This window comes from Thalia democratica, chromosome 8 (assembly GCF_965202585.1).
Source record: "Thalia democratica chromosome 8, ktThaDemo2.hap1.1, whole genome shotgun sequence".
NCBI lineage: Eukaryota > Metazoa > Chordata > Thaliacea > Salpida > Salpidae > Thalia > Thalia democratica.
In genome coordinates, this window is record NC_139172.1 from 32,570,143 (window position 1) to 32,642,231 (window position 72,089).

A 72,089-nucleotide genomic window follows, 5' to 3' on the forward strand; every position below is an offset into this window, starting at 1 on the left:
AAGCTTGTCAAGCATAAAAATTAAAAAATATTGAAAAAAACACAACAACAACTAAACCATTAACTACAACCAACTTATAACCAAAGTAGGTTAAGTTTCAACTCTTGCAAAACCAAAGTAACCAATTTGACACTTTTTACAACCCCAGAAGTAAAATGAAACAGTTGTTTTTATTTTACCAAACACTTAATAAGATTATAATTCAATCTTGTCTTTTTAAATGTTTTACCAATTACCAGTGGTTGATAGACTAATTATAAAGTTTACTAAAGCATGGAACAATCATAGAATAGACTAGAAATATCATATTTGAAATCTTTATGATAATCTTTTTATTTTTGTAAAGCAAAAACATGTTTTGAAATAACTTGCTTGTTTCTAAAACAGTTTATTATACTTTGTGTAAACTGGTTTCACCTAGTCATAACTTTTGTAGTTATATTTTTTCATTATTCCTTTACAATCACAGTAGCTATTAAGTAGTAATAAAAATAATTTCTCTATAAAGTAAGAACAAAATACATTTAGTTGATTTTTTTTTAATATAAAGTTTGCAAACATTATAACTTAAAAAAAAATCTCATAAAAAATTAGAACTAAAAGAAATAAGTGAAACTTAATTAGAGAATTATATTTTACACTTTATAAAAATATTATGCAACTCAAATGCACTTTGCAATTTACTTTTGTTTAAATGCACACAATTGGTATTATTAAATATCTTATTTTAGTTTAATTAAACATACTCTAAATAAAGGTATATCTATTTACAATAAATGAAAACGACTTTTTCAACGCAAATTAAACAGTATTCAATCAAGTTTATATTTGTTGTGGTGAACTGTTACACTATATTTCACGTTGAAAGATGTTTTTGAAATCTTAGTAAATTATCATAAATTAACTTATGAAACACTCAGCTTGTAAAATTGTTACACAATTTGTCACAAAATAATAAAACATTTGTGACAACGTTCTGTTTTATCAACTTATTGGTCAAATTTCGATGAAAATCACCAAAAACAGAACGTTTAAATTTTAATTGATCGTGTACAATTTACATTGTAAACATGTTTTTGAAAGAAATAAATAGTTACGCCTAACTTATGTAACATATGAAACTACCTGTTATAAGCATTATGATGATAATTCAAAGGTTATCATGGCAAAACAACTACTAAACATGCAAATATTTTCATGTTGAGTTTATAATGTAAACAGTTTACATAAGCTGTTGTGGTTATAATTTATAAAACAACGAAAACATACCAACAGTTATGTTTATATGGATAAAACATGTAAAACGTTTTTCGTTTATGTAGTACATATATGCATTGCATATGTAACAATAAGTTATATAATGCAAAATTGCTGAGTTCAAGAAACTTTCTTTAACAATAATATTTTTGATATCTATGATTGTTTTTTACATTTCATTAGTTTTTATTATTAAAAAAACCTCAAAGACAAAGTTTCAAAAACAGAACAACTTTTAACCAATTTGGAAAACAAATCAAATAATGTGAAAGTATTTTGCACACTTTGTTTTTTAAAGTAGTTTTCTTGAGCTTTGTATATTTAAAATTTGCTTGCTTAGCTACAGCATTACAAACTTTTGTACTAACTTTCGTATATTATAAAATTATCTATTGAATAGTGTGATAAAATATTAAACAACTTTACAAGATATAAAACTAAGTTCTAGCACATTATTACAACATTGTTGCCAATAATCGAATGTTAACAACAATAAAAATGGTTTATAGAATTTTTGTTTGGTTGTATATTGAACGACATAAAAAGTGCTTTAAAATTGGGTCTAAGGACCTGATTAAAGAAAATCTTTAGTTATCGAGTTACACACCACGGATACAGTTTGATGTTTTGTCCAGTTCTATTTTAACATTTCATTCATTATGTACTTGTATAAAACATTTTATTTATATATAATAAATATAAGTATCTTTATAGTATCTGATAAAAATTTTATAAGTACAGTTTTTAAAATAGAGGCTTAAAAACCACTTTTTCATCATAATTCCAATTAACAACCGCATAATTAGGCCTAATTACAGAAAAAACAATACATTTGTAAAGCTATTTCAATTTCAAAACTTTTTCTGATTAAATTTTTGTGGTTTTATGATGTAAATATTTTCATAGTGAATTCAAGTTTTACGGTTTTCGTAATAAACTTTGGTCAAAAAATACAAAACTATGAAGTAATACTAACAGAGATAGGTTTAGAACGGAAAAAGAATTTAGAAACAAATCTAACAAACAACTTTAATTTTGAACACAAAACATCTGCTAGCAAAATTTTTTTATTTTTAAATTGCTTCTTGTTTAAAATTTAATCTTTATATTATTCAAACTTTATGTTTTTAAGCATATTTCTACCTCTTTTATATAGTTCATTATAAAGGAACTGAATTTAATTTAAAACTTCATTTTAGTGAAAAATCAATAAGTAGCTCAAAGATTTACGAAGAAATAATAATTTATTCAAGTCCGAATACTTTTTCACAATCTATTTAAAATAAAATATGTTTAAAAAGTTAATTTCCACATGTGATTAACATACTTTTTTTGAATATTTTATGAAAAGTATCTTAATATCAACTTTCATTGTTCAAGTATGCACAAGTATATGCTTTTTAGTCATTGCATACATACTAAATTATAACCAATACATTAGTCTGAATAACTCCATTATCATTAAGCTAACATAAGTAAAAGCTTGTAAGGTTTGCAATGATAGCAAACAAACGAAATCGAACAATAACTGTCTTTAATAGTATTTTTTGAGAAATAATTTATATCTATTTTGTATCTTAAACCTGTAACTTTAACGTTAAAAATATACAGTAAGTATTTTGTAAAGAAACTAACTTTTAATGTATTAAAAACTCTTTTTTGCAAAAAACAGTAAAAATAAGTGTATGTACTATTTTGTACGAAATCATACTGAAATCAACTATTATTTAAACAGTAAGAATATTTTAAATTCATTTTGAGTTCAACTAACACTATAATTTGACAACTTACAGGAATATTTAAAATATAATTTTGTTCAATTAAACCAAATTATTTCTGTTAGTTTTGAAATTAGATATTATAATAAAAACTATAAGAAAGAGAACAACAATAAATGCTACTACTTGTTTTGTGTGAAAAAAAAATTATTATGCACTCTATAAATAGTTGTGCCATGTCTACCAAAATAAAATTAGACTGTTGTTTAAGAATATTTTTTTTAAGTTTTGTGATGATTTTTGTTAACGCTTACTCAAGGTGAGCTTGCGTTAGAATACAAAATGTTTGAGTCCATGTGCACTCAAGCAAAAAATAAATTTAAAATCGAGTTAAAAAACATTTATTAAAATTTTTGAGAATTTTGTAATTATTGTTTTGTAGTTGAAAGTTTTTTAATGTATAAAATTTCATAACCAGTTGATGATGTTTAAGGTACTAAAATCCAGCAATGGTCAGTATATTTGAAGAATCAACTAAAGTCAATATTAATATCAAATATGCAACTTTTTAACAATATATGACAGGATTTACAAAACTAATGCATTTAGTTTTATTTACAACAGATTTTTTGATTATACATAGTAACAAAAGTATAAAGTGTACAATTTTAAACAAGTTGTAAATTTTCATTTTAATCAAATAACATAGAAACAAAAATATTCGAAGCATCAAAAATAAAATTGTTTGAGAAAAATTGTTTATTACAACTATGTTGCATTATATAACTTGTTACATATGCAATGCATATATGTACTACATAAATGAAAAACGTTTTACTTGTTTTATCCATACAAACATAACTGTTGGTATGTTGTCGTTGTTTTATAACTTATAACCACAAAAGCTTATGTAAACTGTTTACATTGTAAACTCAACATGAAAACATTTGCATGTTTAGTATCTGTTTTGCCGTGATAACCTTTAAATTATGATCATAATGCTTATAACAGGTAGTTTTGGTTTCATATGTTACATAAGTTAGGCGAAACAATTTATTTTATGCGAAATATGTTTACAATAAAAACTGTACACGATCAATTAAAACTCAAGTTTTTGAGTTTCAAAAACTTCAGTTTTTGGTGATTTTCATCGGAATTTTTAGTAATTAGTTGATAAAAGAGAATTCTGACACAACTGTTTTGTTGTTTTGTGAAAATAATGTAGCAATTATACAAGGCTAAATACTGTTTAATAAGTTAATTTATAACAGATTACCAGGATTTACAAAACAATTTCAACATATAGTGTAAAAGTTTACCGCGGGGAACTTAAATTTGTTTAAATATTGTTTAGTTTATGTTAAAAAGTTTTTTTATTTATTGTAACATACAATTATGTATTTTATAAAGAATGTTTAATAAAACTAAAGAATAAATAAAAATCAAAACTAACTGCATGTATTCGATTACCAATTGCAACTTAATAAATATATTTTTTATTTTCAAAAATTTGATAAAACTAAAACCTTTTCGAATCAACGTGGTTTTTTATCAAATGTTAAATTATTATTAAAACAACTGAAAGACTGATAAAAAACTTAAATTAATCATGACGTAGTTGCCAAAAACTATAAAAATGCTAGTAAAAGAAAAATTAATAACAATAATTCACTTAATATATTGTTAGTATGGCCATCTTTCCATTACCAGAAACTTGTGTATATAGTTTTAGTGTTTCGTTTTCATAGGCATCGATTCCAATCTCTTAAGCTCACCTCTGACAAATTTTTAAGGACTTTGAAATAAGCAGTTATTTAAAAGACAAACAAGTATCAGATATCTAATCAATAAAAAAAAACATTTTAATACACAAAATCTAAAAGATTGATGATCTAAAAAACTTTAAATATAATATTTTCTAGTCTATTTAATTATTGTCCCAGCTTTTAGTAAACACTAGAACTAATCTTTTAACCACAAGTAATTAATAAAGCATGAAAGAAAGGCACGACTAAGTTATAATGTTGTTAAATAGTACTAGGTGAAACAGTAAAACTGTTTTACTCTACTCTTGTGGTTGTTACAAGTGCTTAAATTGGTTACTTTGGTTTTGAAAAGTACTGAAGTTTCAAATATTTCAATTACAAATTGATTGTAGTCAATGTCTTAGTTGTTGTTTTGTTTTTTGCATACTTTATAATGAGTGTGCGTAAAATATATTTTATTTTAAATGATAAAATCTCTAAATAAAGACACTACTAATTATACATTCAAACCATACCAAAAAGAAAACTCACGCACCAATTATATTAACAAGTATTCGAACCACCCGTCCATTATCAAAAAGAACCTACCAAAAGTGATCGAAAAAAGACTCAATAGACTCTCAAAAAACAAAGAAATTTTTAATGAATCAATAACCGGATACCTAAATGTTTTAACCAACTCAAATTTTAAACACAAACTCAAATACTCCAACAACCAAAGCAAAAAGAAACCAGCACGAATAAAAAAAAACAATCTAAATCAACCCACCCTACTGACTGTCAGTCAGTAAGAATCAATATAGGTAAAGCCTTTCTGCAAATAATAGATAAACATTTTAAAGAAGACCATAAGTTATACAAAATAATAAACAGAAATAATTGTAAAATTTCATATAGCTGCATGAGCAATATTAAGAAGCTAATCCAAAAACATAATCGAAAATACTTAAAAACAAGAAACGATGAACAAAACGAAACACTTTGCAAATACCGAACAAAAAACAAATGTCCCCTTAAGAATAAATGCTTAGTTGAAAATGTGGTATATAAAGTAACAATCAGCTCGGAAAACGAAACAAAAAACTAATTGGGCTCAACGGGTGGAACTTCCAAAAAAAGATCGTACAACCATATTAGTGACTTAAAAACTATAAGGAGAACGGAACAAAAATATCGAAGTATATATGGAAGCTTAAAAATAAGAACATTGAATACAAAATAGATTGGGAAATTATCCACCATATTGGCAAAGCCAAAAACCCACAAAGCATTTGCAGTACTTGCATATTAGAAAAGGTCGCGATCACCAAAGCAGACAGAAGGGATAATCTAAAAAAACGGTACGAACTCTTTTATTCCTGCCCACACTTCCGAAAACTTCAAAACTTAAGTTACCCGTAACACAGGCTTTATGCATGCTTTTTAGTTTTTGTAGCTATAATTTTCTTAAAGTTAAAAGTTTTTTTTTCTAAATTATTCAAGCAAAATTTCAAATTTTGTAACTATTAGAAGCACAAAATTACTTAAATTTTCAATAATTACGTCACGATTAAAATAAGCTACATTAAATTCAATTAAATTTTAAGCTCACTTTATTAATTACACTTTTGCTTAAGCAATGTTTACTCTGTAAATTAACTAGAAGAAAAAAAGAAAGCTACATACAGCTTTTATTATTATTGTTATTGTTGTTATATTGATTTAAAAACTTAACTAAAATTTATGCTTTACCTAAAACTCAGTCTTAATATTAAAATTTGACTTGTTTAGTTTCTTAAGTTAAAATTTTGAGTAAAAATTGGGTTTTATTCTAATTTAATTGTTTAAATGCTATTTTCCATGACTGTCACATATCTTTTTTAGATTTATTTAAGCACTGACGAGGTCTTTGACCGAAACTTAGTTTGTAAAATAAATTTTTGAAAGAACAAATATAATAAAATCTCCGTTAAACACAGAACAATAGAAAACAAAATAAACAAGTTTTTACATTTGAATAAGTTTTTTTTTTAATTCAAGAACTTGTTATTTATTTGAATTGTCTATTACTTAAAAATTTGGAGCTTAAGTAAAATTTAAAGAACAGAGTAGAGTAGATAAAAAAGATAATAACTATAGTGTTTTAAAATACAACTGCTTTATCATTTTGTTATTGTTCATACGAAACATAATTCCTAATGATTAACATTGATAGGTGTTTGACTAACACGAAATACTTTGAACTACTTTTGACTGAATTTCTTTTCGAGCAGACAGTTTATGAGAGTAGTGAGTAACAGCTAATGTTGTAAAACAGATGAAAATTTTATACAAACTTAATATAATTAAAGTTTCTAAAAATGTTGTTGTTGTGAAAGTAAAGTAATTTTTTGAGGTATTACAATGTAAAAATTAGTTTAAATACCATTTCTTTCAATTTTGGATGCTATACTTTATTAATAATTTTATCATTAAAGTAACAACTTTCTAAAATATTTAAATGTCTGTATTTTGTAGAACTCAGGCTGGTTAAGACTAGTTCTTTTTTTGTCAATGATGGTGGCTTTTTTCTCTCAAAGAATGTAGTCATAAATGAAATATAGTTGGAAACTATAAAAAAAAACTTAGTTCTATTTAGTGATTTTAGTTTATCTTTACCTGGGCTAATTAAGTACTTTAATCAGAAACATTCCAAAAATGAAACTGTTTTATAGCAGTAGTATTTTCAACAAATCAGTTTTGGGTAAGAGTGTTACTAAAATTAACTTGGGGTATTAAATTAAAAACTAATTTAATATAAATGAATAAAATATATAGTTTCTAAATGTGTTTATCTGATAATTAGTTTAAAGTTTTTTTTGTGTGTAATTATGTTAAGGGAAGAGACTGATCAACACTTTTAATTTGATTATTGTATTTCAGTAACACATTTAATTTTTTAAAAACAGTTTTTTCTTTCTAGATTTTTTTCTAATTTATGCAAACAGACTTTATGCAAGGTAAACAAAATGCATGAAGTATTATGTTGAAAACTAATAAAGTTTATGAAAATTAGGCCTAATAAGGCTTGCTTGTAAGTTTTTTTTTCGAAAACACAGCTAATTTTGGTTTTTTATCCGAAGCAACAGGCTAGCGTTTACCATTTGATTTTTTTTTACAGATTGATGTAAATTTTTTATTTGTATGTTGTTACATATTTAAGCTTAGATCAATACAACAATAAAATCGGTATAAGCAAATCTGGCATCAGTATTTTACTGCGTTATACGAAACATAAAATACTAACATGCCAAGTTTCAAATTGTTTTAATCTATTACTTGCACCAAAAAATTTATTTATAGCGTTTAAAATAATTTGAATTAATAATATACAATATAGAAAAAAATTAATATGTAATGATATTGCATCTAAGAGATTATGAATAAATAGCTGAATGCATTAAATTAAATCAGTTATACCTAAAAGAACTATAAGTAACAGATAAGGGTATAGATAGATATAAAAAGTATTGAAAAAATATTAAAAAAAAAAAAAATGTTCTAATGATTATGACAGTGTTTTGCACAGTAAAAAGAAAAATGTCCGTAGTCTAGGGCAGTGGTCGGCACGCTACTTCGAATCCGTGAACCCTTAATCACAAAATTAAAATTCTCTGCACCCCAATTTGCATTCGCTAGTGTTTAAGAATATGTAAACACTATTAATGGTATTTTTTTACTAATAATTCGGTAACACCCAGTTAAATTTACCAGTTTACCCTATCCCTTTCAATAAACTTTTAATATCGATGATCTAATTTTTACAACAATATTTTATTTGTATACCAAGGTTTAAAATACTAACTAGATTAATTTATTACATTGCCACTACCCCAATTAACAATCAGTAGTCTTGGTACTTTATTTTGAATGGTAAATTTAAATAGTTAGTTAAGTTAACTTAATATTTTTTATTAAGCGATTACTATCTGTGTTTAACAAAGTCATTGCCACGTCCAAATAACGAAATCTTTAAGAATCTATGAGATTTGCTCACTTTAGTTTGTCTTTGGGCGGCAAAAGATGGAAGAATTTTTACATAATGTAACAGAAAAGAACTAGGAGAGTATAAAAATGGTTGTTTTATTAACAACAAAATTGTCAACTAGATATCAAGGATGAATATGTCTTAAATGTAAAAAAAAAAATTTTATTTAGTTTCTGCGCGTAAAAAAAAACTCATGTACCCCAAAAGTAGTTATATGCACCTCAAAAGTCTCAAGCACCCTAAAAGAAATTTCATGTACACTAGTGTACACCGTGCCGACCACTGATATAGAGCGTCTGAAAATTAATGAAGTAGAAATATTATTGATGGAATTGCATACTTAATAAAATAGGTTGTGGTGTTTTCTTGGGTACAAATAATTTTATATTTTAGGTTGTTAATTAAGTTTATAATGTTTTTATAGAAAGTTTTCTATTCTACTACAGTTTTTTTGAGCTAGTTTAAACCTTTGGTAGTTACGATCTTTTTAAAATACTTTAAAAAATAAGAGGCTATTTCTAATCAGAGGCTACTATTTTATCTTTATCATTGTCATCTAAAAGGGGTATTGCAATACTTAATTTAAGTTTAGATGTTACGTAAATATAAAACTTTTTTAATTTGGGCTTTTGCAGAATTTTTCTTTATATCCAAAGTTTTTTTCTTAAACGGCTAATTGATATTTTTTCCACTTTTTTTTATAATGTTTAGAAAATTATTTGTTTTTCTTACTTTTTTGTATAAAATAATATTTCTTTCAACAATTTTTAAAACTAAGATGGATATTTTTTACTTTCGTTATTTATAGAACAAATTGGAATAAAACTTTTGATTTAAGCTAAAAAAATTAACGAAAAATTTAGAGAAATGTTACTTGTTAAATAACTAGATTTACATATAATAAAGTTAGTTTAAAATAAACATAGAAAAATGCTGTATCAACTCTTTTAAAAATACCATCAAATTATTCATTCTTAGTTAAATAATGACGTCCAATTATTTTTTACAGGTAATTATTGATGTTTTCAAAATCTGCCTATTTAAAATCATATGAATCTTTTCTATCATTAGGTACTATTTGACTTTACTTTTTTATGAAATCAAGTTATGGTCACACATGCTTGTTAATGGAAAAGTAGATGAATGATATATGATTCTATCTAGACCACAACGATTACAAATTAAGAGATCAAGTATGCTTCCACTTTTATGAGTTGGACTTTCAATTACCTGAAATGAAAAATTATCCGTGCAAAAATTAAGTAAAGATTCACGATATTCATTGAAAGAATTGTCCGACTTGTGTTTCGCAGATTAAAATCCCAAAGAACTTAAAAAAATTATAAAGTTGAGTAGATTATGGCTTATATAAAAACGATTGTCAAGTAGATTAAACCATTACTTACGGGTAAAAACAAATGTTTCATCAGGAATGCGTTCCGATTGACTGGTTTTATTTACGCTCGATAATCAAGCAAGAGAATAGAATGTTATGTACTCAATTAAAAAAAGTTAAAAAATTCTAACTTAATCTAAATTTTTTCTATTAGATAAAGCACAACGTTTATTTTTATAAAAGTAAGTAAAAATGAGATATTGGTAAAGTATAGTTCATAAGTTGTTTTTACTAAAGCAGTTTTTTGTTTAATTTTAAAGAAAAAACATTTAAGAAAATTTAAAGATATTTCAAGAATGCTAATTTAATTTAAAAAAGAATTATTATAAGAATATTAGTAAAGCAAATAGCACATATACATAAAACATAAAAGTTCATTGTATTTATACAGAAACCTTTAATATCACTAACTATATTACAAAACTTTCAAGAAAATTTTAAACATAGTAACTTTTTATCGAAGTCAAATAAAAATCATAAAAACTGTGTACTAAAATGAGATAAAACTGATTATAACATTAATAAAAACAAGTTTAAGTGTATAAATCAAGTTCAAATAAGTAGGTGCTGGTTTAATAAAAAATTTTTAATATTGATTATAAAACATGAAGTAATTTATAAATAAAAATGATGATGAAATCGAGGCATTAACAAATGATACAGGAAACAAAAAAAGCAACTGTTTAAAACAAGATAAAACTTTTACACCATCATTCATTTTTGTTTACATGCCATTTTAAACTTTTGAAATGGTCAGCACGTAACCATGGTTAAAATGATCACCATGGTGACACCACAAACTCGTCATCTTGCCACTCGCATCGCAATTCATGCACCCCGGCTCCCCGGTCACCGATTTGCCGACCCACACCTTGATGGCCTGCCAGTCCAGACCCGCGTACACGGCATTTTTTGGAAAAGCGTCACCTTTTTTAATATACACCCAATCACAATCGCCGTTGGTCAGCAGCATTTCGCCCGATGTGTACCCGGAAAATCCATGGTAGCAAAAATTGTTCAATTTGCCCTTTTCCAAATCAACTTTACCAGGAGTATTGGCAACTCTTGCAACGTACACAACTCCGTCGTTGCGCGTGTTGCCCGCACAGACGGCACCTTTAGGCACGGCGTCACCCTTGTTAAACGTTTTCCATTTCACATAGATCTCCTTCTCCAGTACGATGGGAATTTCAAGCACCGTTTTACTTTCAGTGCCGTAAGTCATTTTCATGTACTTTATGGCTTCTTCGTACAGCTGATCAGTAGAGTAGTTTTCTTTCAAGTTCAGCACGGTGGTATCGACGATGTTCTCGACGAAGACGTCGTCGATGAAATACTTAAACTTGAGCGTTCTGACCAAAAGGGTCACGTCGTCGTAATACTCCCTCAGCGATTCGTATGACGTCATCTCTTCTTCTTCAGTGGAAATGGAGAACGAGTGGGTGTTGCACCAGCTGGATTTTACGGCGCCGGAAACCTCATTGACACGGTTTTTGTACTTCGCGCTGACCTCGACGCTTCCCGAGTACTGGTCTATTTTCTCCTTGGCCAACTTGCTTCTCTTGTAGAAAATTGTCTTCCGGTATTCTTTTTTCGCGCCGGGCTTGGTTGTGTACTCGCACTCGACTACGACTTTCGCGTCGATGGTTTTGGTTGTCATTTTTAGATTTTTAAAACCTGGAAAAAGATTGTTTTTTATATTTTTTTGAATAGTTTAACTTTGGTTCTGGTTTTAACTAAAAAAATTAAACATAATTCACTCATTTTCGAAAAAAGTTTATTAACTAATTTCGTTTAGCGCATCCTCAGAATAATATTGCTAAAAACTATTAATATTCTAGTGTAATTTCAGTTATACACAATGAACTTGAATAGTCTAGCTAAAAATAGTTACGTCATAAAGTATAAAAAGTCTGTTTAGAAAATGTTTAAAATAGAATTGAGTTATACAAGGCTAATCTGTTTTAGCAATTTTGTCGTATAAATTACTTTAAATTAGCTTAGTATAACTCAATTCTATTTTAAACTTTTTTTAAACAGACTTTTATACTTTATGACGTAACTATTTTTAGCTAGACTTTTCAAATTCTTTATATATAACTAAAATTACACTACAATATTAATAGTTGTTAGCAATATTATTCTGAGGATGCGCTAAACGAAATTAATTAACAAACTTTTTTCGAAAATGAGTGAGTTATGTTTACATATATTTTTTTTAAATGATGACTATTTTAAAAACAAAAGTTTATGTTTTTAAACTGAGTTAAAATTATAAGGTTTTTATGTAGTAAAATAATATCACTAAGAATTCTATGTTCTTTCAAAAAGTTTGATGAACAAATAAGTAAAAGTCAATTTTAACGGTATATAAATAAAAAAGTAAAACGAAATTTCAACTTACAGCAAATAAAAACAATGCAAATAAACATCAACGATATTTCAAATATAATTATGTGCTTGATGATATAAAAACTATTGTCTGAGCTAAACTATCTAAATTTGTTTTTAATTAAAACTCTTCAAACAAACTTTGTTTTAAAAACATTACATCATTAATTTGCTCAAAATTAAATGCTAGAGTTTTAAAATAATAACATATATATGAAATTCTGATTTTCCATAAATTGTTGTGCAAATTACAAGAAAAAGTAAACTCGAAATTGGTTGAAATTAAAATGATTGAGTCTTCAGTAACGAAAATGAAAAAAGTAATTAGTAAGTATTGTATTTAAAGGGAGTTGTTGTTTCAATTGCACGAGCGTATAAAATTGCACGAAGATACTTTTGCACGATGGAATAAAATTGTACGAAGATGAAATTGCACGAAGAGTTACTTTTGCACGAGCAGACAATTTTGCACGGGTTAAATCTTTTTTATTTAATTTTTTAGTGTTTTTATTATTTCTTATTTTTATTTTTTTCACTATTACTATTACCCCTAACTCTTACCCTCGATTAGTAAGTTATTTTTTATTTATTCATTTTTATTTTATTTTTATTTTTTTATTTTCTATTCTTTTATTTATTTTTTGTCTTTAAACTTTATTTTACTATCACTGTTACACCTAAACCTTACCCTCGTTCGGTAGCTTTTTTAATTTTTTTTTATTAATAGTTTTTTTTTTTTGTTATTTTTTCTATTTTTATTTTTACTATCACTGTTACCCCTAACCCTTACCCCGGTCAGTAACTTTTTTATATTTCTTTTTTTTATGTTTTTTTTTTCTGTATATCTTTATTCTCGTGCAAAATTGACCCTTGCTACAAAATCGTCTTCGTGCAATTTTGTGCCCTCGTGCGAATTTGGCTTCGTGCAATTAAGTCCCCTCGTGCAATTTTGTTTTAGTGAAATTTAGACCCGTTATAATTTTAAAGCTATGTAATCAGATTAATAACCATAGAAGTTAATAAACTTTCAAAAGTTTATATTCTAAATTAGATTTGTTTAATAACTGAACAATTGTTTTTAAAATGCTTGATAAATTATTTTAAAATAATAAACAGTTACTTTTTTTTGTTAATGTTAACGTGTTTCCTTATAATTTTACTTAAGTTTGGCTCAGAATTTTTTTTAGCTTATAACTAACTTTTTTTAAACGCAAACTTTTAAGTTAATTTAACTTTATACTAGTCACTAGTGGCTACATTTTGTAACTAACTTTTTTTTTACCTTAAGCTTATAAAAAAAAACATGATTTAGTACGAAATAAAAGTTAAATTTAATACTAAACTTTGGTAAACGTATTTGTAATCAACAGCTTAGTTCTTATATTTTTGATTAAAAAACATTCAATCAATGAATAACTTCAACTGTACAACTTATAAAAGTTTTCAAATTCGCTTAAGAACGTAGTTTAAAACTAAGAAGAACTCTTTGAAATTCAAAAAATTTCGCACCATTTAACAACGTCGCCAGTTATCAGTACTACTCTTAACAATTCGGCTAGTTATAACTGCTAAACATTACAGTAAATGCAAGGTGTTCATGTAAAAACAGCTTCTTTTGACAAATTCTAGCTTTATAATAATTTTTATCTAAACTTAGTTCAGCATAATAAATTACATTTGTAGAAACTTAAAAAACTTTAAGCTGCTCTAACAACCAATGTTTTAAAATAGCGTTGATTATTCTAAACAACATAACAATAAGTAACTCGCTTTTTTATAAGAAGTTTTATTGTTAGTTAACTACTTAACTTTATTGAGTTTTACATGCTATTAGCATCGTAAAGCTAATTAAAAACCTCAAACTTACTTAGCTTGAAAACATAACTTGGTATGCTGAAACGTATCTGATTTCTATATAACAAATACTTTAACTTTATAAAGTTTAGTTTGAAAAGTTTATTTTGTTTCTTGATCAAACTGCGGTATATCTAAACTTTAAGATATTTTTTTGTAAATGCTTGAATAAGTTGATAACAATGTTTTGAATGCAATGCATAATTATTTACTAAAGATTTAAGTACCACTTTATCAAGTATACTTTAAAATAGAAGGAAATTTGTTATTGTTAATATCATTATTGTTAAAATTATTATCGTTTTTTTTCTTATTAAAAGCATAAAATTTACAGTACTTATCTTCATACTTTTATTTATAAAAGTTAAGTTCAGTTATTGTAAAAATCACTTCTTTAAAATTGTTAAAAAAAGTTTTTACAATAGTTTATTTAACTATTCAAATTTAAAACTGTTTTTACTGTTCAAGTTAAATTATTAAATAAAGTAAAACTACCTTTATACCACAAAATATTTATTAAAAAAAAATTCGTAAAAGTATTTCAGCGTATTATATTTTACTTTCTTTAAAGAAGTTGTAACCTTTAGTTCAAGTATTCACACAAGTATTGTTTATCTTCTTTTAGAAGTTAATTCAAAGTTTATATTTTTTAGTTTTTTTGTTACTAAACAAGACTTATAGTACATTATTAACATAAAATTCAGTTAATTTTCGTTTAGTTTAATTTTCTTTTCATTTTCTTTTTTTCTAACTGATTTTTTAATTACTAAATATTTAAAACTTAAATAATTAAAAAAGTGTGTGTAATAGCTCGTAAGAAACTTTATAAACATGTGGTGTACGACTCGATAACCGAAAGGTTCCTTTGTACACCAACTCCTTAGACCAAATTTTTTGAGCGCTGTTTTATCGTTCAATAAACAATATATATATATGAACAATGTAAACAATTGCTTTTTTTTTCTTTTTTTTTGTAAGTTATACTTTCAAAGTGATTCTGTAGCTGAGTGTAATTAGGTGATTAAGTAAGTAATTAAGTGTAATTGAGTGAATAAAATTTGCTTTGTTTACTAAATCAAGATTTTTTTTTCAAATAAAGTTTCAATGAACAGTAAATATCTTATGATGACTGAGATTAAATTCAACAACTAAAATTAAAAACAATGTTCAAAACCCCAGATAATTTGAAACGTTTAGTTTAGTATAACAACATTAAAATTCAATTACTGTGTTTGTGTTGAAAGTTTACAGTGTTTTTAACTCTTAAAAGAAGTTCATAAGTTTCAATTACTATGTTTGTATTAAAATTTTCTAGTGTTTTTAACTTTTTAGAAGAAGTTCATAAGTTTCAATTACCATGCTTGTTTTGAAAGTTTATAGTGTTTTTTACTTCTAGAAGTTCAATGATAAATTGTTTCGAAAAAACATTTAACTACATTTTTAATAGTCAGTGCACACTTAGCCGACAGTGGGGCTAGGTATACACATAAAAATTTTAGTCGTTTTTTATTTACTTCTGTACATATGTATCCAACATTTATTTTGTTAATAGAGATTAAATCTGTTTTAACTTTAAATACTTAAAGTGAATTTCTGTAAAGGACAGCTACACCTCCACCCCTACTTGTCCTATCGTTTCTAATTATATTATAGTTAGAAAGAACAGACTATGGCATCGTTGACTTTAGGAGTCAAAGTGAGAAAAAATAAATCATTACTGTACAAAGAATTCTCTATAAAATAAATTTTATTTAAAAAGATCTTACATTAGTGTATTCAATTATCAAATTATTATTGTTACAGTTATTAGAAGTATTAAAAAAATTAAACTTATTGTATTTAATGATAAACTTATCAGATAAACTAAAGTGTTTAGAAGTTTTTTAAACTGTTGACTCACAGTTTTTGTAACTTATCCCCGAGCTCATGGGAATAGAAACGAAACGTCTGTTTTGTTGACTCCACTAATTTTATTCCTTATTACGTATTTCACGTCTAAGTATTACTCCTTCATGCCTAATACAAAGTTAATTTAAAAAGCTCAGGTATAATTCTTGGGAACGGGTCTAAATTGCACGAAGACAAAATTGCACAAGGTTACTAAGTTGCACGATGGGACTAAATTGCACGAGAACAAAATTAAACGATTGCACAAAATTGCACGGAGCCAAGTTTGCACGAATTACATTTTTGCACGGGAGCAAAAAAAGTATTAAAAAAAACATAAAATAAGTAAAAGATAGTTTAATAAATAAATAAAAAATTACTGACCGAGGGTTCTATATAAGGGTTTGGGGTAACAGTAATAGTAAAATTTTTAATTAATAAAAAACTTATAAAAATATGTTTAATAAAAAATTAAGAAATTATTAAAAACCAATTTAACTCGTTCAAAAATTGTCTCCATGCAATTTAACTTCGTGCAATTTTATCCCCTCGTGCAAAAGTATATTAGTGCAGTTTTATTTTCGTGCGATTTTCTGCAGTCGTGCAATTTTGTACGCTCGTGCAAATTTGACAGCTACCCATATTCTATTATGTTTAAAGTAGAAACTTTTCAAGGTTTTACTATAACTTCAACCATTAAAAGAAGCCAGGATAACATTTATAATACTTTAATTAAAAAGATTAATATATTTAGAAATAGTATATATTATATTAGACTTTATTTTGGTCAGATTTAAAAAAATAAGCTAACTTATACGAACTGTTTTATAGTTAGTTATATTTTAAAGTTACAATACAACTGAGCATATCATATGTTTTTAGATAACAGACAAACGCTAAAACTTTTAACAGTTTTATCAAACTTCGTTTCGTTTACAATTAAATTTTTAAGCGTTTTTGCTTTTAAAACTGAAACTCAATGCGAGTTACTGTATGTATTTAATTAAACTTATAGTTTTAGTTTGGAATTTTTACTGCCACAGTTTTAATACTATGATCTTTTGTAAATCTAAAACATTTAAATACTGCAGTTTCGTGCAGTCTTACATATCGTCATGTTTCTAGCTTTGAAAAATCTTTGCAAATAACATACATTTCAGAAGTTCCAGATTAAAATTAAATTCATTTATAACAGCTCTGATTTTAAAAAAGTTTTATACTTGGCTACAAAATGTGTTAGCCAAAAGAAACTATAAGTACTTAGTATATTAAAAACATAAAAGTTTTTAGTTCTTCTTAATGGTTAAGTGTTTGCGTTTCAATTTTAGCATCGTTATATATCTCTTCATTTACGCAGGTTTTTAACTACACTGACATTCTCTGGGTTTCTATGTGAAATATAATTTTCATCAAAAAACACTAAACTTCCCTTGATAAAACAGAACAATAATAAAATGCATTCATTTTTACTTTTTTGGCTAGTCAGGACCATTTTTTAGTTAAATACAAAAATGTTTGTGATAAAGTTTGTTTATTTTGTAATAAAGATTACTTGCATTTTTTTATGAATAAAAATCAAAACAGTTAGAGTAATTAATTACTATAAATAAAAAAATATATTACACAAGAAACGTACTTTTAAAAAATAAATGTAACTCAAAGTTTTACCAATGTTTTGTAAGTTTTAAGTTTTTCAGACTTTTTATTTTCGAAAAACTATGTTTTTTCAGTTTTGCAAATAAGCGATTGCCTAAAATAAATATGCGAAGTAATCAAAAGCTGCAGTAAACAAACATTGAATAAGAAACATTTTTCTTATTGTTTTTTTTTATTTAAAACATTTTTTGAAACTTTTTCTTTTTATTTAATGTTGAATTCATTAATACTATTCTATTATACATAAGTATAAAGCATTTCAGTTTTGTTCAAATCGCTGCTAGCGTATAAGCACTGTTAGCCCAGTATGTATAAATAAATGTTGATTATGGTTTTAATATACAATAATACAATTTTATTTTCGAATAAAAAAAAGCTTTAATTTAAGTTATAACAGCTGTAAAGCAAATATAAAAGATTCTTGACAATCGGAATACAGATACTAAAAGAAACAGTAAGTTCAATCCTATTCTATTTAACAAAAAAGATCCTTTTAAGCTAAGTTGTTTTAACTCTCAAAGGAACATATTAGCATAATGTTTTTTTCTACTCAAGGAGTTTGGTACAAAATTTTTTACTAATAGTCTAGTGTTTAAACTCATTTGTTATTAAGTAATGCAAAACCAAAAGTATGTTATATTTGACTAAGAATTATTTAATCATTGACTTCTTAAAAGAATTTTTTCTAAGAACCTTAAGGTTTTTTTTTTAACAGCTTTGTTTTTTAAACAGTGGGTTTGTTTCAATAATTTCTATTAGGAATCTTATTTATGTTAAGGGCAAAAAAAGACTTGTTTTATGACTTAAGAATTAAATAGCTTTTTACTTATCAAAGTTAGCGTAAAAAGTTGTATACATAAATTTTTATCGGTTATTTCAGCTAAACTTTTTACTTCTTGTTTCAACTTAACTTTGATGAAATGATAACTATTTTGGTCAGAAGATTACAAAATCTTTTTAAAAGTCATTTGTTTAGTTTATAACCTCATTGTTAAAACAAACTGTACTTATATTTTTATTTTTTTAAATTTAGTCTCCAAATAGCTAGACGAATAGTAAACGATTAATTAAGTCAGTGGTCGGCACGCTACTTCGAATCCGTGAACCCTAAATTACAAAATTAAAATTCTGTGTACCCCAATTTGCATTCTTTAGCGCCGCTAGTGTTTAAGAATTTGTAAACACTTTTAATCGATTTTTTTACTAATAATTCGGTAACACCCAGTTAATTTTTACACGCCAACTTTAAATTTAGTTAATATGTAATACCTGGGTGATACAAATTGATATATATCATCAATATAAGTTTATTAAATGTCTACTTTACCCTATCTATTTTAATGAAAATATATCGATGATATAATTTTTACAACAAAACAACTTGTATTACCCAGGTACTAAGTACTAACTAGATAAATTTAATACATTGCCACAATCCCAATTAACAATCAGTGGGTACTCTTTATTGTATGGTAAATTCAAATATTTAGTTAAGTTAACTTAATAATTTATTATTAAGCGATTACTGTCTTTGTTTAACAAATGTATTGCCACGAACAAAAAATAATAAAAAAATTAACAATTACCTAGACTCTAGGGACATATTTAATAATTTTTTATATCTTATTAACGCTCACTCAGAAGTTTAAACTTGAGATCGAAAATGTTTTTTTTTTTTAAATAAAAATACAAAAAGGTCAATGAAAATAGTATACGTTTATTTTAAATTTTCAATTTTATCTATCGTTTTAAAATAATTGAACTAACTTAATTCTTTTCATTTGAGTATAAGAGTAAGCTAAAGTTGTTATTGTTTAATAATTACTTTACAAAGTATTTATCATAATTAAACCTGCCCAATTAAAGCTTGATTTGTAAAGTGGTCCGTTATACTTTGAAAACAAGTTTTTTTAAATAAAAAAATTAAATTAATCCCGTTTAAGTTTTATGAAAACTCGATTGAACTGTTTTTATAACTACTTTTTAACGCTTATCAACTTTTGAAGTTTCTTCGAACCGAAACTTGGTAACAATTACAATGGTTAATTCGCACTTTTGTTATTATTTAGATAAGCTCTTTACTTAATAGTTAACTAAGTAATTTTTATTTCAGAAAAACAATTATTTACACTTTTATTAGACTTTTTCTTTATTTAAAGCAATGAATTAATACCAGTAATTAACCAATACACTAAAAATTTTTTGTTTTATTAAAACAGTTTTAAACCTCACATTGTTTTGATTTAATAAACAAATTAGTTAACTTAATTAACTTGTTTATTAAATCAAAACAATGTGAGGTTTGAAACTGTTTTATTAAAACAAAAAACATTTTAGTGTATTGGTTAATTACTGGTAACAATTCATTGCTTTAAATAAAGAAAAAGTCTAACAAAATTGTAAATAATTAAAATTGTAAAAAAAACATAGTTAACCAAAAAACCTATTACAATATTTATCCACGAGGCTCACAACCAGGCAAATTATATGGTGTAGTAAAAACGCACAAAGAAAATTATCCAATAAGGCCAGTATTATCAGCTATCAACACCCCAGAGTACAATCTAGCTAAATGGTTAGAAAAACAAATAAAAAGTTGCTTGTATGACAAATATAGCGTTTCATCATCAAATGAATTTGTTAACAAAATATCCAAGCTAAATATAAAACACTCAAACGCTTTTGCTAGTTTAGACATCAAAAGCCTATATACACACGTTCCGCTAAAAGAAGTAATTGAAGACATATTAACAACAATTTATGACACAAATATCAAATCAATTTTTAAAGAAACTAAAATTACTAAAAATATATTAAGAAAAATTTTACAGTTGTGCTCCCAAAGTATTTTCCTTTATGGTGAAAAAGTCTACAAACAAATAGACGGTGTTGCAATGGGCAGCCCATTAGCCCCAATCCTAGCCAATTGGTTTGTAGCATCAAAAGAAAATTACCAATTACAAACAAATTCAAAAACAAAACCTCTATTCTACACAAGGTATGTAGATGATATATTCGTAGTCACACAAGACCAAACTGAACTAACAAACTTCTATCATGAAATGAATACTCTACACCCAAACTTAGAATTCACTCTAGAAAGATCCGTTGACGGAAAACTACCGTTTCTCGACACTGAAGTAAAACAAATATCAAACCAACTACACACAAATGTGTACAGAAAACCAACAGACACAGGTCTAATTATGCAATATACTAGTATTTGTCCTAAATCTTGGAAACTCGGTTTAATAAACTTTTATCTAAACAGAGCGCTTAATATATGCTCAAATTTTACCGCTTTTAAAGATGAACTTACAAAAATTGAAAACTTATTACTCAAGAATCAGTATCCAATAAACCTTATAAAGTCCAAAATCAACAAATTTCTTGAAGCTCACAAAATCGACAATTCAACATTTAAACAAAATGAAAATATTAACACAAAAAATGAAAAGAAAACAGAAACCGAAAACTACGCTTATTTCACAACAGTTTACGTTGGAAGCTGTTCAATAAGATTCCAAAAACGAATAGCATCCATATTTCAAAAACACAACATTAGTATTAAACCGGCCTACACCAGCAAAAAGGTTTCTGACTACTTCAGCAACAAAAGTAAATGCTCGGAAGTATTTGACGCAAATGTTATTTATAAATATACCTGCTCTGCAGATCAGAGCATCTCTTACATTGGAGAAACATCACGGCAAATATTCCGACGAATTACAGACCACTGCGGAACAGATAAAAACAGCGCAATATTTGAACATCTTTTTAATTGCACATCCTGTCAAAACTCTGACATTGTTCAAAATTTTAAAGTTTTAAAACGATGTAAGAAAAGCGAACTTTACAGCCTGGAATCAATATTGATTGAAGAAGAGCGACCTAACTTAAATACGCAAGTAGCATTAAATGGCAAAACAAAGTTATTAACAATCTATTAATAAACATGCCTTTAGTTTTAATTACTGAATCTCTAATTTTTGTATTTGTTTTAATTTATTCATACGTCATAATTAAAAGTTATTTTTTAAGCTATTCACTCAACGAAAATTTTTTCAAATTTCATTTAAAATTTATCACTTGACAAAGAAATCTTGCATGATTTTGAAAAGCTTTGTGTAATAAAATATAAAAAACAAAATGAACCTATTGGTATTAAGTTGCAAATGGTATATAAAATAATTTGACTAATTCTAAAAAAATGAGTGGTTTGCAAGCTTTGCTTTAGTCCAGTTAGCAAGGTTGAAAAAATAGCTACAGTGTAGGGACTTTTTGTACATATAGAAACAAGCGTTTTTCAAACTGAAATTGAGCTATAGAAACTAACTGTATACATAACAACTACAGCTATTTCCAAATTTAGTTTATTTTAATAACTTTATTTATTTTAGCAAGATAAAAAAGTTGTGGGTAGATAACGTACTTAATTTGAATACTAATGCGTTTAAATGAAATTTTCTAAGTTTAAATATATGTTTTGATAATTTTTTTAAGATAATGTTGTATATTCTTTTTTGAGTTAGTCTTAGTTAAACTTAAAAGTTAGTCTTTATATTAATAAAGATTAAAAAAAGCTCAATTTTTTATTAGCTCACAATAATTTTATTAATAATTTGTGTTTATTTTTAAACTTTGATAAAGTATTCTATGGTTTTTAGAGTGGTGACTGTATCTGAGTGTTATAACAATTCAAATATTTATAACTTAATGGCATAAAGGGGTAAACTATTTTTTTACAATTTAATTTTATTTTATATAGTTTTTACTAAGCTACAAGATGCTTTTTACAAATTTGAAAAGTTCACAATAATTTTTGAGATATAGCCGGTCAAAGTCAGAGGCAACAATAGGTTCCTTATTGGAGGCACAAACTAAAACAGCTAAAATAGACTAATTCACTAAAAATCTATCTTCTCCTATGTTTTTTGAGATTACTAGTTCTGTTAAAAGGAATTAAAAAAAAAAATCAAAAAGTAAAAATCTTATATTAAAAATAGAAAAAAAAGTTTTTTTTTTTGTTTCTTTGTTATAAAATTTTATTTTTTTAAATTTTTACATTTTGTTCCAATAAGATTTTCTAAATATTGCAATAAACATTTCCTGAAAACTTAGGTAGTTATCTCTAAAAACATAGGAGGAGATAGACTTTTAGTGATTTCTAGTAATTTGCTGTTTTAGTTTGCGCCTCCCATAAGGAACCTATTGTTGCCTCCGACTTTGACCAGCTATATCTCAAAAACTATTTTGAATTTTTAAAATTTCTTAGCTTAGTAAAAACTAGATGAATTTAAGATCAATCTGTGAAAAAAAAGTTTAACTCTCCTATGCCCTTAATGTAGAGTTTCATAAACTTATTTTCATAGTTGCTAACTGAAAAAAAATCTTTTTATTTTAATGCTCCCCTCCCCCTATTATTAGATAACACCCCTTTAAAAGTATGGCTGTCTTTTTTGACAACCTTTTCTTATATTACATATATCAAAACTAACTACAGACATACTTTTTATTATAACTCTTCAATCGCTATTGACAAATTCTTAAAAATTTCAGTACTATGTTTTTTAAAGACAAACTGGTAACTAACCTGTAAATAGAAAAAACCCAAAAAGTTCCAGCCAGCAGATTTTTTTTTTGAAAAAGTAGATCAATGGTTATCTAATGATTTTTTTAAACTTTGAACTTTCTTTGAATACACATTAATTTGAATCATTCACTAAATACAATAATTGATTTGATTTGTTTAAATCAGCAAAAGTTTGAATAAAAATTTGACAAAAAAGACAGCTATATGGGACAAAGCTTAGTAAACTCTTGTGTAGGAGCTGACAATGTTTTAAAAAGTTTATTAGTTATGCTTGAAGATCTTTTTTGTCCTCTATAATTAATTAAAAAGTGTGTTATGACAAATATTACTTTACAAAATTGCACTGAATTTGTATCCAATTTCTACTTTTTTAAACACATACATTTTTTTAAGTAGTATAAAAAATTTGTTTCAAAAAACTTTTTTTTAGTTAGTGCAACCTTTCTTAATACTTATTTGTTCCTAAATACACTTTTTTTTCATATTTATGGCCAAAAATAAGTTTTTTAAACCAAGTTAAACAATATTCTCAAAAAAATTGCCTACCCCTACCTTAGTGAGTACAACACTTTGTTACTTAGGGAAATTTCAATATTTGTCATTTTTAATAATACCCATACATATTTTTCATGTTTTTTAAATTTCACTTAGATTAATTTTTTTTCAGAAAATTATCATAGATGATGTTTTATTGAAATTAAATTATTGAAATGGATGAAGATAGCCAGAGCACAGACAGCCATAACAACAACTCCACCATCAACAACAATGATCTGTGAGTAAATAATGTAACAAAGTATTACACAAGTTTAAGATTAGAAAAACAATTAATTCCTTTTACAGAGTTTTTAAAATTTAAGTTTTTCATGCAGTGATTGCAGTTTACCATAAAAACTTTAAAGCAAAACAGTTTACTGATGGAGATAATAAGATATATTTGAGTACAAAAAAAAACTTTAAAAGTTAGTTTACTTATAGTTTTATGAAAATATTTGAATTTTAAGATGTTCTTGTTTATTTTAATAGCTAGTTTTGATATGTACACTTGTAAATGCCATATTTTGTTAAGAAAAAAGTTGATATTTGTTTGCAAAATTTTTATTGGAAATGTTAAACTTAATTTGTTCTATATAAAATGTTGTGACGTAAAAGATAAAAAATACTAAAAACTTTATATATATTTTTTAAATTAGATTAGTATCTACATAAGCCAATGAACTTGACATGCAATATATCAATAATTAAGATTTAATTTTTGTAAAAAAGATGACAGTTAAATACTTATCTGATTTTTTTTTTCTAAAATAACTTTTTTTTAGACTATAAATATCTCAAAAGTTTAATTATATAAAACTGTTATAAGTAAGTTTTGATTTTTACTTTTCTCTCCCACACAAAGCATAAACATTTTTTGTAAATAAATTAGATCTTTTATGAGCTTTGCATTGCAATCAGTAGCTCAGTAACATAAAGTTGTTTTTTTTTACTTTATAGAAGCGAAATTCAATGTTGACATTAGTTTATAAATAAAATAAATCATGAAATGATAATACTTGAAAAAGCTAGTTAAGTTATTTTAACATTTTAGTTCTGGTGTTAAAGCAAAACAAGTAAATTTATCAGCTTAAATAGAGATAAAAACTTAGTTCACAAAAGTTTTTTTCAGAATTCATACATTGATAAGTTTGATGGGAATAACTCATCAGTTAAATAAAACATGTTTTTTGTAGTTCTTTTTCTTTTTCAGCTCACTAGACTCATTTAACACTGGAATTTCTGACAAGTACCTGCAGATGACTGCTGCAAAATCAAAAGGAAATTTGCAAGACGACGTCAGCTCTTCAAGCGACACTCTATCGAGTTTGTTGTTGTTTTAGTCCATTTGTTATAAACATTTTTGTGTAAGTATTTTTTTTTAGAAGTGAGTTAATGTAAACATTACTAATCTTCAGTTGCAATTTTAATGCTTTTTGAAATATAAAAGAGTGAGCCTGTTTTGAATCTACAACAAATTGCTGTTTAAAAGTATCGTTATTACTCTTTTTAGATGTTTCACGACTATAAAGTTTCATTGACTAGTTTTATAATATGTAAAAATCTTAGGTACAATAACTTGATTGAAAATGTATTTTTACTTAAGCACAAACTGATTTAAAAGTTTTCTCTATTTAAATTTAACCCAATGGAATTTGTCTTGCACACAAAGCAAGTTTATACTCTTTAATATTTAAAATTATCATAAAAAACTTAATACACACCAATCATCATTGAAGTTTATATTTTTCCTTTTTTCAAAATGTTTATTACTTTGCCACAAATTTTGTAGAGTTTTCAATGAACGAGGTCAGTGTTTGCACATCTCTTGGGGCAAACGAACTCGAAAGGAAAATTGCTGAACTTCAGCAGACTTGCCAAGCTCTCGCCACTGAAAACGTTCACATAGTTGGTAGTGATAAATTGTTAAGTGTATATCTACAGTTATAAATATGTTTTTTTTTCAAGGAACATAACTGTCTATTATAGAATTTGAATAAAAATTGTGTTTTTTATAACGTTGTATCTTGCTTACTTAATGAAAATGTAAACATGGTCAACTTAAAAAAAAAATACTAGCTTTAGTTTAATAGTGATGTATATACTTACACTTGTCTAATAGCTATAAGAAAACATTAATAAATTTAACAGGTAAAGTTTTGTTTTAAAATGGTAAGTTAATATACCCACTACAAATGTTCTTTAAAATAAAAATCTATTGGTTTTGATGTGGTTTATTTTTTTATATTGAAAATATTTTTAAGTTATTTATTAATTTTCTAAACTATTAATTCTAACTATTGACATTCAGAAATCAAGCTACTCAGCAAAAAAAGACGAAAAGTTGAATGAGATGAAGAGAAAAAACAATGAGCTGGCAGAAATTGCAGAAAAAATGGCAACTAAAGCCAAAGACCTCCATCAAAAAAACATCAAGGTTTCGTGGTTTTAGTTTGTATCATAATTTCTGTTTTTTTTGAAGCTAGTCATCATTATGAAACAAGCTAAATGCTAAAACTTGTCAATTCAAAATGCTTTCACTCAAAAATGACATTCAACAAGGCATGACATTTTACTGAAAATTCCAAAAAATTGTTATTATTGATTCCCATAAACAAAAACCATGCACAGAAAGCCCAAAACATAACTGCTCTGAGAGCGAGCCTTGGCAAAAGGAAGAAGGAGATTGAGGCGCATAAAGCTTCTGCAGCGAGCAAAACTGAAAAGTTTCAGCAGGAGATAGGCGAATTGAAGGAGCAGCTGGAGACCAAAGACTGCCAGGTCAAAGAGCTTCAGGAGCGGGTTGAAAAGACAAGGGAGCTAAAGTATACTGAAGTGAGTTTTTAGTGTTTAAATCGTACAATTTTATTTTATTGAACTAAGTTTCTGATTAACACTATTTTTGTTTTTGTAATACTTTTTTAGAGTTTTTTTTATAAATTTTTAAAGCCTAGATCTCAAGTATAATGAAGTAAGTTGTTTTATGTATGTGTCTGTTTTTACATTTTACAACTTTACTTTAATAAATTAAATGTTGGAAAAAAAAATTGTGGTCTATTTTTTCGAGCATGTATCTTCATTAGAAAGACAAGAACTCAAAGATGGTTTGAAGAAAAGTTTTAGTTATATTTTAAAAATATATTTAAAAAATTTATTTGTATTTATTTTTATATTATAGTTTTTCAAGTATTTTCTTAAACAATTACCTTTTCTCAATTCAAAGCTATTTAAGTTATGAAGTAAATCTTTTCTATTTAATTTATTATACAAAGTTTATAATTTTTAAAATTTATTTTTTAATGTTTAAGAAAAGTTAATATTTTAAAATGATAAGATAGTGTTTTTTAGCTATATATATTTTATAGGCTTGTAGTTTCACGTCTAGCTATTCACTCATTTAAATAATGTAGTTTATCTGATAAACTTATTATCTTTAAACAAGAAAAGTAGAGTAAAGTTATAGTTAAGTAGATTGTTAAATTTTATATATTTTTATTCAAAATCTGGTTGAGTTTAGTATAGCACTATTTTTAATTTTATTTATTACAAATTAGTTGAGTACAAACATTTTAACAAAAGTAGTAAAAGAAACACTTTTAAGAAGACATAAGTATACTGAAGTAAAAATTGTATAAACTTGACTCTCAGTTAATTTTTTTACAGTAAAATTTTCCCACAATGTCTCAAACTTGCTTGTAATTTCATACTCTAATTAAGAATGAACTTTTAATATTTGTTCCAGCTGGGAATGGACTCTGGAGTCACTGACGTGGACGAACTCTCTCACATTCGAGAGAGGGAGAGACTGAGGTTGGAAAAACTGGTGGCTAAATCTAACAACAAGGTATTATCATATTGTTTATTATTATGTGTTATTTTGTTTCTATGTAAACAACTTGTTTCTTTCTTCTTTTAAGGTACAGCCTAATGATAAGGTTTTTGAATTGCCTTATTGATTTGTTGTTAAGTAAAAAAAAACAAGTTCTTTGTGCACGTCATATCCAACAAGTTTTTTGAAGAAATTATTTTTACAGTCATTAACCACAATATATATTATTATGCACTGCACAAGGTACACCTGTTCACTATATAAAAACTTAATTAAAAGTTATGTTTGTTTGTTTCGATAACTTTTTTTTTGAATTGTTATATTCAAGTATTTAAACTGACGCAATCAATATACGTATAATAACTGATGAAAGTTATTTCAAAACAAAAGTTTATACAACACCATTGCTTTTATTGTTATTTGTGCAAACAATAAGAATAATTTTTTTTTGTTTACACTCTTTTGTGTGAAGGTATCACAAACGTACAAAAAAAATTCCCAGCAGCAGACTTATCGATTAAACCGGGCGTCGGAATAAATCGCAATGTATTTATATCGACAAAAGAATCAATATTTATTTGTATCGAGCGCCCTTTACATTCAAACCATGTCGTCACTGTGTATTCAGCGCTTTGTTGTATTGACAAAAAAGCTGCTTTATTTTAGGCTTTTGTTGCTGAAAAGGCGTTTTGTGTTATTATCATGGATTAAATTAGCAAGTATATTTGTTGTCACTTTTATTTTTTTTTGGTTGAACTTAATTTTTTTGTTTGTAATTATGAATTACACAAAGATGAAATTCATTGTCTTTTATTTCAACTGTTGTTAAATAGTTGTATTCAAGTAAAACATAAAATAATAGTTTGTTTTTTTCTTTCTGTTTTTTGTTTTTTTTCTTAATAACATGTAAAACAATACATTAACTGAAGAAGTGTTAAATAATAAAAGATAATTAATAAAACAATCAAGTATACAACATACGTTTTATAAGCAGTCTTTTCTGTTTCATATTTCAACTTAGTTTTTAATAAAAAAATCGAAAAGAAGTTTCAAACAAACTGTGAGTGTTTTGTTAACTTTATTGTCATCAGGTATCTATAAAAACTATTTGATATGTCAGTTTCACCGTTGTTACCACTTAAAAAGATCACCGGCTCGTTTCAAACTTCAAACTTTTTCTTTTTTTTTTGCGATTTAGCATTTTGAAGTGTTTCACATTTTTGTTCTAAAATCAAAAATCGACTCGTCAAAACTACAATTGTGAAACGTCGTTCGAATTGGCGTTTGCACAAACTGTCATAAGCGGCTCCGAATCGCTTTTAACTCAAAATCAATGCTCGTTACAAAGCAGTCCATTCGAAATTGCATTAACCTGCTGGCCATGCGAGATACTTGCGCGCATAAACGTAAAAGACCCTTTTTTCACATGATAACACGTGGTGTATGTATATATATCTATTTTAACGTGTGTGTGGTTTTATTTTTTGCATGTAGGGTAGAAGCATTACGCGTTTAGTTTCATCAAGGTTGAAGTTTTTTGCATGTAAACCAACTTTTTATACTTTTAGTGTATAAGGTAATGTGACAACCAGCAGGTATAAAGTATCTTTGTTTAATAGATCTTGTTTTATAACCTATTTACTAATCATCAAAAGTTACCAAGTTGTAAACAAAAGGTACTAAGTATTTTTGTTTACATGGTTAGTGTTACAAGACAGAGTGGTTCATTAAACTATGGAGTTTAAACTATTAAAAGTCATTTAATAATGATTAGCTCTTATTATAAAAAAATAATTGAATTGTGTAGCTAAATTTAGGAAGACGGACACTAAAGCTGTTATATAGATGAAGTTTGTTGATAGTGCTGTTTATTTACATGTAATTTTTGAAAATTATAAGATTTTTAAATTAATAAACAATTTCAGAAAAAGCATTGTTTTATCTTTTGTGTTTAAAAACTTGAAGTTACAAGGTCTTTAAACAATATTACGTTTTTTATAAAAAAATATAATTTTTATTTTTTTTTAGTTTAAGCTTTGAAATTTTGAAGGTCTTGAAAATAAACATTTATCAAAAAAAAAAAATTATAACTGAGTCTTTGAAATTGAGAAGATCATTGAAAAAAAAACAGTTTTTTTGTTTTTTATACTAGCTCAAGTGCGTGTTTTTGCGAACATATGGGCGGCAGAGAACAAAATGGGTAAATAAATAAAAATTATTGATCTTCCACATACCATTAACCTTGTTTCAATTTTTTTTCTTCTCGGCTTAAATTGATCAAATTGCATGGGTTTTCAGTCTTTGCAACACAGTGTTTGCAGTGTTTGTGTGTTCTGTGCCCAAAACATTGTACAAGAATTGGTTGAATCGCACAAAAATAAGAAAGAAAAAAAAGTTTTGTTGCAGTTTTCCAGTAAACTTTTGTTTAAACTGTTAATAATACTAATTTTTATTTGTTGCGGTTTATTTAAAGTCTTACAAAGTGTTATACGAAGTTTCATGTAACTTCTTTTTTGCTAAAAGTTGTTGATATCAGTTGAATTAACTTCATTTAAACTCAGTTTTTTTTTTATCTGAGAGTATCTAAGTAATTGTTTTTTTTTGATATTCAGGTGAAGTTTTAAGTTTTTTAATGAATTGTTTGTTACAGAGTTAAAAACTAACCACATTTGAAAGTTAGGGTATAAATAATTTTTGTTTTATTTGTCTATTCCCCTTCAATCGAATGCCGCGTAATTACAACCTTAATTACAGATTTGAAGTTTTTACTTTAAAATCTTTATTTATTTTTTTTAAAAGTTTTTTTGTTATATTCTTTCAAAATCACAAATAACTGTCATTCGTTCCTCGAAAGTAAACTTTGTGAGTTTATAACTTGTTATAATAGATAGTTATTTGTTTATCATAATATGACTAATTTAAAGTAACTATAAAAATCATAATCGAGTAGAAAAATAGTAGCTCTATCTGATGAATTACCTCAAAAATTACTAAGCTTTTCTGTATAGAAATATTTTTATTTTCTACGAGATTATAAAACAACTTCAAAACAAATTTAAATCAGTTTCATTTCAACAGCAGCTCTTAAGTTCAAATGTATAATTAAAGGCTATTTACGGAAGTTGTAAAAGTAATTTTTTATCAAGCTATTTTTAGAAATTTTTATAAGTCGAAAATTTAATTTTTTAATTTTTTTAACATTTTGAGCATTTAAATGTCTTTCTTAAAATACGTTAAAATAATTCTAATGATTTTTTAATGCAAAATTTTAAACGGATTTAAGAAATACCTTTATATATGAATAAAACTTAAAGTACAATAAGAGAATATTAATCGTTCTTATCATGGAAACTAATAATTATTTTTTAATATCCTGTCTTTCTTTGTTTTCAGTTTTTAGTATAAAGCAATTATTTAAACAAAGACACTTTGTAATACATTATAAAGTTGATGAAAAGTATTGAATTTGCTGAAAATATAAGAAAGTATATCAAAAACAAATTTTTCATAGTTTAGTTACATCAATAAGCATATGTTCTTTTATTACTTTTAGCTGCTTTTCTATTTTTTCAAACTTCCGAGTTGAGTTTATAGATTGTAAACTTCCCATACAGTCTTATTTTTTGTACATTTTTAAGTATTAAAATGACTATTTTGTATAAACACACATGAACAAAAAAATGTATGTGATTTTATAAAAATTTAAATTATAACTAAGTAGCATTTATCTAAACTGTAATTAACTTTTGATTAAAAGTGCTTTTTCATACTCCATTCAAGTTCCTGGAGACTGTAAGACTAAATCCAAATAATAAAAATTTACATAAAATTAAACATTTTAGTACTCCTCGCGTAATATGTTTTTAATATCACAATAGTTAAGAATTTCTAAAGTAAACACTTCTTAGCAGTTATAAGACATCTTGTTATCAGAACAAACCTTATACAACATAAGTAATTAATATAAAAGTAATTTTTGTCCAGGTTTACATAATTTGGTATAATAATATAGATTTTTTTAAATTTCTTGAGCATTCTTTAATAGTAGTTAAAAGCTCCTTTACATTAAACAAAGTATTATACCCAAAAAAACTCCTAATAATAAATCTCCAGGTAATAGTAAAATTCTTTTTTTTTACAATAAACCTCATAAAAAAGTGTGATAATCATTTAATAACAATTGTTTGCAACTATTTAATACAAAGTGTAAAAATTAGAATTTCATTTAACACATTTATTGCACATCAGACGCATTTTTATTTATTAAAAAAACTTCCCGGTAATTATAAGATCGCTCTCGATCAAAAAAAAAAAATCAGGCACAATTAACTGAATATCACAATAAAAAAAAGCAATTTTCAAAATATTCTCAAATCTAGTCACAAACCTCTTTACTTTTAATTAAACGTTATATAAAAAAAATTCCAAATAAAACTCGCAGGTAATTATAAAAAGTTCCAAATAAAACTTCCATATAATTATAAAAAATTCCAAATAAAACTCGCAGGTGATTATAAAAAGTTGCAAATAAAAACTTTTAGGTGATCATAAGATCGCTCTCTACTCCCACCACCGCCCGCCAGAAGATCCTCGAGGAGGCGAACAAGAATCTGAGGAGGGACCTGCAGACGTCAGAGAAGAAGAGTAGGTCTCAGGAGGAGAAGTTGTCGAAGTTGGATCAGTTGCAGGTCGGTCTGAAGACGAGCGAAGACAAGCGGCAGGCGCTCGCGGAGGAGCTGAGTGGAGCGAGTGGCAAGATATTTCAACTGGTTCGTTTTGTTTTAATTTTGATTTTTTTTTCATTATTTTTTGTTTCTTTTTTTTTTGCAAGCCACAAGATATTTCAGCTGAATTCTTTGGTTTAATCGTAATAGACGATGTAAAATGATAGTACAATACTCGAATGTGGTATTTAATTTATTTTGGTATTAATATGAATTGTCTGGGTGGTAATGTTTATTAGTATTCAAAATGTTAGCTTTTGCATTATTAAGTCTTTTTGTTTTAGTTTTTTATAATCATATGAAAGGCTTTGTATTTCACAAAATATTTGACAAAATATTTTCAATATTAAGTCTTTTTTTCTTACAAATTCTTATGCTTAAAAGTTTAAACTAGAAGTCATCGAGTTTTTAAAAATATTCTGGCTGCCTTGTTGGTAGTAAAGTGTACGTTGAAATGAAATTCAAATAACTATTACCAAAAATTAATAGAAGTTATTATTTTCTTTAAAATTAGTTAGGTTGTTTATGTTTTTTTGTGACTAAAGCGTAGATATTGTTGGATAGTATACATTATACACATAAGTTTGTAGCTTTATACTTTACACTATATAATATTTTTAAATTTTATTATAACTGTTAGCACTATAAAACATATTACTTTTACAATAAACAAATTAGAATATCAACTGTGAATAAAATTAAGAAATATTTAAACAAAAATACTTATACAGTTAAACAGGACTTTAAACTTTTCTAAGTTTGGTGACAACTATACAAGTTAACTATTTATACAGAGCTTTTCATTTACAGTCGTATTGATTCGTTTGAATGAAATAATTATTACTTCCAGGAAGAACAATTAGCGCAGACAAATCTGAACTCTGCTGAACTGAAGGAAGAATTTAACAAGCTAAAATCAGCACACATACAAGTTTGATCTTGGTTCTACTTTGAAATTTATTAATTTTTATATAGTTTTTTTAAATGTTTGTTATTACTTAATAGAAAATGTTGATATTTATGTAGATATTTTTGGTGGGTAGCTGTCTAAATTGCACGAGCGTACAAAATTGCACGAGCGTACAAAATTGCACGAGTGTACAAAATTGCACGAAGATACTTTTGCACGAGGGTATAAAATTGCACGAGTATACTTTTGCACGGGTTATTAATTTTTTTTTGTCTTTTAGTTTTACTATCACTGTTACCCCTAAACCTTACCCTCGGCCAGTAAGTTATTTTATTTATTTTTTATTTTTTATTTAATTTTACCATCAATATTACCTCTTACCTTCGGTCGGTAGCTTTTTTTTTAGTAGATTTTTATAAAAAAAAATTATATATAATTTTTTTTTTTTTTTTTGATTTCATTTTTATTATCATTGTTACCCCTAACCTTTACCCTCGGTCAGTAATTATTATTATTATTTTTTTAATTTTTTGGTTTTGTTTTCTGTATTTTTTTACTCTTGTGCAAAAATGTAACTCGTGCAAAATTGACCCTTGGTGCAAATTCGTCTTCGTGCAATTTTGTTCCCTCGTGCAAATTTGGTTTTGTGCAAATTTGGCTTCGTGCAGTTTTGTGCTTTCTTGCTATTTTATCTTTGTGCAATTTAGAACCGTTCTCATTTTTGGTACGTTATTATTGATTATAGTAAAAAGTCTCAGTATAAGCATAAGTAGCTTAATTTTTGTTAAACTTAAAAAAAAGTGACTTAACATGACAAAAAATTACTCAAATATTTCAAAACAACTTCAAAAAGTTAACTTTGTAAATAAATTAGTTTAAAACTTTTAACGATCACATTTTATATTACACTATATTTAATAATTATGGTTAATTTATATTGAAACTAAGATTTATGTTGTTTTTTTAAAGATATACGAGTTATTCGAGCGACAAAGTAAAAATGCTATCTGCGTGAGTAATAAAATAAGTACTTGAATATTGAGTCATGGTGAAAATATTTCTAATACTTTTTCTTTCGTCTTCAATTTTTTTAAAACTCATCAACATTCATCTTCAATTATGCAGCTCCAAAAAGACTACAGCCTAGTGCATGACCAACTGAAGCTTTCAATTGACGAGAGGGACCAGGCCTGCCAGCATTTTGTGGTGGAAAAGAGCAAAAATAAACAAATCAACAACCAACTCGCGTTAGTTGTACTCAATACCTTTGGTTTATAACCAGGGGCGACGCTTGATGACGTCATAGGTGGGGGGGGGGGTCGATGGACACCTTTATTTACTGTACTAAAGTTGTTGACACTTAATTTTTTAGATTAATTAGATTTACTAATATTATAAACTAAACTCTTCATGGAAAATTAATAGCATTTAATTGAGTTTCAGATGGTCATCTCGTTCGTTAGTAATGTATCTTAGTAGTTCTAAAATTTAAAGAAATTAGCTCAAACAATAAATTAAAAGGCAACCCGACTTACACACTACAAAGAAATTATTTTGATATATAAATATATTGATGTTATAATTAACTTTTAATTACTACTTGTATGTAGAGTAGGACTTACCTATATGGGTGATAAATTTGCATAGAATCATTTAACATATGTTAGAGTGGGTTAAAGTATTTTTTAAAACAGTTTGAATTGCATGTTTCAGTCGTATTCAAGTTATATATATATATGATAATTAAGTTTTACCATAATATAGTATTGCGGTTCAGAGTTTTATAAACTTTCTTGTCTTTTTCTGTTACCTCAAAAAGTTAATGAATTCACTTGAACAGTTAGTACAGAATAGTGTTTTCGCAAATACTACTTTAAATTTTAAATAAATTAGTCATTAGGTATATATTTTTTATACAAAAGGGTTGTATAAATATGGCAGAGTAAAATATAAAATTTCCGACTTACATTAATAGTTTTGTTGCCTAAAAGTAACTATCGTTTATATTCCTTTAATAAGCAAAATCATAATTAAAACTGTTTTTACAAATAAATTTTTTTATTTCAGTAACATTTATAAGGTTCAAGGTTTAGAAAATCTTTTAAATGTAGTGATTTTTTTATGTGAATGCAAGATTGTTTTTTATTTAATTTTTATGTAATTTGTTGATCTAAACAAAAAGTAAACTAACACTTTACTTCAACTTATGAATGTTTTTGTTTTTAATTTAATGCTTTAATCTAGTTTATTGTGTTCGTTTAAAAAAACCTGTTGTTTTCAATTATTTAAGCTCTTCCTGCAACATCCTTTTTATTTTGTTTTAAAACAGTATCTTAAAAAAAGTTTTAAGTTATTAAATACTGTAGAGACTTGAAAAATCAGTTAGAAACATCAGTTAACATCAAAGAAGTGAAGAAAAGCATGCAGCATAACAACAACAGCTCAATTGAATTGGATGATGTTTACAACAACACTTTACTGCAGTTACAAGTAAATTGTCATGTTTATTTGTTGTGTATTTTTACTCAAATAACATGTTGTGTTTAAAAAAGTAATTTTAAAATCAAAATGACAGTAAGTTGTATTTTGAATTTTACTGTCATGCTTTTTAATCGCTGCAAAGTTAAATTTTGAACTACCTCTTTGTTTTAAAAATAGTGAATTACTTAAAACTTTTTAGATTACAACTAAATTACAAAAACAGCTTATATCGAAGTTTATTTTTTTTAATATCGTACTGTTAGTTGTGATTAAATATTTTATTAACCAGAAAAAAGTGTTACAATTGGAGGAACACTGCAGGAAACGCGATGACGAAAATTTCAAACTTCGCTCACAACTCAACGCAGTTTCAATCAAATACGGTTTTTATTGTTGTTCTTATTATTAGGGTTTAATCGATATGTTTTACTTTTAGTTTTAAAGTTTACGTGTGTTCTTTTTAATATTGGTTATAAGTTTTGCATGAAGCTTTAAAATGCGCACATGTGATGAAAAGTGTTTCTAAAAATTAACACTATCTTCGTTAAACAAAAAAATGCTATATAAAGTTCATAATATTGAAAATTTTAAAATACTAAATTAACATATAACAAAATAAATTCAATATTAACCAAAATAATAAATATCAACATTTAAGCTTTTAAACGTAACATTAAACAATTTATCAAGTTGCACTTTGTTTAAACAAACAGGCACCTTTTAATTTGAACCTGAAAAACCTTGAGTTTTGTAGTATTCTAAATTACATATTTTTCTACAACATACAAGGAACATACATGTAAATCCACATATGAAACATGTATTTTAAAACATCGAACATTTTTCAAGTTGAAATAACGCAGCAATAACGCAAGCATGGCTCGTAGTATAGTGTGTTTTGGTTATACCGTGAATTATTTTCAAATCAGCCGAAGCATGCTAATATCGATTTTCCTCATGCGCGCCGTGAGTTCGAAAATTTTCAACTTTTTTTTATACTTGGCAGAATATTTTCAGGCCGCCTTTTCAGCTTTCACGGCAAATTTAACTTACGGGGATGGAAATAGACTTGAGCGTATTAAGAATTTAATGTTATTAAATTCTACAGTTTGTTTATCTTTGAAAAAAGCCTAATTGGTGTTTTGGCATTGACATAGAGTTTTTGTTCGTATGTAGGTTGCTTAATTTACCATAATTTTTAAATTTTGGTTATGGCTATACTTTTCAGTAAAAAGAACTGTTTTACTTGTGATTTGTAGCGTAAAACTATGTATAAACTATTATTTATGTTTATTCTTACTTTAATTAATCTTTTCGAAACTTTTTATTTCAAATTTTCATAGCTACTAATAAAGGTATTTTAGTTAATAAATGTACATAAGCTATACTTATACAAACTAATTTATAAGAAAAAAATACATTTGTGATTTAGATTAATACATTACTGAAACTTTTTAAACTTACTTTATATTTGAAGCTAATTAATTTATTATTTTATAGATAAACAACTACATTTTCTTAAAAGTAGTTTGTATTTTTACAAAGTGTGTTTAATTTTCTAAGCAGGTTAAAAAAACAAACAAAAGTTTCAGTTCGTTTTGCAAATGATGTCTACGGATGTTACTAGTCAGACCTCAAACATTGTTTTAATTCGTTATAGTTCTTAAGCTAGAAAAAAAAAAGCAATAAAAAAAAATATATTTTGTTAGAAAAACGAAAACTTTCAAAGCCGTTTTCATTACTCTGCTTTGGCAGCAAATCATAGAATAATGGCAAAACACCAAAAAGTCAACAAAAATATCTGATTACTTTTTTCTGTTATCATAATCCAAAAAAGCGCCGTTTCAAGAAAAATCAATCAAATCTTGTTCATTTTTTCTGAGACATCTGAAGGTGCATTAAAAGCATTATGACGTCATGCTCACCGCGGAATGGAGACGAGATTTGGTGATAAGTCTTATGCGGTTTTCATGTTTGAAGTACACGGATGGAAATTCAAACTTGATGTGCTCAGAAAGTTCATAATGATGAAATTTGATATCAACATTTGTGTTTTTGCTTTAAAGTACGCTTGACAACGTTAAATTAAATTAAAAATCTGATAATTTTCACCTATAACAACTTTATCAAATGCTTCTACAGCTGTTTTTCTAATTTGTTAATGAACATCTGACTACTTTATTCGTATTATCGCACCTGTTGAAGCACAAAGCGTTTTCAAATAGCCAGAGGTGCTCAAATTTTATCAATGCAAGAAAAAGAAAATTCAATTTGTAATTTTGAAAACTTTAAAATAACACTTTTTTGTTGCTATACAGCAAAAATAATTTCACCTTCAACAACTTAAATTAAATGATTTCACATGTATTTGCACTTACAAATGATAATACATCTAGTTTGTTAATTTTCCACACCTGTTAAAACACAAAGAAATTTCTTTTGCAATTGCTTAAGTTTTGCCTACATCAGAGAAATCACCTGTTAATATTTGCTAAGCATTCTAAAACAACATTCTTTGTTGCCACACACAGTAAACAGGCTCTCATAACAACCGCTTGCTTTTTGTTCACCATTGTACAACTTTTACTTCGCTCGTTCATACTGCAGTCGCTCGATTCATCGATGGTTATTAGTTTTCATCGTGTGTGTGAGTTTGCCGTGGAAAGTATCGATTTTGTTATTCCCCAGCTATGCTCGATACTTTTATGTGTAACACACCGTGTTTCATGGTGTTATGCTTGTGTATGCGTGTCGCTAATGCACATAATGTTTTTATTACTGATTTTTTTTGTTGATTTCAACAACTCGACTTGACCCAGATATACGAGATTATCTTGAAGTTGGGTTTTCTCTGCACCGCTTTGCAGATAAATTATAATTAAGTTTGTTTTCCTGCTGAATTGTGCTTGAGGTTGTTTTGTGCATCTGTTGGATTTTTTCATTTTGTAAACTTGCCTTTGTGATGTGTCACAAAACCTTTTGTTGCTTTGAAGTATATAGAGTTTATTTAAAGTCAGCTACTTATTTAATTTTAAAGTTAAGTTTATTTCTTTTTGAAAATTTCTTCTTAAACATTTCATCCAATCTTTACATAGATTTTTCTAGTACAAAAATTAAATTTTTAAAAAATGTTTTTTAATTGATATATTTGAAAAATTCAAATGTATATGATCTGAAAGTTTTACTTTAGGTTGTTTTTCTTAAAAATAAATTGTTTATTTAGTTTTAGAAAGCTATAGATTAAATTTTTCAGTGAATTTTACTAAAATACATTGCTGACTTTTAATTTGTAATTTAAGTACTTCCGTCAGCATTGCTTAAACTAGTTTCATCTGCTAAGCAACTTTTAAGTGTAAAGATTAACAGAAATTTTTTTATGCTTAATAAGCTTGTTTTTTAGACTTTTTAATGATTTATAAATAACTTTATAATGAAAAAAAAGTGTTTGTAGTAACATTTTAGAAATTAAATTTACTTTATTTAAAAGTTGATAAATTAAATGCTACAAAGTTTTATTTTTTACTAAAAATTGCGAAAGATATGTTGTGGAAGTAAGTTTCTTATAAAAATCAATAAAATATATTTTAAGTACTAGATAGTATATTAATATTTGATGATTAGGTAGTGTTTTTAGTGATGTTTGGTAAAAGCAAGTAAACATAAAATTTGTATTAGTCCATTACGTAACAATAATAAACGGATTTAAACTTATATTCTTTTATGGATTTTATAGGATAGTAAATTAGAAAGTTTTAAGCTTTAACCTATTCAAGAAATTCATTAGTCCTCTTTACTTTAGCTTTGTTTTTAATTTTTTTAAGTGTCATGGAAATAATAACATTTTAGAGACTTTGCAACTTTTGAAGTTTTTTTTTAACCAGATAGTGGGTTTTAGTTAGTATGTCTAGTGGACATTAGGAAAGTTCAAAGGTTTTTAGGAAGTCATTACTAAAAAAAAATGTTTAACTTTTTCTGTGCACTATTCAAGCTTAATCTTTTCAAGCTTCAACTTAAATTGTAGCTAAAAGAAAATCTTTAAAAACCTTTAATTTTATTGTTTTACAACATCAGTAAAAATGTTTAAGAATTTTTCTAGTAGGTTATTTCATGTAATTATGTTATTTCTAAGTTGTAAACAACTTGCTTTACAAAATGATTTTTAATTTTTTCAGGTCAAAAAGACAGCCTGGATCAATCAGAATCGTCAGAAGTTATTGTAGAAAAGCCTTCAGTTTCGCGAAGTTCTTCTGAAAAGATCAGTGGAAAGTTTGTTAAACTTTAATTCGATTTTAAAACATGATTGCATTTTTTGTATCTGTTTTGAAAAAATGTTTGACCTGTCGTTAATAATTATACTTATAGTTTGTTTAAAACTATACTCGAGTTTATTTAAAAAGATTTAGTAAGTATACTAAACAAACTTTAATAATGTGTTTAGCATTTTCTTAAACTAAGAAAAATAACAATTACATAAAAGTTATTTATAGTCTTAGAGTAAAAATGTAAAATAATTATACCAAGTTTATTATGTGTTTAGAGTCAAAGTTTCATTTATTTTAAGCAGTTTTTATGTTTAAGTGTTTTATAATGATTAAACCGGTTAAAAAACATATTTTTCTTATTGTTTTCATAGATTTCATATTGTCATATTTTAAAGTCAGTTTATTAGATTTAATACTGAATTAAATGTATGCCATCAAAATAAGTTTACTATCAATAGTATTGTAAACATATAAAATAATCACAAACAATATTTTAGTTCCCAGCAATCCAACATAGTTTCAACCCTACCCCACCCCACTGACTTGACTGTAGAAAGAACTTTATCGCACAGCCTTATCATAGGTTAGTTGTATATGTATATATCAGTAGATCGAATATTGATTTACATATAAGTATCATCAGACATATTATGATGCAGGCATATCGTACAAAATGCTTCTATGCTTGCATTTTCTAACGTATGTTATATCATTTTCAAAATTCATAGCGCTTCATGTTTTATATGAGCTGCAAATTGCAGTTATTTCAGCAAAAAAATTGCTACAAAAAATATTTTTTATTTATTTTTGAAGCTACTGAAATTCCATTTAAATTTTAAGTATTCCATTATTTTTATTAGAAGTTTTACTAAATCATAAAGTTGATTTACTTTTATATGTTTATCACTAACTTATACTGACTTCTATTTATACTGAAGCTTTTAGAATAAAATTTATAAACTAGTTATTTTTGTTAATTTTAATTATTTTTTTTTTGGAAAAGTTATCTAATTTAATTGCCAGAAGTTATTTCGGCTGTTAATAGCAAGGCTGAGATTTTTTCCATTCAATAAGCACTAGACTAAACCGCAACACCATCAACAACAGTCTAGTACACTTAAGGGCATAGGAGGGTTAATCACCTTTTAACAATTTGATCTTATTTTATTGAGTTTTAACGACAGGCACAAGCTGTTTTATAACAAAAAATATTTTTTGAGGTATAGCCGGTCGAATTCGCAGACTACAAAATGTTCCTTATGGGAGGTACAATTAAATGTAAATACGTTCAACATAAAACTCTTTCTAGTTATTTGCTATGACAAACTTGGTTGAAAAAATATAACTTTAAAACCTAAGTTCTCTTAAGGCTTGTACCTGAAAAATAAACTTAAACATAAGTCAAGCGGTTCATATTAAACTGAACGTTTTAAAGTTGATTTTTTTATAAAAAAAACCCTAGAGTTTCTGTTGACTAAAGCCAATGTCAAACAATGATTATTTATCAACATAGATACATGTAGACGTGTAAATATAAGCTTCACAAAATTTAACTACATATTATTGTTTTATTAACAACTCCATTGTTATAATTAAACACTTAAATCATACAGGTTGGAAACCACCATTAGAAAGTGAATGTTTAGATGAGTATCATGTGCTAGTAGACGACAAATTGTCTGTTGTAGTTTCACGTAGCAAATTGAAAGCAGTTGTTGAAAACATCTACCATGACAAGGTATTTGTTTATAATTACTTGTTTAGATGCAAAAGAAGATAAGGTCTTTAATCTTTACAAGTATTTGTTTAGCTAGCATAATAGTTATTGCATTTGTTATGTTTATAATCATATACGAATAAAATAAGTTTTTAATAACAAGTCGTAGTTATTATCTCAAGGCTCTGCTTTTAAGTTCTAATACTTTTCTATTTCGACACTGTTTTTATTTATTTTTAATTAGAGTGTAAAACTGTAAGCAAACTTATAATCATAAACATCTCAATATCGTAGCGTGGTAAAAAGTTGTACATGTTTAGACCTTTGTAATGCAATTTGAACGTAATGATATTCATTGACCATGTTTAAGTTGTGGTTATCTAAAAGTTCGCAGACATTTTAAAATATCGGACGCATAGGTTTAGTTGTTTGAAAACTAGTCATACGTTGAACTGTATAATCTGTTTCTACGACAAGTCAAAAATCTATGTGTCAATTTTATGTATGTAATTAACTTTTATGTGAAGTATTTATCAATTCTTTTTTACACGTTTCAAGTCTATATGTAGCGGGTTCAAACTATCAAAATTATTGCTAATTTTATATGATACGAATAGTGAAGGGTTTTAATTATAGATTTACTGTAATTTTTGTACTTAATAAGAAATTATTAATTATGTAAACTTGAATATGTAACAGTATTTAAACTTAGAATATTTAAAATAAAGCTTCAGTAAAAAATTGAGAAAGTTTTAAAGAAAATTTCAGCAATATACGGCCCGCGGCTAGATCCGGATTGCAAAGTGTATTTTAATTTGAAATAACCCGTGAAAAAAATAACGTAAAATTTACAGCACGCTTTTGGTTTGATCATAGGCAAAACTTTTTTAACATTTAGTAATTATTTCATTACGTATTTCTATTGTTTAATAAGAACTTTTTTTACCTTTACCATCCAGAAATTGATAAATCTACAATTTAACACATCCGAAAAGTTTATATTACCTATTTTATCTAGTGAAATAGAAATTATCAGAACAGTTTCAAGAAAAGTGTGTCTTATCTAAAGTACAAATTTCTTCAAGGTTTGATGCAACAAGCCTTAGTTTTTTATGTTGCATGCACCACAACACCTTGCATAACTTTTAACAAACAAAGTAGTAAAATTTATTAGGTTGTTTCTTATTACTTTTTTAAGTTTTACTGTTGAAATCATCGAAAGCACATTGTTATTTTATTAAAATTTTTTACACAACTTAAATTGAACAAAAATGAATTATATAAAGTAACGCATTAAAAAGTTTTTAATGTACATAGATAATAAAAAATACCAACCCATGTTTATTAATTTTTAAAGTGTTACTACTCCAGTCATCAAAAACACATTAACTTTATATTAGTTTTTCACAAATTTTTCGGAACAAATTTAAATCATAATCATAAACAAGAAATTTTCAAAGCTTAAATATAACATTTTTTTAAACTCTTTTGTGCCATAATCACAAGTACATTACATAATTTTTAACAGACAAAAGCGATAAAAATTAACGGTCTTTTGTCTAAGTGTTTTCTTAAGTTTTACCATTCCAATGATCAAAAGTAAAACGCACATCATTATTTAAAAAAAAAGGAACAAAAATAAATCCTTGTCATAACATAATAAAGGTTATTATTGTAACGTACAACAGTCGACGCCTCGAAGTCAAACATTTTTGTTTGTTTTGTATTTGAGACGTGTGTCTGGTGTGTAATCAGCAGTTCGTAAACAAATTTGCACCTTTTAACAGCCTCGTATGACGTGCGTGTTTATTTATGTTTTTAAAGATTTTTTTTGATGGTTTTTTTAAAGGTTTTTGTTGGTAAATTGTGTAATTTGTAGGCAATGTCATCTGCAATTATTTTATTTTATGTAAGTTTTTTTAAACCTGAGAACTTAATTCCAAATAATTTTTTTTTTATTGATAAGTACAAACGACTAAAAGTAGTTCCTAATTTTTGATCTAAAATTGTATAATGAGTTTTTATTGTATATTTAGTTTTTTTTTGAACGGTTATAAATTACTGAACTAGTTAATATGTTATATTTTACCTTAGTTAAAGCTAGCTAACGTCTTTCGAATAATGTTAAACTTGTTATAGTATTGATATATACCTTAGTATATAGCTATTGTTTGTTTTTCAATATTTTCAATTGTACAACTGAAAATTAAAAAACTTACTAAAACTCACAATTTTAGCTAAATGATATTAAGCTACATTTTATTGTTCGACTTTTTTAAACTTTAATTGCCTTATTATGTTATATACTGTCGCCTAATAATTACACTTAATAATAATTTTTTCCAAATGAAATATTTTCAAAATAAAAAAAATAATCTTTGTCAGTTTTTGATTTCTTTTGTAACCTAAAAAAAAGCTGTTCCTCATATAAAAAGAGTGGTTTATAGAAAATAAATAAAATTATATGAGTTTGAAGTATTCTTGTTTTTAAACACTTGTATTTTTCACCAGAAAAACTACCTGATATCGTTGTGTGCAGTGACTCACCGCGGCAGGTCCGAACCACGTGACTGTCAGATCAGCGTGGGGGAAAACCCCTCGTTAAACGGTTGCCATGAATACAGTGCACACGTTTCCCGGGTAACCGCCACCCACGTTGATGTGTGGTGGCGCCCTCTGCCGGATAAAATGCTGAAGAACGTCTGGTTGGAAAAATTGGAAGACCTCAGCTCCTCTTACACGTTGTTGGTTGCTTGTTTTATAATGTTGTTTTAAAATTTAGGTTTTAATTTTTAAATTATTGGCCGCACTTATGGTGGTTTTTGCTATGAGGCTACGAAAAAGTAAAAGGGTAATTAAGTAGTAGAAAGGGAACGTTTTATGATTTTGGAAAATTATGAAAGTGAGTTTGGGAAAACCTGGTTTAAAGTTTTTGATTCTTACTCATTTTATAAACTTTTAATAACTGAACAGTTTTTTTAAATAAAATTGTACTTGCTTTATTTTTTTGAATATATTATATTTGAAAGGACTGTTAATGTGTTTGTTATTGCCTTTTTTTCTATCAACTTTTTTTTTCGACTTTTTAAAAGCTTTGGAAAGATTAATTCAAAAAAGTATTCTAAAAATATGAACTATTCATGTATTTTTAAAAGTGCTTAGACAAATCACATAGTACTGACAACTCTTTTCTATAAACTAATTTAAGTCTGAAAGTCATGAACTAAAAAATAAAATTAATTTTAAAAAGTGTTGTTTAAATAGTTGTTTTTATAATCAATATATAATTGGTTGTTTTATAATCTTTAAACTCTGTGTGAAAGAAAAATATACAAGTTACATGTAAAAGTTATTAAATTTACATTTAGTTTATAAAGGGGTTAAAGAATGTTTTTCTAAAAATTTAACTTCAAATCGTGGCTAATTAAAATAAATTTTTAAGCGGCAGATTTAAACAACTTATAATAATACTTTCTATTATTAATTGAGGTTAATAAAACAATGGTAGAAATTAATATCTGATCTAGTTATAGCTACTTGATCATTTAATGATTTTTTTTATATGTAACTGTTTTATTGTACGTTCATAAAAGTTTCAAAAATTGCTAATAAAATGTTATTTGTTATTTTTTAAATCACTTAATGCATACCGAAACTACTTAAAAGTATATCTAAAAGTTTTTGAATAGTTTGGTTTTGGTACTGGTTTTAACTAAAAAGTTTAAGCATTGTCACTCATTTTGAAAAGGTTTATTAATTAATTTCATTTAGCGCATCATCAGAATGACATATTGTTGTCACTTTTTGTCATATTTTGTAGTGTACTTTTTGTTTAATTTAGTTTTAAGTAAAATTTCTACTGTCTTAAATGTTTTTATTTTAGCAATTTTGTCTTATAAATAACTTCAAGTTAGCAAAGTATAACTTAACTCTAATTTAAACCTTTTAAACAGACTTTTATACTTTATGACGTAACTATTTTAAGCTAGACTTTTCAAATTCATTGTAAATAACTTAATTTACACTATATTATTATCAGGTTTTAGCAAGATTATTCTGATGATGCGCTATTTGAAATTAAATAATCAACCTTTTTAAAATGAGTTACTTATGTTTATAACTAAAAGTACTGCAAGTACATTTAAAATAGTTTTCGCAATAAATAAACCTGATTGTTTTCTACGTAAGGTCTTCATCTTTTCAAGATGTGAATAAACAGAAGAGATTAATAGAAGTGGAAAACAGTAAATGTACATGCGAAATTGACAACTTGATTCCAAACACCAACTACAGAGTCGTTGTTTCAACAAGTGACGATAAATTTCAACTGAAACCCGTCAGGTTAAAACATACTGATATTAAATATTTTTGTTCTTAATAATTAAAAAAGGATTTCTAGGTTTTAAAACAAGTTTAGCTTGATTCCAAATACATTTTCAGATTTAAGTTGATAGATTTTTTGTCTTGTTTAGTTTCAAAAATTGAGAACCGTTGTAAAAACTGTTTTGAAAACATTAGTAAGACTAATAACTATTTTGAAAATGAGGTTGAACTTATAATTTAAAAATTCTTCAACAAAAAGTATCTCTTTAGCTTACACGAAATAAACTAACGTTGAATTTAAAACTGCAGTTTCACGACTTCTAACTCGTTTCAAGTTCCAATCTTGAAAAGTGTCACTGAGGAAAACATATCAGAAAATTTTATGGAAATGTCTGTCAACTGCAGTTAGTTCTTTTAAACTTTTGAACTTGATATAAAAGTTTAAATTCTTAGAAGTTTCAAGCTTTTAAATCGTTTACAAATGTTTAAACAATTAAGAAAATATAGCTTTAGCCGGAAAATTTTTTTAAAGTTTAAATATTTTACCAGTCAATCTTATTTTTCAACATGACACATTTAATTCAATTTAACTTCCAGCCGAGAAATCCGTCGTCCTTTTGAACGACCGGGAAATTCCGTCCAATAACGAAGCTCCGTTTAAGAACCACGTAATCCGATTCGACGATTTGTATCGCCACCTTGCGGACAAAATCGATAAAAATTTCAAGTTCAGCGACAAGCTGCCAAGGGTGGGGGTGAAAATTCAAAGTGGCCCCAAACGCTCCGAAACCCACTTTCTCCACAAAAACACAATCGACAAGATTTTAAGTAGTTCTGTTAACGGGAAAGTCCCTGGAAGCTACCAAAGAGTTCCCGCCATCGAGATCACCCACAACACGTCTTCGAGCAGCTCAGATTCGTCATCGGAGGAAGAAGGGGACTTTGTCCTCCGTCACCAGAAAAAGCCTCGTCCAATCAGCGAGGAGGATTCCAGCGTGACGTCACGCTCAAGCGGGTTTGACCGCAACGTCGTGATGACGTCATCGCTGAGAAGTATCGGGAGGAGAAAGGGGTGGGCGTCTGACGAGGAGTTTGTGAGGAGAAACGTCATCGGGAGGAAAATGACGTCATCGAGCGTGACGAGGGACGACAGAAGCGACGATGACGTGTCAGGTTTTGATTGGATTAATTGATTTTTATTTTTTAAGAATAAAAAATTGAATCTTAATAAAAATAAATTTAATACTGTTTTTGCTAGCTGGCTGTTTTTTGAGAATTAAAAATTGTCTTATTATAATAATTCAAAAGGTTAATATTAAAAGGTCTTACTAAAAGTTTTGAAATAAATAACTTATGTTGTCCTTAAATTTGAAGAATAATTTTATTCAGAATCTTCATGGTATTCATCAAATTTCGATGTGAACGAAATTTCTTCAGACTTAAACAAATCCTATCTCACAAATCAAGTTTGTTTTGTTTGTCTCATACTGGTTTGCTTACTTGAGTTTTAGTTGTATTTCAAGCTGAATAAAGAAAAAATGCTTATATAATTTATAAGATAAATTAAAAAAAATTAATGTAAAAGTTATAAAGTATAATTATAACTTTTTTAAAACAATTTTACTGATTTTGGGTTAAATAGGCATAATATAATTCGAAAAATTTAATAACCATCTGGTAAGACAGCTTATCTATGTCTTTAAGATTATATACAAAGTATTTAAATGTATTTTACTAGTGGGAACAATTATATAAGTTTTAAGTTTTAATCAATACGTTATGTTTTCAAGTTTTTTTGTGCACGTTTTATAGATGAAAACAACAATCTAACAATAGAAGCTTAAATTGGGTTGATTTTGTCCGACTCATAAAAATATTTATGAAGTTTTATAACAAAATAATGTAAAACCAGTTTCTAATTTGTTATCATTTAGTTCAGTTTTTAGTTATATATTAGCTGCGTATAACCTATGTGATTATTTAATGATACTTTGTAAAAACCTATTTGACCAAGAAAATTGGTTCAGTTTTTTTGTAAATTTGATAATTGAACAATGTAATTAATTTAAATTTATTTTTAGTATATAAATATGTTTTTTTTTTTTTTTTTGATAATATTCGTTTTCATTTTATTTTAATTTTTGAGCTTAATAAAAAAGTTCACTTAAAAGTATATTTTTAAGTATGTTTTCTAAGTTGCAAAAAAAAGTTTTTAATTAATCAATAAAAAAGACTAACTGTTGATGTCTAAACTAGTTACTCTTTAGCAAACTATAACATATATGTAAGCATTTAATAGTTTTCAGTTTATTTTAGTTAACGATTATCGTCTTAGAAGCTAAATACAAAGATCTTAAGTTTTTGGCGCAACTTTTTAATCAAGTCTTTTGTCAATACGGCACGATGTAATTGAAAAATCTGTTTTTACGACGATTTATCGTTAGTTTAGTTTATAGATATTATCAGCCTATCTTACGATATATTCAACAAAGATTAAACGACGCTTCATTGATTTAAAGGCTGTTCTTAAGCAATACATATTACTAAAACAATGATTTTATATTAATTTAATACAGCACGTTATTTTATAATATTGATTTATTTATAATGTTATTAAAAATCCACACGTTAAATAATTTTTTAAATCAATTTATAATATGGCTGGAAAAAGTTTAAAACATAATTATTTTTAGTATTTTTTAAATTTCAAAAAGTATTTAAAAATAAAAAGAAAAAAAATGGCTTATAGATATAAGTAAGACGTACACACATATTTTTTTAATTTATATTTATATAATACTTTTTGAGATATTGACTCTTTATTTTTTTTTAATAAATTTAAATTGTCGGAATTTGAGTTTTCATGTAACCGCTTTAAGTATCTGTGACAGTTTGTTAGATTTTTGAGCAAAGTTCACGTTTGAAATACTATTGCTAGAAAGTAAAGTAGCGGTTGAGTATTTCTCGCAGCTTGTATATGCTAACATTTTTTTGTTAACTTTTGTACCAACGTACAGCATTCACTGTGGACTATTAATGTCACTCTTATTTTAATTAGTTTTTTAAAACTGCGAACATTTACAAGCTGCAGAAAAGTGTCTCTACAAAAAATGTATCATTCATTTTTGATATTATGTTTGGTTTCAAGTTATTTTATTTATTGAATTTATAACACTCCAATTGTTACACAGACAATGTAGCAATCTTTTAAAAAGTTAAAGTATCTGTGTTCTTGAGTCAACACTTTAAAAACTTTAAAATGTTCTTTTCAAAAACATACTTTTTTTAAGGTTTTTCAATCATGTAAGTAAAACAAACATTCTAAAATAGATTACTTTGTGAGTTACACAAACGCTTTTATTTGAACTTTGTAACACGTAATTTTTGCTTGCAGAAATGATTTTTAAAACTTGATAATTTTTTAGCACGGAAACACGACAAGCATACAAGCACCGAGCAAGGGGATAGTGGAAGCACTGTACAGGTAAGATGCAACCATATATATATATAAAGTAAGGTGATTGTTTAAACTTGTTTACCTTCTACAGAGCCCACTTGAGTAATTGTTTAGGAAAATGCGATTTTAAAATTCCAGAAAACATGTTTCATAAAAGCAAAAAAATGTTTTAAGTCTTCAGCTGGTTCAATTTAAAATAAATAACTTACTGATAACCAGTATAAATAAATAAGCAAATACATATATATATATAGATATATAGAACTTATAGATATTAGAACTATGAAGAACTTTTTATAAAACCTTTAATTTATATATATATATATATGTATAACTTATTCAAATGGCGATTTTAAAAATTCTGGAACATATGTTTCACAAAGCTTTAATTTTTCATAAAGCTTTGATCATCAGCCAGTTAAATTCAAAATACAAAGCACTGTACTAAACAAAGATACAAAAGTTAACAAAAGTTAGTTTTTTGTGAAAAATTAAAGCTTTGTGAAACATATGTTCCAGAATTTTAAAATCGCCATTTGAATAAATTATTTAAAAGCCCTTCAAGTGGGCTCAGTTGAAAGTGTTTACGTTTAAACATTAACCTTATTTTATATATATATATATATATATATACTGGTCTGTTATGTAGTTATATATTATTCAATACACAGGTACGACCCCCACACAATGAGCCCGAATCAGACGTGCTACGATGAGGAGTTGCCTTTCGAGTGTGGGGAAAATTTGCTTGTTGGTTGTTTTACTTTTACTTTGTTGTTAAGCTCTTAAAGCTTAAATTTTATAGAGTATAACCGTAAACTTACGTCCTAAATGTATATGTTAAATTATTTTTTTTAAATTGAACTTAATAAAGTTCTATTTTATACAAATCTCTTCACTAGTCAATTAAATAAAAAATTCAGTGAACTCTTAAGTGTATATCCAAGTTATTTAAACCTTTAGTAAAATTTATGGTAGTTAGCTAAGTTTTAAATAAAAAAATGATTTTAAATCTTTGTACTTCAGTTGAGCATTTTTAAGCATAGTTAACAAGACTTAGTAATAACAGTTACATTTCACGACAAAACATTTTTTTTGATATGACGTCACAGGTGTTCGGACCACCAGGTCACGATGGGTTTTACTACGGGGCCAAAAGTTGCGGGCAGAAAGGCTACATTCCGTCCAACATGGTGTCAGACATCAAAGTAAGAATTTTATAAGTTGTCAATCACATGTCCATGAAATATTGTGCTGATTGTTATAAAGTTTTCGATTTGTTTAGTAAATGTAAAAGATATTGCATAGCACAAAAGTACCAAAGAAATAAATATGTGATTATAAAAGGAGTCAGCAAAACCTTTAAAATATTTAATTAAAAAGATCGTTACAAATTAATAAAACTAATTAAATTATTTATTTTTAATCAAGGAAAGTCGAACGGAAGAGTTGAACAAATTTTTCAAACCCACAAGTTCATCGCCACGTTCGCCACGTCATAATAACGATGACGTCATAAACACCACAGCTGAGTTCACCAGCGAAAATATGGTTTCGCTCGACAATTCGTTGAATGGTTATCATTATTTATTACTCATATTTTTTTGGTAAACAAAGATGTCAAAATTTTTATTTGAAGTTTTAGTGTAAAATACAATAAGGCTTTAAATAACTATTTTTTCATTTATGAAACAATTTTGTTTTCTATTAAATATTTTGAAATGAAACATAATCAACTTTACTGTACTTAAAAATTAGTGTTGCAATTGTTGTCAAACCTTACATTTGTGAAGAGTAAGTTGGTATAATAAATATTCACAAAAAACTCGATTTACATAGCAACCGGTGACCGCGGCAACCACGAGAATACCCCTCCTACGTCGCCGATGACGTCACCGCGGTACTTCGTCGCGCTGTTCGACTATGACCCGACATCATCGTCGCCCAACCGTGACGTGGACAACGAGCTGGCGTTCAGCGAAAATGACGTCATAAAAGTGAACAGCTCGCTCGACGTCGACGGGTTTTATCAGGTTGGTGGAGTTTTTAATTGGTTTAAATACTATTTAAATTTAAGAAAAAAGTATTATACTGACTATTTTAAAGATTAGAAGTAGGAATTTAAAAGAGTTAAGTACGGGTTTTACCAGGTTGGTTGTATAATTTTCAATTTATAAAATAAATATGTATGTTGGTTTTCCGGTTGGTTAAAGTTTATACTCTGACAATTTTCTTATTTAGCTAAAAGGTTTTATGTAGTTTTCATTTAAGGAAAAATGTAGGCATTGACTAAAAGCTTTTTATCTTAACAAGACAAAAAGTCTAGGAGTATAGTTTATTGGCCATAAACAAACTAAAATTCTCAAAACCAAAAAATGTACTTTGTCAAAAAACAAGGAAACATATTTCGCATATTCCCGTAATAAACTAAAAAATTATATACTTCCACAGGGCGAACTGAACGACAAATTCGGATTGGTTCCGTGCAACTTTGTTGAGGAGATCGAAAACTTGGAAGGTTTCCAGGAAAAACACAAGCGAGCGAGCAAGCAGGAAGACGAGAAACAGGAGGAGAAAACTGAGGAGAAACGAGCTGAAGAGCCGACGACGAGCGTGAAGATCAAGCCGTCGGTGAGGCTGATCTCACCGATCAGGGAAGACATAAAGTTAAGAAAATCACTGAAGAAGAGCAACAGGAGCCCCACCGGGAAGAACTTTCTCAAAACCGACTCTGTGAGTTTTTTGATTGAAAGACGTGTAAGTTAAAAAGGAAATTTAATAGTTAGCTGTTCTAGCTAATTGTATTTAATACTAGTATTTTTGTTTATGTTGCGACTTTTATGCACTCTAAACCGACTCTGTGAGTTTTTTGATGACTAGTTTGATTGTTTTTAAATATGGTTCTTTAAAATTTTTAATTTACACAGATATTTAAAATTCTTAAAAAGTTAATGAGGGTTTCTAGCTACTTAATAATGAGTGAAAACTGGCTTGCAGCAACCAAATTGAGTCTTTGTTGCTTTTTTTAAGTATTACGTCAAAATATTAATGATTGTCATTTTATCAATTTTAAAGAAAAAACTCAGCATTTTTCATGACAAAATCACAACGAAATTATCAATTTAAGTTTAATGTATCATCATTAAACATGAAAATGGTTCAAATTATTAACATAATTGTGCGTATTATTGATCAAACTACTTTTGTAAAACTTAAAACTCAAACAGGCGAAGCGGAAGAGTTTCCTGTCGAAGGGAAGAAAGTTTCTGCGAAGATTGAGCGAAGCAAAATCTAAAAAATAAGAAAAATCACAACAAAAATTCGAGCCAAAACTTGCCTTCAAAAGTTGTCAAATAAAAATCGAAGCCTGGTGCAAATATTTCGCTTTTTATTTGAATTTTTTTTAAGCTCTAATATCTTGTAGTACAACTTTTTTTTATTTAATTGTCCTTTTTCAGTTTTAATCAGAAATTTTTTACTTATTCAAACTTAGTTCTTGTTTGTGCACTGTAAATTTTTGAGCTGTTTTCAGATTTTCGATAATGTTAGTTATTAGTTTTTGCTTTTATTTTAACTTTAATCACATATTTTTTATTTTCATTCCATCAAACTTACTTTTCGTTTTTTTAACGTAATTATTTTTAAGTAATACTTTTTTTGCATAAAAATACAAATTGTCTACTTTTGTACTACTTTTTTTAGATTGTACTACATTTTCAAAAAGTTACAAAAGTCTTCCTTTTTCTATTTTTTTAATAGTTTTGTCATCACAGTTGTAAGCTGGCAATATAAGATGTTCGCAGTTTTTCATTCATGTTATTTTCCTTAAGTATTAAAATAAAATTGTATAAGTTATATAAAATTACTTGAGATAATCATTAAATTTACTTATTTTAACATAAACGTTTTGCTTTTTACTTTGTTTTGAAAATATATCTTGCTTAAAAAGCTTTGTTGTGACATACTGTAAGAAAGAGTAGGGCAAAAAATATATTTATAAGTTGAGGCCTATACACTACTTATGTTAGTTAAAATAAAAGATAAATAGTTTTATAAAAGCACTTAATTCAACGTGAAAATCATTTAAATGTTTTTCTATTGCAGATTTTTGCAGAAACTATTGAAAGTTCTTTTCAACTTTTCAAAATTTTTATTCCTAGCTGAAAATTAGCAATAGTTTTTTATTAAAAGTTACTACGTTCCTTCTATAAATGATATTTGCTTATACAAATTGAGTTTTAGTTTTCTGAAAATATTTTAAACTCTATTTTTTCTTTTTTAGAAAGACTGTGACTTTAAATTTTTGAAAAACTTAAATGTTTAAAAAGCTAATGGCACTAAGTATTGCAAAAACGCTTTGTACTTTTTAATGATTTACAACATGAGATATTAAAATGTTTAAACTAAAACAAAAAAACTTTTTGACAAGCTCTTCAATACTATACAGTAGTAATTACAAGTAAAAGTTTTAATTGTTTTGAAAGAAGTACATATCGTTGGGTAGGTCTTTTTATGGGTAGTATTTTATGTGTAGAATTGCTGCAATCAATTCTGCCCATAATTTGATGTGATGTCATTAAAATTGTGTGTAGTATTTACATGTTGCTGCAATTAAGTTGCTGCAATTAAATGAAAAATAAAATACTGTCCAGACCTTATATATATATATATACTATGGATAGTTTTTGTAGTTTCAAATTTATAAACAAACAAATAAAAAATAACTTGAATACACATAAACCAATAGTTTGATTTATTTGTACATTTATTTAAATTATATTTTGTAGACTAACAGAAGTATAGGCTAGACTTATTAAAAGATTATTGATATATTTTCATTTAAGATTTAATAAAAAAAAACTTGAATACAATTAAACCAATTGTTTGATTTAAAAGTATGTTTATGTTATTTATATTTTTTATATTAACGAAAGTAATGGCTTGGTATATTATAAATATTTTTAATTTAAGATTTTATAAACAAAATTGAACACACATAAACCAATAGTTTGATTTATAGTTGTATATATGTAATTTACATTTAGTAAACTTATAGAAGTAGTGGTTTGGTCTTATGTGTACTATTTTATGGGCACTCTTTTATGTGTAGGGTGCTTCAATCAGTTATGCCCATAATTTTATATGATTTTATTTGAATTATGGGTAGTATTTAGATGTTGCTGAAATTAAGTAAAAATAGGATACTGTCTTCTTTTAAATCAAACAATTGGTTTAAGTGTATTAAAGTTTTTTTTTAAATATTAAATAAAAAAACTATCCATAATCATTAATAAGTCTAGCTACTACTTCTGTTAGTTTACAATATATAATTTAAATAAATGTACAAATAAATCAAACAATTTGTTTAAGTGTATTCAATTTTTTTTTCTTTTTTAAATATTACATAAAAACCTATCCATAATCTTTTAATAAGTCTAGCCACTACTTCTGTTAGTTTACAAAATACAATTTAAATAAATGTACAAATAAATCAAACTATTGGTTTATGTGTATTCAAGTTATTTTTTATTTGTTTGTTTATAAATTTGAAACTACAAAAACTATCCATAATATTTATATAAGGCCTAAACAGTATTTTATTTTTACTTAATTTCAGCAACATCTAAATACTACCCATAATTAAATGAAATGATGAAAAATTATGGGCATAAATGATTGAAGCAATTCTACACATAAAAGAGTGCCCATAAAATAGTACACATAAGACCAAATCACTACTTCTATAAGTTTACTAAATGTAAATTATATATATAAAACTATAAATCAAACAATTGGTTAATGTGTGTTCAATTTTAATTTTTTAATTTTGTTTATAAAATCTTAAATAAAAAAAATTTCAAAATATTTATAATATGCCAAGCCATTACTTCTGTTAATATAGAAAATATAAATTATATAAATATACCTATAAATCAAACAATTGGTTTAATTGTATTCAAGTTTTTTTTTATTAAATCTTAAATGAAAATGTATCCATAATCTTTTAATAAGTCTAGCATATACTTCTGTTAGTTTACAAAATATAATTTAAATAAATGTACAAATAAATCAAACTATTGGTTTATGTGTATTCAAGTTATTTTTTATTTGTTTGTTTATAAATTTGAAACTACAAAAACTATCCATAGTATATATATATATATAAGGTCTGGACAGTATTTTATTTTTCATTTAATTGCAGCAACTTAATTGCAGCAACATGTAAATACTACACACAATTTTAATGACATCACATCAAATTATGGGCAGAATTGATTGCAGCAATTCTACACATAAAATAGTGCCCATAAAATACTACCCATAAAAAGTCCTACCGCATATCGTTATGAAGGAAATTACTTCTGATGCAAGTTATTACCAATATTTTTTGTATAAATTAGATTTAGTAAACCTTTTATATTCAAACTTTCTATCAGTAATAGCACTTTATTAAGCAACTTGAACAACAGAAATAAAAAATACCCAGCCAGTTGTTGAGCTAGTATTATTTAACACATGTTATAAACAAATGCCATAATTAACGCGAAAGTTTTAAGGTACTTATTCACTACTGAAAAAATAGTTCTGAGTTTATAAAATTGCTTTATAACTTTTGAATTTTGCACATTTTTTATTCGATTATGTATATATATTATTTTATATAACAAATATTTTTTTTAGTTAAGTTAACATTAGCGATAAATCGTAGCCATAATTATTTAGCAGTTCGTAGAATATTTTAGATGTATGTATTTATCAACCTGTAAAAATTTTTACCAGTAAGACTAATTGTTTTAAATCTTCATGTCTTTTTGAACCGTCAATCAAAACTGTTAGAGTTTCAAGATTTTTAGAATAGATTAATAGTTTCTAAATTTTTGACACATTAGACCTATATAAACTTATCATAGCATACACAATTCGTAATCAAACACTAAAATACATACTGAGAAGACGTGATAAAGGAATTTTACTATAAAGCTTTTTTTATATTTTCAATAAAAGTATAAACTCATAAATCTAAATAGTTTAAAGTTGTTTTGCTGTAAAGTTAAATTTTCTTTGTAAGTACAATTGAAATTAAGATTAAGCAGATATATACCTTATAGTTTTTTTCTAGATTTCTTTAACCTTGTTATTTTTAATTTGTAGTCTGAATCTGCGTTGTTCAAACTCATGTATCAAACTGACATAACTCGAAAGTTTTTATTGTATCTAAATGGCTCACGGCTATCATTAAGTTAAGTCTTGAATAAAACTTAATAGTTACACTTATAGTTTAAATGAATAGGGCTTTGAGATTAGCCGTAAGAAATATGTTTTTAATTAATCAATATCAACAAGAGATTTTATATAAACCAACAAATCTTTCTAACAAAAAGAAATACATTTTGGAAATTTATTCAAAACGAGGATGAAAAAAAATAAAGGCAAAGTTTTCAGTTTAAAGAAGTTAGACCAGTAGAAATATCTGTGAAACTGTTCTTAACAATCTGTATTTAAAAACTTATTAGTATATGCTTGGATCTTTTTGATTTTTGATGTCTAACTGATTCCAATAAAAGTGTAATAAATATTCTATAAATGTTTCCGGTAAAATAAGTCCACTAATAAAAAACTAAAACCAGTTTTAAATCTAGGTATACTTTTTAAATTCAACCAACCAACTGTTAATTACAATTGAAATACATTTAAATTTTTTTAGTTTTAAAGAATTGTATTACAACGTTCAAAAATTTATTTAACTAAGCTGTTTTTTCAAATATTTTAAGATATGTTGTTATATATTATAAAACAAACACTCATGTTGTCAACCACTAAAATACATACTAAGAAAACATGATTAATAGCTATAAGCTCTTTGATAAGCTTTTTTAATATTTTAAAGATTTCAGTATAGTTTCCAACTCATCTAAATAGATTGAAAATTGGCTGAATTAGATTTTTTTTAGTGAATACAACTGAACTTTGATATCAAATAGTTTTCTTATGTTGTTTATTTTAAGTTCTTCGACCTTGTTTTTTTTGCTTAATAGTCTGAATCGGGGTTGTTCAACTTCATGTATCAAATTGCCAAATTGGCAAAATTTTAAAAACTGTTTTTGTTACTAAATGGTTCATAACTTTCATACAATTAAGTCTTGATAAAACTTAAAAGTAAAAAATTTTGTTTTTATAAGTACGGCTAAGTGATCAGCTTAAAAATGAGTGTTTCTAACAAACTAATATTAACAAAAGATATTTATTTTTAATTACAATCAACAAATCTTTTAAAGTGAAAACAAATATATTTCAACGATTTATTCAAAACGAACAAGAAACGAATAATAAGGCAACACTTTCGGTTAGAAGTTAGACCCGTAGAAAGGCCTTTGAAGTTTTTTCATCACATTCTGTTAAAAAAAAAAGTTTATCAATATACGCTTGAACCTATTTTTTTTTTTTGATGTATAACTGATTATAACAAAGTGCGATGAATATGTTATTAACGTGTTCGGTACAATAACCAATTAATAAAAAAAGAACCAGCTTAAACTTTAAAAATAAAGTCTTTACTAAACCTACAAACTGATAGTTAGGATTAAAACACATTTAAAATTTCTTTGTCTCAAAGAAATGTACTAAAGTTTTCAATAAGGTTTTATAGACATTTTTTAAAGATATCTTAAGGTATATAGTTATATGTTGTAAAATAAAGATTTTGGAAGTTCAAAATGTATATAACTTGAAAAAAAAACAGTTACAAAGAAATCTATACTTTAAATTTAATGTAAAGTGTTTTGTGAAAACCGTAAATAAAATACTTGACCGTTACTTTTAGAGATGTATGTTTGAAACTTTCTCATAAAAGTTGTAAATTAATTTTCTCAATTATTATAATTTGAAGTTTTACACTTACCAGTTACTTTTGACCAAATCTTCTCCATCGTGGAAATACTCATCATCTACAAACATGACGTACTTGTTTGCAAACTTGTCATACTTTCCAAAAACCTTTGAAAAGAACAATATGAATGACTCAAAATAATATAAATGAAAATAAACTTGAGGCCATCAGCCGTATTTATCTATGTGCTCGAAAATTAATCATATACAGAATATAATAACACAAATTTAACAAAAACACATAGATAAATAAGTAGTTATAAAATCATTAAAAAATAAGTACTTATATCGTTTACATTTTATACTTGTGTTTAATTTACTAAAATAAATTAACTTGGTTTTTAAAAATTTAAACAATTATTTTTATCTTATTGCATGCAAAATGTGAGCTCACCAGAGCTTGCTCGCTGAACTTCTCCCCTCCGAAGACCTTCTCGTCCTGCAACGCGCTGGAGTCTCTCTCCAGGTAGTAGGACACACTCCTGTCCTTGTGGTCTTTACCCTGCACGTAATCCGGTTCGTCCACCAGGAGGTCCGTGTAAACTTTGAAGGAGAAGCCGTGCGGGATTTGTTGGCCGGTGACGTTCATGTACACGAACTGAAAAGAGAAAAATCTATTTTTTTAAGTTATGTTCCAAGTTTTGTCTTTTAAATACTTGACTCAATAAGTCAGTAGTATTTCGACTTCAGCAATGCTGAGATATTTTTTGCAATACATTCATGTATACGAACAGATATATGGAAATTTTTAGGCTTAAATATATCAATAAAAAGTAATGGAATGTCTGTTTTGTTTAATAAAAAATGTTAGAAATAATTAACTAACATTCGTATACAAAAAACTGAAAAGCAAAAAACTATATTCAAGAACTATGAAAAAGGTAACATTAAAGTTAAGTATAATTAAACTTAGATTGAAGCACAAATATTGCTATAAAAATAACTGGTACTAAAATGAATACTTTGTTCAATTAGATAGTTTGGAACTGATTAACTAACATTCATATACATGAAGCGAAAAGCAAAACATCATATGCAAGTACTTAAAAACAATTATTTGAAATGTTTTGCACTTAGTTAGACAGCTTAAAACTAATTAGCTGCAATTTTTATAGTTAATATGAGTTGGTTTTAAGCAACGTTATAAAAGAGAATAGCAGTTTTACTACAATAAATAAAAGTAATTAATTTTAATTAGCTGAGTATAAATTAATATCAAACAAAAGTATGACTAGTGTTTTTTTAATAAAATGTTTTTTTTAGAATTTTTTTTCTTAGCAAAGTGACTAATATAAATAAATCAAAGCTAGTGTAACTTTCACAACTCATAAAAAGCTTTTATTACTAGTTTTACCATACTACAATCTACTTAATTACAATATAAACAAACAGTATTAGGTTAACACAAACTAAACAAATAGCTAAAGTGTTTGTACTTACCAGAGACATATCTTCATTTCTTGATTGGTAAAACTCAGTAACTTCTTCGCCAGCGGATTCCAACCTTTCAGTTATCAAAACTCCATTTTCACTCATGACTTTAACGCTCAAACTTGTTCGAATTGTTTCGTCAGGCGTCTATTGTTTTGATTTGTATCAACTTTTTGTGTTTTTTAAGCTTCAAATAAAGTATTTGAAGTAAAAGATAAAATACATATTAGTCTTAAAGTTATTTTTTTTATAAAACACTCATTTGTGTTCCACTTGTTTGTTTTTGTACAAGTTTAACTTATAATAAATATACAACTTATTTTTAATTCGTATTTAAAAATCTAAAATTTATAGTTGCAATGCTGCTAAAGTGCTAACTATTTTTGTAGAACACACTTGAACTTCAGATTTTGAATACAAGAAACTATAAATAAATTCAAACTTACTAAAACTTAATGTTATTTTTTGCACTTAATAAAAGTTTTATTAAATTACAAATTTAAACTAAAAAAATGAAAGTAAATCAACACTGTATATAACTTTAGATTTCAAAAGTCTTTTTAAACATAAACAAGTTAGTACAAACTCACCAATGAAGCCGATGAAAGTACAACAATTGAACAGAAGGCAACAAAAAACAAGTTCATTTTTATATTCTTTTATTCTGTTAAAACTTTATGAAAAAGTTTATTAAGAAACTTTTTTATCTACGTAATATAAATTTCCAGATAGTAAACATCAGTGCTTATTACGGCCATCGTCAACAAAGTTTGAGATGTTTCGCACTATCAGTATTAAATAAAGACTTTATTTAATAAAAAAATGCAAATAAAAAGTTTTATAACTTTTTGACTTTAAAGATTTTAGTTTAAACTATTATTTTATATTGTTTCGTTTTTTTACACTAAACAAAACTATAAAATTTACTGATATTACATATTAATTTTACTTACTTTTTTTAAACTTTTAATAAAGTGTTTAAAGATAAGTTTTGAACTAGTATTTTTTTAACTATCGTTACTTTGAAATGCAAGTTATCATACAAAAATTATTCTGCTAATTTCTTTCGCAATTCAACATATACAAATAAGTCTTTTTATAAAAAATCATTCTTAACATGTGTCTATTTATTTAGTCTTTAAAACACACACATTTTTATAATCAGATTATGCTACATTTATTTCGGTAAGGACTAAAAAAGTCGTTGAGGTTAGCGTTTTTAAATTAACAAAGCTCTAAACATAAATAGTCATACAAAGCTTTATGTCAGTTTGAAAACCATAACTCACAAATATAAAAACTGCGGCCTTTTTATATAAAAAACAATTACATAAAGCTATAACTAATAATAACTGAAACTTTTAAACTATCATTGTCTTGGATTAATATATACAGTAGAAAATTTCTGTTTATTTTATTAATGAAACTTTTAATCCACTTTCAACTGGAAAATGATTTTCATTCATAATGAAACTATAAAAAAACTAGCTTCACTTTAAAAAATAATTTGTTGGTTATTAAACTGTTGTTCCAAAGATTTACTTTAATCCATTTTCTACTAAAAATTTATTTTATAATAAATGTATTCTTTTATAGAAAACAGACTAGTTTCTTAGTAACTACATAATCTAAATCCTAACTAAAGTATTTCTTATATCATTGTTGGAGATAAGGCCTATAGAATAAAACATAGTTGTTTAAAACAACGAATACGAATTTAATATCAATAACAAAGATATTATTTCTAGTATTACATTAAAGTTTAAACAATACTACTGGCGTAGATTTTTAAGCTGCTTATAAATATAATTTTATAATCTTTTCTTTTATAAAACAAAAAATTATAGCTAAAACAGCAAAAATAAATCGTCATGCCATTTTACATAGCTACTTCTAATAGATTATACCAACGAATCAACTTTGAATAATTTTCAATACATATTTATGCGAACTGACAACTACTTTACACTTACTATTTTTTTGGAACCAGGAATCTATCTAAAAATTTATAAATTTAACATTTTTACATGTCATAAATTTTTTATTATGGTATACATTGTTAAAGTATAGTACACAATTAAAAAAAAACTTAAAATCTTTTAAAAATAATTTATATGCTTAAAACACTTCAAAGATCTATATTGATGAAAAACATTTAAATATACTAGTTGTTAAATTACTTAAAAAAAAAATTACTGTGAAACAATAGTTTTAATTTTTTATAAAAAAATATTAATTTAAAACATTTTTGGTTTTTTACGTGACGGTTCAAACTTTTTGAAGTTTGCTAGTCAACATATTTCGTTATTTGAATAAACTTAAAATTATTTAAACCAATTTAATTGTGTATAAGTTTTTGAAAAGAAGTTTAAGTTTCAATACATTTTTGTTAAAAACATTTTTGTAGACATAACTGGGAAAAATAATTTTTAAAAGTAAAAAAAAAAAGTAGGTGCTGGACATCCAGCCGATCTAGTTTCTGTTCCAATAACTTTTATAAAACTAATTCAATTTTATAAGAAGTTTTAGAAAAAAAATTGAGTTTCAATTAAAAAAATTTAAAATTTATTATTAAAGACATATTTTTGAAAAAATATTAAAAAATGTTGATAAAAAGTAGGTGCTGAACAGCCAGCTGATTCGGTTTTGGCTGTCGGTCCTTTGTACCAAGTTTACATGCCGTTGGAATTACCATCTCCGTTAGAAGAGATCCTTACAAGGTTTTCAATCTAATACACATCGGGCTAACAAGGGTGCTAGCAGATTATCGCATTCTTATATACTTGCGTGATCGTCCCCATAAAGAGCAACCACCGGGACTCGAACTCGGGACGAGGGATCGGCAGTTGGAGAATCAGGTTTCTGGGCCATACGGGCGCCCACCTGTCTATTCTAATGACGGTATATAAACCATTTAATTTCAATAAATATTGTTAAAGAAAATCAATAATTTTTATGAAACTAACTTGATTGTATATAGGTTTTTGAAAACATCTTTAAGCTTCACTTTTTTTTTGCAAAAACTTTTGTAGACATAATTGGGAAAAGTTATTTAAAAAAGAAAAATATATAGCAAGTGTAGCTTGCACTTACGACCAACACAAACATGTTAATGCAAGCTATGAAGCAACTGAATACTTGAAGTCCTTACAAAACTGAATTTTTTTGATCATTATCTGGTACAATAAATAATGTTTTTGTTAGTATGAGTAAAAAAAAACATAACAAAGAAACAAAATCAAACTGTAAGTTTTGCCAACAAAAATGGGTAAATGTAGAAAGTGTATTTAGAAAAAATTAAAAACATTTTTGAAGTTGTTTAGTTAAAGCATTATAGCTGCTTTTTTAAAATAATATCTATAATAAAACTGAAGTTTAGTTTAAAAAGGTTTGAATTCTAAGCAGTATCTAAATAGATGCATATCTATTGGCATGTGTAAATATAAATTACAGCAAGTTAGTATGATTGTTTTTAGAACAGACATTAAATATTATATTTTAGTATTTAAGTATTATCTTTAACTTCAAGTAATTTTGTTTCTTAGTATCTAACTGTAACAAAATAATCAACATAAACATTTTTACATGTATAACATTGTAATTGCGTGAGTTTTAATTATACTTTTTGTTTTTAAAGATAGTATTTAAGTTAATTTGATCTACACAACTTAAATTAATAGTTTGGTTAAATAAGTATATACGTTTTACTACTTTTTTTCAATATTTTTTCAAAAGTATATCTTTAATATTTTTTAAAACCTTAAATGTATTGAAACTTAAGCTTGTTGCTAAAATTTCATATACAATTAGCTTGGCTTTATAGAAGTTATTGGATGAGAAATTAAATCGGCTTGCTGTCCAGCGCCTACTTTTTTAATCTGTTTTAAATATTTTTTCTCAATTATGTCTACGATAGTTTTTGAAACAAAAAATGCATCAAAACTTAAACTTGTTTTCAAAAACTTATATACAGTTAAATTGGTTTCATAAAAATTATTGATTGTTTAAAACACACAGAAACATGTGTTAGTGTAATAAAGAAAGGATACTGTATAATTTGTACTGTACAAATACTGTATAAATTGATAATGTATAAATTAAAACTAAATTCATATAATAACATAGATAGTAAATACTATTTAGAAACGTTTAGTACAATGGCTTTTTTATTTAGCTAGAAAATTGCAGAATTATGAATTTTTAGCATAAAAAGTCTCGGAAAAATTTAAATTTAGAACAAATCTTTTGTGAAAGTAATCAAATTTAGGTTAGATAAAAAACATATATTTTCAAAAAATTTTCATAAATATATTTTTTACTTTAAAATTTATTTAATACTGAGTGGAGAAAAGAAAACTTATACTTAAATATATAAGAAGAAGCTTAAAATATCTGAAGGAAACTAGTAAAAAACCTCCCTGTTAAATTACTTTTTGTTTCTGTTTTATATATTTTGCTACTAACAGGGTACCATACTAAAGAAAAACATTAAAAAATTACTGAAAGTTTCAAAAACACAAGCAAAACTCCATTTTTAATACAATAACGGATAAACCCGCTCTTTTATTCAGTTTACTTCACGGTAAATAGCCGGGTAACTTTTAGTATTTTACTCACAGTTTCCACGCGCGAATTCAACCGATATACTTGACTGCATTGCAGCTAGAACCAGTTCCCAAAGCGTTTAAATCTCACTCGGTTTAAATTATTTGTTTAAATCTGATTGATCGGTTTAAATTCCGACGGAATAATTCAAACCCCACCCGATCAATCTGACTAAAAGAAGTTCCAACTCGGATCAGATTTAATCCGAATTAGTTGCTTTTTAGAAAGGTTAAGACAATTTCAACCCGATCACGATCAATTACCGTTCCCACGAAAGTTGTTCATTACTTTTCCACGGGTTTAATTTTTTCACTTTTGAAAAAGTCGTCTATTTTGCATAAGTGACACTCTTCTACAAAAAGTCACTTTTGCTAGGTTGAAATTTGTAAAACTTAAATAAAACATTATTTAGTTACAAACTAAGTTAAAGTATGTTACGTTAACTAAAAGAAAAAAAAATCTAGAACTATATTTAAAATAAATTTTTTAAGTAACTTTGGAAGAAAACTGAAATAATTTACAACAAGAAAGTAATAAAATATAACAAACATAAGCTTAAACTAAACTTTAAAAATAAGTTAGTAAAATAAAGTTTGATTGAGATTACTTCATAAACAACAAAAGTGGTTTAAAACGATTCGGAGAACCTAATTTAAATTTTATTACTTTTCTTTTAATACTTTTTTTTTTGCTAATCATTATTTGTCTACAACAACTTACAAATGTTAAAAATGAGCTATTCGCAAAGGACTGTGATGATTTTTTTAAGATAATCATATTTAATGTAGCTAAGCCAGTATAGAGTGTTTTTTTTTTTTACTTATTTCTAAAAACGTTTCGTATTAAAAATAGTACTAGGTAAATATTCATGAAAGTATTAGTTAAGATTATGTACGGCGTTTTTACTAAATCTTAAGTTTTAATTTTTTATGTTGTCTTATTCGATAATAAGTTATTTAATTTGTGGTAAATTTAGGTTGTTGTAATATAGATTTAGTTTTGAATATACTCAGAAACTATTTTATAGTTTACAATTTTTCCTATTCTTATCGACATTTATAAAAAAAAATATTATAAATGCTTAAAAATGGAAGATGAAGAATAAAAACTGTAGAAAAATGTGTTCACTAAAAAAAAAAATATTATTCTGCGAAGTCACTAAAAATCAAAAATGGTTTTTATTAAGAATTAAAAGTTATATTGTATCAAGTACTTTAAAAACAATTAAGAAAACAGGTTGTTCATAAATTAGAGTAGGTTGTAAATGTAAAAGCGAAAAACAACTAGTTAAAAAATTTGAGTTCGATATAGAATAGTATTAACTAAAAAAACACTTTAACTAAACATTTTTAAACAAAATATTTTTTTTTCGAAACAATACTGAAAAAAACTTTTGGTGTACATTTACCAAAACTTTATTGTAAGTATAAAAGTAGTTACTTGATATTTTAAATAAAACAATTTTCTTATAATTGATTTTAAAATTTATATCTTTCGCTTTTTTATTTAAGTATTAAAGCACTAATATCAAGATCCATATACTAATAGAAAACAAAAATGTTATTTATTTAGTAATAGTTGTTGTTTTATTTTTTTAAAAGTTTTACGTCTAATATAAAATTTTAAACTGCGTGGGCAGACTCTTATTGCTTTGAAATAAAAAATAAGTGCAATGTGAGCTTTTAAGTTTTTAAATGTACTGTTGAATGCAAATCAAAATACTAAAAAAAAACTTTTCAGAGATTAGCTTTACTTTTAAGTTCTTTATATTTAAAAAGATTTACTGAACCAAACAGTTTTATGACTGAATTCTGAGAATTCATTAAAATGTTATTTAAAAACCATTTATTGAAAACTCTAAATATGTTTTGAGTATTTTTCGAAAGAGAAAAAGCTAATTGTAAGGCATATAATAGTATTTATAAGTTTAAATGGTGTTAACTAAGTATCTAATTTAGAGTTTTTAATTGTAGACTTAGATTACTATTTGTTTAGTTCTAGATTTTTTGTAACTGAAAAAAATACCTTTTATATTAAGTCAAAAAAAAAACATTTACAAAGGGAATAAACAATCTTAAGTTGTTCGTACTTTTTATAATATTCTTTCTTAATTGGGCAGCAGCTACAGCAAAAAAAAAAACGCTTTTGTGTTGTTTGATAGTAAAAATACTTAATATTTCAATACCGTGTAGGTAGCATTTTAATGATCTAAGTTTTCATTTTTGATTGTTGAACAAAAGTTTATTCTTATGCATTATTATATTTCCGAATGTGAGTTAATTTTTGTGTTTTGTTCTACTTGATTATAGATTTTAATGTTTGAAGTGTAAAATAGAGCTATATTTTATAACTCAATAACAAGACTTTTTAATGTTTTTAAACAAATAATTTAACCTTTAGAAACTTTGGTATTGTAAAACTAGTTTGTTTACTTAACAATTTAGCAACAAAAAAAAAACTGAATTTTTTCCTTTATTTTATTGTGATTTCAGTCAGAAGAAACTTTGACAAACAAAATTGAAACAAAAGTAAAGTAAACTTTCTTACCGTTTAAAAAATTCTCATGTTTAATAGTTCTAAATTTCTTATTAATAAATTTAACTTCGTCATTTTTATTTATTAAAAAAAGCTACTAAAAAGTATGTTTACAGTAGAACTAACGTTTTATATTTACGAAAAGTAAATACTAAATCTTAAAATAAACAAAAACGAAACTTAAATATATCGATTATCATAATTTTTTATCAACCCTAAAAATATGTTTCTAACCAACTTTGGACAACTAATATTTTTTAACAAGGATGCAATTAATATATTTTTCTCTAATATTTTCGTTACCATTTATGATTTTTTTAATCAAAACAAACAAAGATAACAGAAATAGATAAGCAAAACAATGGAAATGACGTCACCGCCCCAACCTGCAGCTCAACAGACGCAAATACAAGTTCAGCAGCTTCCCGCTCAAAAGCGCACCCAAGCGGAAAGAATCAAAAAAATCAGCTCAATTATCCGAACACTCGGTGTTAGTTGTTGTTTAGCACAAGAAATTTCCAAATCGGCACGTTTGATTTATTGACAATTGTTTATGGTTTTTATTGTGACGTCAGCAAACCATAATTTTCTACGTCATTGTTGAAATTGACTAAACTCGGTAGGACTTTTTATGTGTACTATTTTATGGGCACTATTTTATGTGTAGAATTGCTGCATTCAATTTTTGATGTGATGTCATCAAAATTATGTGTAGTATTTAGATGTTGCTGCAATTAAGTTGCTGCAATTAAATGAAAAATAAATTACTGTCCAGGCCTTATATAAATATTATGGATAGTTTTTGTAGTTTTAAGTTTATAAACAAACAAATAAAATATAACTTGAATAAACATAAACCAATAGTATGATTTATTTTTACATTTATTTGAGTTATATTTTGTAAACTGACAGAAGTAGTGGCTAGACTTATAAAAGATTATGGATAGATTTTTTTAAGTAATTTTTAATAAAGAAAAAAAAAATACTTGAATACACTTAAACAAATTGTTTGATTTATATGTATATTTATGTAATTTATTGTTTTTATACTAACAGAATTAATGGTTAGTCATATAATAAGTAGTTTTGGTTTTTTTTTTATTTAAGATTTTATAAACAAAATTTATGAATTAAACTTGAACACACATAAACTGTTTGATTTAAATCTAAAATTGTTTGATTTATAGTTGTATATACGTAATTTGTATTTTGTAAACTTATAGAGTAGAGGTTCGACCTTATGTGTACTACTTTATGGGCACTATTTTATGTGTAGAATTGCTTCAATCAATTATGCCCATAATTTGATGTGATTTCATTCAAATTATGGGTAGTATTGAGATGTAGCTGCAATTAAGTTGCTGAAATTAAATGAAAAATAAAATACTGTCTAGATCTTATATAAATATTATGGATAGTTTTTGTAGTTTTAAGTTCATAAAAAAACAAATAAAATATAACTTGAATAAACATAAACCAATAGTATGATTTATTTTTACATTTATTTGAGTTATATTTTGTAAACTGACAGAAGTAGTGGATAGACTTATTAAAAGATTATTGATAGTTTTTTTATGTAATATTTAATAAAAAAAGCTTGAATACACTTAAACCAATTGTTTGATTTATAGTTGTATATATGTGATTTATATTTAGTAAACTTATAAAAGTAGTGGTTTACTCTTATGTGTACTATTTTATGGGCACTATTTTATGTGTAGAATTGCTTCAATCAATTATATTCAATGGGTAGTATTTAGATGTTGCTACAACTAAATGAAAAATAAAAGACTTTCTAAGCCTTATATAAATATTATGGATAGTTTTTGTAGTTTTAAATTTATAAACAAACAAATAAAAAATAACTTGAATGCACATAAACCAATAGTTTGATTTATTTGTACATTTATTTAAATTGTATTTTGTAAACTAACAGAAGTAGTGGATAGACTTATTAAAAGATTATGGATAGTTTTTTTATGTAATATTTAATAAAAAAAGCTTGAATACACTTAAACCAATTGTTTGATTTAAAAGTAGACAGTATCTTATTTTTACTTAATTGCAGCAACATCTCAATACTACTTATAATTTAAATGAAACCACATAAGTTAATTGAAGCAATTCTACACATAAAAGAGTGCCCATAAAATAGTACACATAAGGCCAAACCACTACTTCTATAAGTTTACTAAATGTAGATTACATATATACAACTATAAATTAAACAATTGGTTTATGTGTGTTAAATTTAAATTTTGTTTATAAAATCTTAAATAAAGAAATATCCAAAATATTTATAATATGCCAAGCCATTACTTCTGGTAGTATAAAAAATATAAATTATATAAATATACTATTAAATCAAATAATTGCTTTAAGTGTAATCAAGCTTTTTTTTTCTTTACTAAATCTTAAAAAAAAATTACCCATAATCTTTTTATAAGTCTAGCCACTACTTCTGTTAGTTTACAAAATACAATTTAAATAATTGTACAACTAAATCAAACTATTTGTTTATGTGTATTTAAGTTTTTTTTTTTTCTTTGTTTATAAATTTAAAACTACAAAAACTATCCATAACATTTATATAAGGTCAGGACTGTATTTTATTTTTATTTAATTACAGCAACATCTAAATACTACCCATAATTTAAATGAAGTCATATAAAACTATGGTCATAATTGATTGAAGCAATTCTACACATAAAATAGTGCCCATAAAATAGTACACATAAGAGCAAACCACTACTTTTATAAGTTTACTAAATATAAATTACATATATAAAACTACAAATCAAACAATTTGTTTATGTGTGTGCAATTTTTATTTTTTTATTTTGTTTATAAAATCTTAAATAATTTTTTTTTTCAAAATATTTATAATATGCCAAGCCATTACTTCTGTTAGTATAAAAATATAAGTTACATAAATATAATTTTATATCGAACAATTGGTTTAAGTGTATTCAAGTTTTTTTTCTTTATTAAATCTTAAATGAAAAAAATATCCATAATCTTTTAATAAGTCTAGCCTATACTTCTGTTAGTTTACAAAATATAATTTAAATAAATGTACAAATAAGTCAAACTATTGGTTTATGTGTATTCAAGTTATTTTTTATTTGTTTGTTTATAAATTTAAAACTTCAAAAACTATCTATAATATTTATATAAGGCCTGGACAGTAATTTTTTTTCATTTAATTGCAGCAACTTAATTGCAGCAACATCTAAATACTACACATAATTTTGATGACATCACATCAAAAATTGAATGCAGCAATTCTACACATAAAAAAGTGCCCATAAAATAGTACACATAAAAAGACCTATCCGACTAAACTATAATTTGTTTATTGATAAAATTATACGCATCTGTATTAACAAAAAAGTAAAGTTCGTTTACTAACTATAATTTTACAAATTATATTATGTATTTTCATAAAAGTATAGAAGTACAAACTTTTCAGTTGTTTCTAAAGTATAAAAGTAAATTTATTAGCTTCTGTTTATAATTTTTGTTCTGACATTAGAAAATCATGAGATTTTACTTTAGCGGTGAAACTAGTAAATTTTTATTATGTAACTAAAAAATAAGTTTTTTTTATTTAATAATGTCATAACTGTATATGTGTTTATGTGTTAGTTGTTATTAATATAAAATTCCTTTTAAAATTAACATATAGAAAAACATAAATAAAATATTTTGCCTTAATATAAAAATCTTTGTTTAGTACTGCAATAGAGAAACATTAAAACAGTATCAGTTTAAAAAGATAAACATAATATCATTAATTTAATTATCAATAATCTCTATTCTTAAGTACTTTCTCCATATTTACTAAACAAACGCCATAATTAAAAACAGCTCGGTGTATATTGGGTAAATAAGTGAACTGATTTCAAATAAACCACTGCAAAGAGTTTTATTTGAATTAACTTAAACACCTAGACACCTTGAAACTTGTTAGAAATAAAAACATCTTTGAATAAAACTAGTATAAATACTTATTGAATGTATAACTTGAAAATATATATCAACAGCCAAAATTGCTTATCTATTTCACTCAATAAATTTAAAATATTCTGTGCATAGAGTAAAAATTTTGAAAAACTACTAATGAAGGCTCCTAATGAAATTTCTTTTTTAATATGACATCAAATGTCTTTCCAAATAAAGTTTTGGTTCATGTTATGCTACTTTTCATGCACTAATTCATTTAGGGTTGTATGAGTTCAAAAAATGGAAATTATAACGACGTATTCTTATTTATTTATGTTATATCTGAAAAAAGACTACAGAGATTTCAGTTTTATTAAACATTAGTTTTTTTTGCGGTTTTGATCAAAATTAAGTTAGTTACCAGAAGGTTCACACTGATTTTTTGGACCGAATATTTTAAGCGCTTTTTTCTGTTTTTAATGAACAATGTATGCATCTAGTACTAGTTTACTTTATATTATTCTATGATTTAATAAATGCTACTGATATCACACATTCTCATTAGATATATATTTTATATACAGAAAACGACAGTAGTTCTTGCAGTGTTGTTGCTTGGAACAGGAACCGCAGAGGCGCTGGTTGACCCTTGCGAAAAAATCTTCGATTACAGGGGTTATTACGTAATCGGGTGTTACAACGCGTCCATTGGACAAGCAATATGGTGTTCTATTATTGTTTGTTTCATGATTTATCTATGACATGTGTACTTAGTCTTACTTTAAATTGTTGTTTACATTTAATAATTTTATACTTAAAAAGTTGGTCTTCGACGACAACTGTAATCTTTAAACTAATTTTATTTGTATTTTATAGCAACTTGTTTGTAAATCTAAAATGTGTATTTAACATCAATTATGTGCAAA

The 72,089-nt window shown here is 26.0% G+C and overlaps 1 protein-coding gene across 1 annotated transcript; it reads left to right on the top strand.

Annotated features, from left to right (window-relative positions):
- Positions 1-24,234: 24,234 nt before the first annotated feature.
- LOC145843151 (uncharacterized) lies at positions 24,235-53,455 on the top strand. The gene is made up of 26 exons (XM_082950612.1): positions 24,235-24,299; positions 25,272-25,384; positions 25,851-25,966; positions 26,370-26,495; positions 26,690-26,893; positions 27,801-27,902; positions 32,429-32,656; positions 33,462-33,542; positions 34,647-34,768; positions 35,888-36,011; positions 36,292-36,385; positions 40,175-40,268; positions 40,762-40,847; positions 41,878-42,002; positions 44,493-44,725; positions 46,170-46,322; positions 46,614-46,708; positions 46,902-47,477; positions 47,694-47,770; positions 49,730-49,788; positions 50,433-50,511; positions 50,874-50,969; positions 51,193-51,337; positions 51,601-51,794; positions 52,213-52,494; positions 52,989-53,455. The coding sequence occupies exons 1-26, from the start codon at positions 24,235-24,237 to the stop codon at positions 53,061-53,063; spliced, it is 3,744 nt and encodes a 1,247-aa protein (XP_082806738.1). The 3' UTR covers positions 53,064-53,455.
- The last annotated feature ends 18,634 nt before the right edge of the window (positions 53,456-72,089 follow it).

What these genes read in the sequence shown, in the direction of transcription:
- LOC145843151 (XM_082950612.1), top strand. Translation starts at nt 24,235, where the DNA reads ATGGATGAAGATAGCCAGAGCACAGACAGCCATAACAACAACTCCACC. An exon ending in ACACTTTACTGCAGTTACAA is followed by an intron (nt 36,012 to 36,291) that starts GTAAATTGTCAT and finishes TTTATTAACCAG; the next exon opens with AAAAAAGTGTTACAATTGGA. An exon ending in TTTCAACTGAAACCCGTCAG is followed by an intron (nt 46,323 to 46,613) that starts GTTAAAACATAC and finishes TTAAAACTGCAG; the next exon opens with TTTCACGACTTCTAACTCGT.